A 69,939-nucleotide genomic window follows, 5' to 3' on the forward strand; every position below is an offset into this window, starting at 1 on the left:
GCGGACGATGGTCGCGGACGATGCTACGCGTTTTTTATTTTTTTTTCTATTTAAACCCCGTTTCTCATTCACTTGTTCATACGAACATCTCGCTTCTCTCGTTTTGCTCCTCTCTCACATTTCTACCTATCTCACATACCAAAATGAACCACGACGATGACACCACTAGTTCTAGCTCCTCGGAGTCGGGTAGTTCGCATTCGGAGACCTCGGCAGCCTTTGATGCAGCCGTTGAAGAGGCCATAGAGGAATGCTTACTCGAACTGCAGCGCGAGGAGGCGGCGGCGGAGCAGATCCGCAGGCCTATTCGACGTCGGACGTCTGTCCGATGCGACCACGCAGCAGCTCACCAACGTCTGGTTGAAGACTATTTTTCTGATCAACCACGGTGGGGACCGACTGTTTTCCGTCGGTGGTTTAGAATGCCGCGTTACCTATTTCTCAGCATTGTCTGGACGTTGTCGTCATGTGATGAATACTTCACGTATCGGGAAGACGGCATCGGCAAACCCGGCCTTACACCGTTGCAAAAGTGCACGGCTGCACTCCGTCAGTTGGCCTACGGCACCACGACAGACATTTTCGACGAGTACCTCCACGTCGGGGAGACAACAGGCCGGGAGTGCTTGAAGAGATTTTGTAGGGGAGTTGTGGAGGCCTACGGCGACACATATTTGCGCAAGCCGACTGCCGCTGATTGCCTGGGCCAGATGAAGATGCACGAGACGGCGCACGACTTTCTTGGGATGTTAGGGAGCATCGACTGTATGCACTGGGAGTGGAAGAATTGTCCGACGGCGTGGAGAGGCCAATTCACCAGTGGATACAATGGCAGCCACCCGACTTTGATCCTCGAAGCTGTCGCTGACCATCGGCTCTGGATCTGGCATGCGTACTTCGGCATAGCCGGGTCGAACAACGACATCAACGTCCTTAACTCCTCCACCCTCTTCGCCGAGTAATGCAACGACAAATGCCCGGCCATCGAGTTCACTGCCAACTGGCGCTGATACCACATGGGGTACTATTTGGCCGATGGCATATACCCACGGTGGCCTGTTTTTCTGAAGACGATCAGCTGCCCAATTGGTGAGAAGAGGTTTTTATTTCCGCAAAAGCAGGAGTCGGCGCGGAAGGATGTCGAGCGGGCATTTGGTGTGCTCCGATCATGGTGGGCCGTTGTGAGAGAGCCGGCTCGTCTTTGGTTCAAGGAAATCATCGCCGGTGTCATGTATGTGTGCATTGTCATGCACAACATGATAGTCGAGCATGAAGATGGGAGCATCACCGAGTGGAACAATGATGACGGTGCATCTAGCTCGTCCAGCACTGCGACCGAGCCCCTCGCTAGAGGATTGCCGTCGGGCTTCGACGGGGTTCTAGCTAGACAGGCCTCAATGCGCAACCAACAAGACCATGCGCAATTCACGAACGACATAATTGAAGAAGTCTGGGCCCGTAACCGCCGTCGTTGAGTTTACGTATTTTTTTTAATTCGTATTGTAATGTATTAATTTTTATATATGAAATGAAGTTTTTTCCTAATTTTTTATTATTTAAATATTTAAATAAAATAAAATGCATAGGGCGCGCCTTAGGACGCCCCATTGTGGATGCCCTTAGGATAAAAATGGAGGGGCGTCCCGTTGTGGATGCCCTTAGCATAAAAATGGACTGGAATTCTTATTTGCGGAATACGAGTCTTATTCAGAGAGAGTATGAATTTATATTATTCTGCAAAATAACGTAAGAGAGAGAGTGCTTGCGGAAAATAAATATGTTGTCGTAATCAATTTGTCTTCTTATCATAATATGATGATGAAATAATAATAATATTATTATTATTGGAATAATACTTGAAGATGGCAGCAACGGTTTTGTACCTCTAATTTGATTCGATTGGTTTCAGAATAGTTCTGGAAAAGGCGTGGGTGGGGCCTACATAGGAGGAAGATCTTCAACGCCATCGTCTTGCAATCTCTCCCGTGAATTCTTTTCTTCCGCTACTCGATTTTGGAATTGGACCCTCAATTACTTCCTCTGTAACTTCCTCTTTCCTTTCCTTTTCAATTTCCCCCCTTTCCCTCTATCTTCTTCGATTTATTTGATTCATCGATCATAATTCGTTATTGTTTACCCTAATCGTAGTGATTTAAGGACTCGATGATGGATCGAGTGCAGAGGTTACTGATCGAGGTTTTAATCGAGCCCCAAAAGGGGGGCCAATCAGTTCTCAGCACAATAAAAATTGCGGTTCTTCCCATAGCCAAAGTTTTTACCATGTGCTTTCTTGGCCTTCTTATGGCTTCCAAGTATGTGAATATCTTGCCTTCTAATGGCAGAAAGCTCTTGAACGGGGTAACCAGCTTTTGTTTGATTCTTAATTCTTCACTTCTCATGCCTTAAACTGTGCAATTGACATGATCTACTACTTGCAGCTGGTATTCTCACTTCTTCTACCGTGTTTGATATTTTCGCAATTGGGGCAAGCTATAACTTTTGAAAAAATGATTGAATGGTAAGAGTTTGAGTTTGTCAAGTACTATTAGTCCAGACTAAGATGACATATTTCTTAGTCGGCATGGGATTTTATGAGCTGTTGGTTATGTGTTTAATTGGAGAGAGAGAAAGCGGGTGTAAGTATTAAATGAAGAGGAAAAGAGAGTTAGATATTTAATTGAGGAGAGAAAAAGTGGTTGAGTGTATTAATTGGAGATAGAAAGTTTCTAGAAATAGAAATGTGTGACAAACTAAAAAGGAAGTGTGTCATCTTAACTGACGGAGGGAGTACTAAGAAACAATTAGTATAAGTGCTGCTCATTGACATTCTAGTTTTGCAGGTGGTTCATTCCTGTCAATGTGGTGATTGCTTCTATAACGGGCTCCATTATAGGTCTTGTTGTTGCGTCCATTGTCCGTCCTCCTTACCCGTACTTCAAGTTTACGATAGTGCAAATTGGAATAGGTACTGTACAACAGGACTGGCTGAGTTCCTTTCTATTTACCCGCCTTTCTGTAATTATGCGGAGGCGGCGGCAAATAGTTGTATGTCTAGTTGTTTTCTGGTTCAAGTGTGCTCTCTTATCATCTTATGCGATGTTTTTATCCATGGTGCATGATATTTGGAATTTACTGCACACTCCCTCTTTAGTGTACTAGATAAAGATCAAGTTTTCGATATATATGCTTCATGTAGAAAAGATAATGCAACGATGCATGAAGGTAGCCCGTTTGTTTTGTTGTAGTAAAAGTAATGCTTAAAATTTAGGATGATTGGCTACACAAGTAGTAATGCAGTATATGAGAACCATATCTTGGAAATAAATCCAGAGAAAGTCCTAATATCTGTGTTGGAACTAACTAAAACTAACAGCGAGCAATATGAAGACGAAAAGTTTGCCCAGTTAATAAAATTAGGACGGCAAACAATACTGTGATTCTATTACTTACCAAGAGGAATGAATTTAAAACTGCAAGCTTGAAGCCAACTGCATCGAAACTCGAAAGTCAATTATGATGGATGTCAATGGTTTCTCCTCTCTCCTGAAAATATTGGCTAGATGTTGAATTTTATTCTCCTTCGATTTAGGATTTCTGTTAATTCATGCTTTGTACACTTCGCCTTGGTAATGGATTTCAGCATAAAACCTGGGTCCTCTAAATCATTTCCATTATTTCAGGGAATATTGGGAATGTGCCTCTTGTCTTGATTGCTGCATTATGTCGAGATAAATCAAACCCATTTGGTGACACTGATAAATGTTCTCAAGATGGAAATGCCTACATCTCATTTGGCCAATGGGTAAGTTCTCACAATTAAGGATCTATGGATCACTTCAGGTCACATATTTAGCAAGTTCTCCCACAATTTATAGAGATGTACATTCTTATATGCCTTTTACAGTTTTACGCATGTTAATATCATGCATTATGTTGTGTTTAAAGAGCCTACGGTATCATTCTTGTAGTATTGTTTGAAATAGTAAAAGGTAGATATCTATCTGACAGAAGACAAACTGTTACTCACCTGATGCTCTTTTACGACCTCTCTTCACACTTTTAGCTCTTCTTTGCAAAGGATAATTTGTTTCTATCACAGGTTGGCGCAATTATCCTGTACACCTATGTTTTTCAAATGCTTGCCCCTCCCCCTGGTGGATATGATGGTGAAGATGGAAATATGCCCTTGAAGAATTCTGCGAGAAATAGCCCCAGTGCACTTGCTAGTGATGCTTCTCCTGAGCGACTTCCCCTGCTTGCTGATGCAACACCAGTTTATTCAAATTCCAATAAAGACAAAGTAAGAACTTTAACGAATTCCAGTTCTGCCTATAATCTTAGGCTGGTATCATGCCTCTATTAAATTTGATATACAGAACTATGTGGGAATTTCATGTATGCATATATGTCTATGACCATTATGTAAGTTCCATGTTGGTGGCTTGGAAAAACTTCGTAGTTACTAGGTTTGGAAGTTATTGGTCCTGTTTAATCACTACTTCATAGTCTGTCGAATTTCTAGGATGAAGGATATGGATTCAGGCAGTTTTCTGGAATTCCTATTTGTCTACTGTTAGAGCTTTGCTAAATCGGCTTTGAATTTTTCACAAGAGGATACCAACAATAACAGTTTAGCCCAGATATAGGAAATTTGGTCTACCCAAACCTAAGTTGCTCTATGTTGGACCTAAATGCTGCGACATGCAATCACATTTACTTTACTAGTTTTCTACTGAATCTCTGATCTCAACCCTTCGTGCAGGTCAAAGATTTTCTGAAATATATTTATGAAAAACTGAAGCTCAAGCAAATCGTTCAACCACCAATTATTGCTTCTGTAAGTCTATTTCTTGAAATATTTCAATATTTATGAATAACTGAAGCTCAAGTAATCATCCAAGAAAAGGTTACTGCATATTGGCTTGCGTGATTTTTTGCCAAGGGCCTAATTGATTTGGAATAATCTCACCTTCCTCACAATATTATTATTTTTACAGATTGTTGCAATATTCATTGGGTGTGTTCCTTTCTTAAAGAAATTAATATTCACCGCAGATGCTTCTCTCTACTTTTTCACAGACAGCTGCATGATTCTTGGGTATGTTATATGTTGATGTTCTCCCTCCATGGACCGAGGTTGTTAATCTGTTGGTTGATGGATGATTGTAAGTTGGTGAGTATTCTAATGGGTTATTTTATATTATCAGCGAAGCAATGATCCCGTGTATATTGTTGGCTTTAGGAGGCAACCTTGTCGACGGTAAGATTCTACATCAGCTAACTGTAACTTGCCTAGTCCTATTCCCATCATCATCGAATAATCGTTGATATGAGAAATGACTGTATGTTGCTATGCAGGGCCAGGACGAGGGAGCGCAAAAATTGGTGCCCGGACGACTGCAGCCATTGTCTTCGGGAGATTGTGCTTGGTTCCTCCAACTGGACTAGGTGTTGTCATGTTGGCTGATAAACTGGGATTCCTGCCCCCTGGTGACAAAATGTTCAGATTCGTGCTCCTACTCCAACACACGATGCCTACTTCTGTGCTTGCGGGTAAGCCTTGTTTCATACAGAATGTCAATATTACATTCTTGCTCGTGTTTAAGACATTTGTTTTCGTTTTCATATTCAAAGGGGCTGTTGCCAATCTACGAGGATGTGGGAAGGAGGCTGCATCCGTCCTGTTCTGGGTTCACATTTTTGCTGTTTTCTCAATGGCTGGTTGGATTATTCTTTACCTCAACATATTATTTTGAGGTCTACAACACACGAAGCAACCTCGGTCTTCGACTAGTTCGTTTACTGCCCCAATTGTGAGGATGTATATGTAGAGGCACAAGTGATCCCTGTGCATTGTAAATGCTTCATTTTATTGTACCCGACTTTCTGTGTAATTATATGGATACATGATTAAAATTTCCAAACTCCACATTTGTTATCTTAGATCAGCTCATAACACTGAAAATACAAAGAGTAGAGGAAATGTAAATACAGAAGCAGCAATGCATATTATCTAAAGATGGAAACATATGACATGCAAACAGCATATACAAATCCTAGTAAAATCAAATTGAAGTATAACTAGAAAAACGAGTACCATCTCCTCTGGTTATTATCCCTCCGGCAAGGAGGCCGGCACAGTCTAGCCGCGGACGAATCGCCAAGCCACAGAATGAGGGATATGCCAAGAATACTGACAATTGGAGCAGCAAGGAAGAACCATCTATTTCTCGGAGCATCATCATCCCCGGCACCCGCATCAACCTCAACTTCATCCACTAGAACAGCATCAGAATCATAGATCAATTGATTCTCGTTTCTTTCCTTGTCGTCCGTAGGAAGCTCATATCGGCAAAGTGGGCACGTATTTCTTGCAGCTAACCACGGCAGGATGCAGGAAGGGTGGTACAGGTGCAAACAGGGAAGCTCGTTGATGCGAGTGCCAAGTGTGAAGGAGTCCTTGCAGATTGCACACTCCTGCTGCTGCTTGTCTCCGTTAATCGTAAGACATGGCAGATTGTTTATGAAAGATAGCGAAGCAGGAGGCGCCCCTCTCCTCGAACTTTGATTATTTTCAGCGAGATGGTCGAGAAGGTCCTCGAAACCCCTGGCATCGAGATAATCTCCCGAATTCCCAACATAAGACTCTTCCAATTCACCAATGTGTGCTTGTATCACAAGCTGACTTCCCCAATTAATCAACACATTTGGCTCAGCTTCAGCTTCAGCTTCATCCCATTCACTATCGTCGGAATTCCACTGGAATGTGCCAGCATTCATGGGGTCGATATCATTATCGCTATCGAGCTCATCAGAGTCACTAGCCCTATTATTGTACCTCCCATTGAGGGACTCAGACTCTCCATACACGGAATCAAAACCATCACTTTCGTTATCGGAAAAGACTCTCCGCCACCTCCTCGATCGCACTCCATCCGCGGAATGAGCGTCGTCGTTGGAGGGGTTTTGCCTCGCGAGGCTGATCATGTGCGAGAATTGCTGAGAGAACATGCTCTCCATGGACTCAGAGCTGTCGAATCTTCTCCTCGATACGCCCCTTCTATTATACACTTCAGGCGAGGCAGCATCGAAATCCTCCATCAACAATTTGCAATCGCCGCATACACTGAAGGCGTCGAGCTCGTCGGCCTCATTCTCCGATGTGAGAATTGTATGGCATAAAGCGCAAGAGGATGAATCCCCCAAATTGCTCACGGACTCAACATCCATTTGCGACTGCACATCACATCGCAACACAACAGATATGAATAGATTCATCTCGGTTTCAGATTGGATAGGAACATGATTCGAATTCAACGAAAATAGACCTAATGCAGTCCAACACTTTTTTCGCGATTGAGAATCGGAATCGGAAAGATTAAAGCGTCGAAGAAAATTCGAGGTTAGAGGATCCGATTGAGAATGAAAGAGAGAGAGTGATGTACCTGATTCGTAGATACGGCGGGGCGGCGGCGGTGGTGGTGGGCAAGGGAAGACCAAAAGCACGGTGAAGGGAGAATAGATAAAGAGGAAAAATAGCGACAATTTAAGGAATAAATGGTAGTTGAGGTGTGAGACGTCACTATTACTAATCATGTCAATGTCAATATCAATATCAATATCAATATGATCAAATTATTCAAGTTATAAATTGTACGAAACAAATATTAGAATCAAAATGTAACGAGGATTTGTTGGATTCTCAGTTTAATGATTGTTTAGGGTTTTAGTAAGGCTGTTGTACGTTGTGAACTCAATTCTTGTTCATTATCATATCAAGAGTTGCAATATCATGCACATCTCATTGTTTCTAGTTTTGGGTAGTTTCAGAAAAAATGTTCTATGAATATAATTTTTTTTTTCTTGAATTCTAAAATCATCTAAAACCAAAATCCATCCTTTTTATGGAAATCGTATTGACTTTTCATTTTCATCCTTAACAACCAAACCATAAATAATTAAACTCGTTCGGCATCACTTACTATACTCTTTCCGTTCGTTCCACTTAAGATGTTCATTTTTACTTTTTAGTTTGTCCCACTTAAGATTACGGTCGGGCGTTTTGCCCCATTAGGTTATTGTTTGAGTGAAAGTAGCTATTTGGTTATCTTCAATGTTCATTAGCCTAAATCATAACACTTCCTTCTTCTTTTCTACCATTTTTATTATCATTTCTTGTTTTAGTGTTGGTATTTTTGCAAGAACAATTATGAGGAAACATATGTGTCTCGACTCAACAAGATTCATATTACAAATTCATCTCTCATCTCTTTTCATTAAAACATCCAACTGCATTTCCTCTGTACTATATTACACTGAATATATTTTTCTAAAACTCCGTGTCAATCAAGATTGTGAACATCTTGAATGGGATAGATGTATCATTTATAACATCTCCTACAACATTATCTTCTATAATAATCCAGCCTAAGTCCTATATCATCCAATGGTATTGAAGTCATATTATGATAGATTGTTCAGATTTACTATATGGGTTGTGACATTTTTATTCTACAACAAAAATTGACTAAGTGATCTAAGCAAGTAAACAAATGTATAAATGTTCCACATCCAAGCAAGTAAACAACTGGGACATGAGAGTTCATCAAAACTGTGGTTTTGCTATATTGCTTATACTGTTGACAGAGAATGCAACTCCAGTTACACATACATTTTCTTTTTACAACGTTGGACCGTGTCAAAGGCAACGTAAGAGTTACAATCAAGATTTTCTATGCAAATGGTGTGATCAGGACAGAGATGCTTTGAGTCCTTCAAAGCAGAAAACTTCCTGGATCAAAATAACTGAAAAAATAGGCTAGTTGAGCCATCACTAAACGATCTAAGATCTGCAGGTTTCACCAATGCCCGGCATAAAGGGCAAGTCCGTTCTCTCTCAAACCTGGGAACACAAAATAACAATAGCTCAAATCGAGAATGCACAATAAGCTAAACCAATGGTGAGAACCGCATTGCATATAGATATGTCGTGCTATTGCCAACATATTTGTAGCTCCAGAAGAAATGACGACTGCTCAAACATATTTTGGAATAATGCTAAAGGTAGGAAGAGAAACCAACCACTCAGAAACACAGTCCTCACAAAATATGTGTTTGCAACGTAGAAGGACTGGAGAGTGCATCTTTTCCTGGCATATAGCACACAAATCTCCAGCTGCAGCGACCTACATATAATCAAAATAATGAATTAGCAATAGGATTTCTCATCAAATTGAAGCACAGAAGGAGCGGCATGAATTTAGTTTGGAAATTAATACTACAATACATAGAAAGAACATGCAGTAGAGTAAAGTTCAGTGACAAGAGTACATCATCATAAAAGACTATGGCAGCATAAAGATTTTGCGGAATAATTTATTTTCTTCGTGGGGGTCTTAGATCTTTCAGCTCATCAAGCATTTTCCCAATCTCTTTTTGTAAGTTCCGTACCAGGCCCGTTGCAAGGTAGAATCAAGTGGTAAGTAATGCTGCCAAAGGATATCAGACATTTTTTAAGCGCACATGCAAAGGTAAAGGGCGCCATTCACATGCAAGGTGTAAATAAAGGTTGACATTAACGGAATTTAACTGTTTGTGCTAAAGTGGAAGCAAGTTATGTGAGCCCTGTATAGCAATGTATGTGCATATCCTTTAACTGGATAATTAAAAAACAGTTTTAGCCACTGAATTTCCTTAACAGCAGCTCAAACAATCTTAAATATATTGACACCAAGGACATACAAGGAAATATGAATACCTGTTCAGTTGTAGCATAAGCTCCATAATGGATGTCTTTCCTTGACAGTGCTTTCAAAGCAGTAATGAATGATTGGACCTGAAAACATCAAATTAATTCAGTAGAGCCTAAAGGTACGGGTTTTACACAAATAGGGAAACTAGAGGGATTCCTGCAAATAACTACTGAAGTGAATAAAACTACAAATCCTATAATTATAGCATTAAGATAAAAGACTTGACTGAGATACATACATGTCAATACCTTTTCAACAACAGAAGTAAGCTTGAAGGTTAGATACAATCCAGTTATAAGCGACGAGAAAAGACTCCCGTATTCTTTGTTCAAAAAGAAGCGGTACCAGACAGGGGCAGGGAGTAGTGCACGGTAAAGGAGCAGCAGGTACTCAACTAAAGTTAACAATTGACCCTGTGAATCGACAATTTTTGATTAACAGGTATGCACTTCCTAAAACAATTGCACAATACTATAAATATGTTTAGTTAAAAGAAGGCACAGCCGCACAGACATATTTTACCTGCCTACGGTAGTTCCGACCTCTGCTGTTTTTGTAATATATCAAGAGCAGACACTTGATGACCATTGCTGCCTGACGAACAAGTGTATCTAAGAAAGCGGTGCATGACAAAGACCAAGGTCAAATTACTGATATGTAATTCTACGAATTTGCAGTTATTAATTAAAGGACTCACCATTCACCATGATAATGAATATCGCATTCCAAAAGGGAGGTATGGCTCTTGGAGGCAGCATCAGCAATGGATAGAGCACATCATCTTTCAGATAGTACCAGTACATCCCGGTAACATGAAGTGAGTAAAGAACGACAATGCCGATAAGAGTCATTATTTTCCTCTCACCCTGGAGAGGGATGACAGTTCCTTGTTAGCAGTGACTTCACAGAAAATGGATAAAAAAAGTTTCTCAAAAGAGATGGAAATCTACATCAAGTACCTTTAGTGCTGTCTGCTTCCGTACCATATCATTTGACTTAAACATGATTGCAGCAATCCAGATAGTAGCACAGAATCCTGCAAAAATAGGAGTTGATCAATTATTTTGATTTTTTAATACTACGATAAATGGTGAAGAGGCATAACAAAGAGTTCTTCGAATAATGTTAATCAAGCAACTTTAGTTTTTACATTGGATAGATGGTGAAGAGGTATAATAAAGAGTTCATTGAGTAATGGAGCAAAGAACTTTCTACAAAGGGCTTTCGCAGAGAAATTAAGCCAACATTAAAATTTCAACAAGTTGACGGAAATACTAAAATCCAGTTTAGAAAGGAGAAAGAAACAGCATACAAAGCGATAAAAGAACAAAAGTTATTGCAAGCTTTTATGTAGATCAGATCTAGGTTGTTATATTAGATGATATATATATTGTGCATGCGGGCAGGGGCTGGCTAACGTCAATATGCAGCTACAATTGAAAATTTTGAAATAAAGAGTAAAGTACAAGGCCAATTAAAGTATTAGCAGCTTCATTATGATTGACACGAATCAGATCATACAGATGTAAGAACACTGGCAGACTTGAACATCGGTAAGGTGAATACTTAAAGTAAGACGAAGCAGAGAATAATACCTTCCAGGTGCTGACGTATGAATACAATCAACAGAAGCAAGGAGAACGGAAGGACCTGCTCGATCCACCGGGCAGCCTGCTGTATATCATATCTCTGGTAAGAGGAGGAAGAATCCCTATTATTGGTGGCAGCTCCCTGAGCACCATCTGCATTATCACCATCTGAGTTTGCAGCTCCATCTCCAGACTCTCGCAAATCAACCTGACTCTCCAATGAGGACAGTGCAGAACCTCCAGACGGTGACCTCGAAAGGGGCTCCGTCTGCGCAGATGGCCCCGAATGCAGAGAAGAAGCAGCCCTGTCATGATCTTGCTCTGCAGAGCCAATTATCCTAATGGAAACCTCTCCCGCACTGCTTGTAGCAGGAGCAGGCGCAGAGTCATTTGTGGTATTCACTAGAGAATCGGATTCTGAATTATTGGACCTGGTTCGGATGAAGCCGGTGTACTCCAATAAGGTGGATAAGGGTGATCGGAGAATGGTGGAAGCAGAAATATGCACCCCATTTCTTCGGGAATGATTCGAATTAGAAGAAGAAGAGGAGCTCCTGTAAGCGTCCGAATTTGCAGCGGACGCTTCCATTTGTGAGGGCGTCGCAGACCTAAACCTAACCCTAATTGAAAAAAAAATCACACCGATCAGATAGAAATTGAATTGAGAATGGCGAGGGAAATGAAGGTGCGTGCAATTGCAAAGACGATGGAGAGAAAATTACCTTGGAGATCGAAAATCCGTGGATGATCGGTGCGGTTCAGAGAGGGGAAAGGTGATTCATTGACGGAAAAAGGAGAAGGGAGGCAGCGGTGGTGTAGTCGGTCCCGCAGCGGAGAATCAGAAGCGGGAGACGTTGAGAATCACGGCTGCGGAAGAGGCGATTTTCCCTTTTTCGGAGCTTCTCTTTTTCTCTCTGTCTCTCTCTTCTCTCTTTGTTTGGGTATGGTGGAGAAGAGAGAGAAACAAGGGTGGTACGGACAATCACCCCTGCTGTTTATACAACCATTTTACTTCCCATATTATTTCTCGCGGCTTGTTTTTAATTTGTTTTTTTAATAAATTTTTGTACAATTCTAAGAAAAGGATATTCACTTGATTAAAGTTAAATAATTAATAATATTTATATTTTAAACACATAAAATATTAAATTAAAGAGGAAAATCCAAATTACTTGTAATTTGGGAATGACAATCAATATTATTTTATTATAGTGATTTCTAATAATATTATGTGGGATTGTTAGTTATATTTAAATTGGGGCTCAATTTAATTCAAGCCCAATATGTTTAATCCAAGTCCAACCTCCATGGATCCGTAACTAATTATAACTATATATAAAGGAGAATAGACAGAAGATTTGTGACCTAATCTAACACAAAATTTTGTGCTCCTTAGTAAAGGAGTGGACGAAAATTTCAGTCTTCACATAAGTGAAGTTATGTCTTCTTTCTAATCAATTCCTTTTTTATTCTAACAAGCTTCGTCCATCCAAAGGTCATAATCTGAGTTTGGGAACAGATTAGAAGATTCGTGGTCGAGTACAACATCATCACGTAGAGAAGGCGCAAGCAATCTTCGATTCTTTGGAGAATCTGTTCGGTGATTCTATAACGTAGGAATTCATATTTTTGGGTTTAAATTTCCTTGTGCGTGATTTATGTGCGCTATTATATGCAAGTAATTATTTAGCATGTGAATTAATTAATCCCATAATCAGTCAAATAGGTCTGATAACATCACATGGTAACACCATGTGGGGTAGGGGGAGGGGATCAGCTTCGGTGCATAGAAAGAAATAGAGAGAGAGAGATGGAGGGAGATAGCAATAGCAGTGGCGCTCAAGCCATGCAAGACGGCGACGTCGGAGCCGAGAGACAAACCTAACGCGAAGGAACGACGTGGCTAGAGCAGTCTGAGCACGAGTAGGAAGCATCGTTAGACGTTGGGCTACTTGCGACGAGAGGAAAAGGTGGAGACCGAGACCGAACTCAAGCTCGGGGGTAGAGCTTGAGTCTAGCGAGAGGGAAGAGCGACATCAATAGTTGAGCGGCGTGGACGGAGGCTGACTGATGGTTGCATATCACCGCTTTTATCTACTTCTCAAAGCTAAATAGTTTACTACCTCCATCCACAAAAAAGGGTCGTCCACCAAAATTAGACCAATTCTAAATATGGAAAGTTTAAATTAATTAAATACTACTATTATATGTGGACCCTACAATCCACCAACATTACTTTCACCACATTTTCTTCTCATCTCTTATTTTACCACTTATGCATTAAAACTCTCATTTACAAGTTAGTCCATTTTTAGTGAACGGAGGTAGTATTACCTTTATTAGACAAGATACATCGCAATGAATTTAACTTCAAGTTGGTTAATATTATTTTACGGTGTTTGGAAGCACATAAGCTGAACTTTTATATCCTACATAAAAATGTGGATAAAATCGAAATAATTTTGAGAAGATATTTATTTTATGCAAATTATGTTGTCTTGTCATAAATATTTTATGTGATGATGCATATTTGTTCAGCTATACCGAATGTGCAATACCAAAGGTTATAAATTAAATTTGGGTCCCAGGAATGGGAGAGCCTCTACTCATACTAATGTACATGTGGACTATGTCATCGTAAGGGTTGGTACTTCAGTGACCGTGGAAAGTGGTCCTTTTCTCGTCACAAGATGTTCCGATATAATGAATTACAGAAAGACCTTAGATTGTGCAATCGAATGTTAGCTCGGAAAGTATTTAGTAAGCTTGGGTCTTTTAAGAAAAACTCCCAACCATTACAATTTTGATGCTTGACAATATTTTTAAATGTACTACCTCCGTCCCGCATTAACTGTCACATATACTTTTTTGCACTCGTTTTTTAAAATTAATAATAAATAGTTAAAGTCGAGAAATAGTAAAATAAGAGAGAGAACAAGGTACTATTTCTCGACTTTAACTATTTATTATCATTTTACAAAACGAGTGCAAAAAAGTAAATGTGACGGTTAATGCGGGACGAAGGTAGTATAATTGTATTTTTTTGGCAATATGTTCACTGAATACTCATGTACTCAACCCTGCATGCATTTCTCAATGTGGAGATTGAGCTGTGAAGGAATGGAGTCGTGCTGATTCAAGTGGGCTTACTCTTGTATTTATGCACCATTCTCGTAGGTTCATGTCTTCATACATGGAACCATGTTCAGTTGCTCCCGTTGTACTTTGAAGCAAGTTAAATTTTGTATTTCCTTAAAGGCTATGATGTTTGACAAGTTGTATTGTATGAACTATTGACTCGAGTCTTTATGATCGAGTCATTCTATTCAAGTATTCCCTTTTGGATACCCCTTAAACTGATTGATCTTGTATCATTCATCGTTTTTATCTCCTCCTCTAATTTTCATCACTAATCACGATTTATCGGGCTTTTCCATCCTTAGAAAATCACGATTACGACGGTATTTCAATCGTGATAGTATGAATAACCAAATAAGTCGAAATTTATTTCAATCTCAATCTTCAAGTCATATCCTATTTTAAATTTTAAGTATTTAGTTTGATAAATAAATTCTTATAAAACTAACATCCACGTCATTGGTTTTTATAAATACTACACATATTCCTTAAAAATAGAGACTCTTTCCATTTTGGTTAATCCCTTAAAAATAGAAACTTTTAAAATTTCTATTTTAGAAAGTGAACCCCACAATCTATTAACACTAATTTCACCAATTTTTTACTCTCTCACTTTACCCATTTTCTCCCACTTTCTCTTTCTATTACTTTATTAATTATGCATTATAATTTGTATCGTTTTAAAAGTTTATATTTTTCAAGGATAGAGATAGTATAGATTAAGGGTGTGAATTGAGTTTATATTTCATATACATAAAAACACATCCATTTTATAGCAATGCTTTTCTTGATTTTCTAATTTTATTTATGGTGTTTGAATTGATGGTATGTTATCTATAGTCTTTAATATCACGTGTTTGATTTGTAATTTACAGTTATAGATAGTGTGAAATTCCAAAACTATCCTCTGACTTTCTTTACATTTCCAAGACTGTACTTATTCACCTTAGCAATAAAACACACCCTAAATCCCGCTCCTTTGATATGCCCTTTCATTTGCAAGCGGCGGCTCTACTTCTTTAGCAGTCAAGAAGGTTAGGGACGCACATCACGGAGGTAAATTCCTAAACCCTAATCTTTCTATGGCGTGATTTTGTCACAATCGACCATGCCAGATGCGAATCTAGTATTTTCGAAGCCGACGACAACCCTTATAACTCGAAGCCGAATAAGTTTATTATCTTCTATCGCATCATTAAACTTGCAAGAGGTTACTGTCATTCCATTTTGGTCGTTTTTGGTCATTTTTTGTTTGTCATACAACGTGATGTTCTTATGCTAGTAAATGATAATGTTTTCTAATTTTGTGCTCGGCATATGGTAAAATATATTGTTTCTTAGACACTTGTGCATCGTTTTACCTTTTAGTTGAACATCCTTAAGGAAAGTAAGGTTCTTTTCAATTTGAATGACCTGTACCAGATAGTTGATGTTTTGTTCTTGCTTATTTGAAATTGTTCTCACTACATTTACTTGCTGAAATATCTTTTTTGCGCTCATGTCTTAAATTAGTGTGTCAACATCTTCTAAGTGTTCGAAGTTCTCCTTGGACAACAGTCAGAACGAGCAGAGTATGTTTTGCTTTTTGTTTTGTAATTTGGAAATCTTCTACGTATTCCTGAATTTAATCTTTCAGTTGCTGATTGTTGGGTGCAAACCCATCCCACATCGGATGAGTGAGGGAAGTTGGAAGGTATATATAATTTATGTCCAACCCCAATTAGTTTGAGGCCTTTTGGGGGTGACCCAAAAACAAATCCGTGCGGGCTTGGCTCCACCCAAAGCGGACAATATCAAACTAATGTGCAGTCGACGATCCCAACAACACTGATTATGTTTTTGTTTTTGATTATTTAATGAAATTTGAAGTGGTTAACTTGCACCTGGGATGTTCTAAGAAGTTCAAGGGAGATCGTACTTGGAGGAGTCGGTCTGAGCGTGAGGAGAAGATCCTTGTAACCACTCTGAAGGACCTCACTGTCCATGGCTGGAAGTCAGACAATTGTTTTCGTACGGGCTACCTTGGGAAAATTGAAGATGCTATAAAGTTGCAGTTTCGTTTGACGAACATGAAGACAACTTCTCACATAAATTCAAAAATCACTGTCATGAAGAGAAATTATAACTCCTTGGTTAGTATATTGGGTATGAGTGGAGTGGGATTTAATGACCGCGGAGATTACAAGATAGACTGCGACAACGAGGAGTGGGATCACATAGTCAAGGTCTATTTGCATTTCAGTTATGTTATACAATATTAGGCAACACAGGGTGCTTAGTTTGGCTTATGTTTTTTGGCTTACAGCAAGACACGATCGTTCGTTCCTACTTAAGTTGTGACAACTCTGGTGACTTGCTCCCAAATGTCAATTGGTAAGACCGTTCCCTCCCATTTCGCCTTTTTCTTGGTGTCGAGTATGATAGAGAGCATTAGTGAGTCCACTGCAGCAGTCTAACTCGATTTGTAGAAGAAGACATCTTGGGTTGGAACATTGCTGCCCATTTTTATTGTGATTGGAATGTTCCAAGTGAAGCAAATTTAAAGATGCAGTTATAGAGTGTAGGTATTACTTGAGTCTCCAAACTCACCCGTGATGATATTCGTAACCTTGCATAACATAAGATTCTTCACATGGCTCATATTTCCAATACACATGCTTTCATTTGCAACTTTAGGTGGTGAAGAAAACTCCAATCATGTATCTTATGTGACAAAAAAATCAATATCAATATCCCACTCACTTTTTGAAGTCATCATATTTGATATTATATTGCAGCTTTAGGTGGTGAAGAAAACTCCGATGATGTATCTTATGTGACAAAAAGATCCATATCAAATATTCCACTCACTTTTTGAAGTCATCATATTTGATATTATATTGCAGCTTTAGGTGGTGAAGAAAACTCCAATTATGTATCTTATGTGACAAAAGAATCCATATCAAGTATTCCACTCACTTTTTGAGTCATTCAAATAGTGAATTTTTTGCAACAAGTCACAGGAAGTAAGAAATAAATTGCATTAAATCCAATCCACCTCCGCTTCCTCTAATAATTAAGTACATATCCTTTTTATGAAAATTTGAATTTAAAATTTAGATCAACATTAACCATGAGTTAATGGCAGGGGCAAAAGAGGAATATTTCAGAAGGAGATTAGGAACGTATGATTAAATCATTTCCCGACAAGTAACAAGCTTCTACATTTCCCGACATCTACTTATGATTGGATCATTTTATGTTGGGGTCTAACTATTTCAAAATTGTAATAAAGTAATGACTACATCATAAAATGAGTAGAAGATTTGACTAAATCACACGTTCCGAACTATAATGTGTAGTTAAATATCTTATCATAAACTGATATAGATTGAATTGTACGAAAAAAAATTATAACAATGTTTGGTAATACTCCAATTTAGAATCAACTTGGTATTACAACGATCATCCCACGCTCATGAGCCTATCGCATATCCAACCGAATAAACGATTAAGCAACTCTTCAAGGTCTGGCGTTAGTGTGCCGCAGTGTATGCACACGTATAAAAAGTGATTAACAAGATAAACCAATATGAATTGAACTACACATAAAAAAAGTTCCAAATAATTATATTGTACCTGCGCCCACATTGTATGCGCCAATTGGTCTCTGAAATGGTTCAGCCCGTGCTCGCCTCTACGTGGTCAACGAATTCGACCTCACGAGTCTATTCATTGATAAGTTATCTAGTAGTTCATCTAATGGATCAACAACCATCTCACTCCTTATGTAGTTGTGTAAAAAGAAGCAAGCCATAATCAGACGCATTTGGATCTTCACCGAGTAGTAGGACACACTTCGTAGTATGCCTCATCTCATCTTCTATACATCGAATGCACGCTCGATGATATTTCTGGCCTTAGTGTGTTTCATACTCCCTCCGTCCCAGCCTAAGTGAGATGTATTCCTTTTTGGTACGTCCCAACCTAAGTGAGACGTTTCTTTTTTTGACAACAATCAACTCACTCCTCTCTCCTACTTTATCCTCTTATCTCTCATAATTTATCTTCTCTCTTACTTTATTCTCTCTTTCTCTTTCTTACTTTATTCTCTCTGTTTCTTACTTTACTCTCTCTCTTACTGATGCACTTTTTATTAGCACTAAAAATACCTGCAAGTATACATGGTAGATCTAGTATAGCTAAAGGTTAGTACCGGATATCGATCACGGGGAAAACAATCACAGACTGACTACCTTCTACTAAAACTCAATTACTATTTTGAAAACTAAAAGTTTTGAGAATTTTTGTAAACAAAGAACAATTGAAAGCAATAAACGACTGATTGCAAATAAATCACGGAGATAAAATATAAGAGATAAGGGAATTCCATAGATGTGCGTTCACAGTTATGGCTATACAAATTCCAACTACAACACCCTAGCACAGTTCTTACTTTGATAGAACGAGTCACCTAGCTTATGCTCATGCGATGCAAACGTTGATTACTAACACTAGGGTTGTCAATCCTAGATCCGTAACTCCTTAAAGCACCTAAGACCCTTGTAAAGTCCTCGCTCTCAATTAACAGTACCGTTTTAAGGGAAGCTAATTGTAGTGTCTATTAAGTAGATCTAACTCACCAACCTCCTCTCACGATTATGTAGCAAGTTATATTAATTCATCACAGAATGTGTCACTCAAATGTGAAGCATTATCCAACACTTAAGGAAGAAACAAAGTAAGAACAAAACGAATATTAAATAGAAAACGGAATTGTATAACCAAAGTCGTTACTAACACATCCCTAGAATCCTATGAGTTTAGTTACACATAATTCAATAAGCTAAAAACATAGATTGTAGGGAAGTCATAGAGAAAATAAGAACTAAAGCAAATAAAATCCAAAGGTTGAATCCTTGTAGCCTTGATCTTCTTCTTGATTCTTTCTTCAATCCCTTGCACTATGAAGTACTCTCACTTTTAAGCTCTGGAAATATTTTGCAAAGAGAAGATTTCTTTTTTATGAAGCTTGAGGGGGTATTTATAGGGGAAAATCGTCTCTCTTCAAATAAGGAAAAGGATTGCAAAGTATGATAAATCTTGGGGAGAAAGTAGGGCAATCTCTGTTCGCCGCTTTTTCCCAGCGGGCCGCTACACCTTGGCCAGTGGTCGCTGTGGGTTGATCTGTAGCCTCTGCCTCTTGAACAACGGTCGCTGGCAATCATCCTGTATCTTCTGGATCACTTGGAGCGATCGCTGCACACACCCCAGCGGTCGCTGGGCGTGTTCTTCCTTTCATGCACAACTTTCCCGGAGCAGACCGCTACAGGCTCAACGGTCGGTGGGCGCCAGTAGTCGTTGGCTGTGTTGCACCGGACCGCTGGACGTCTTGAAAGCTCCAGATTTCCAACTTCGCTTTTTAGCTATCTTGTTAGGCTCGCAAATGCACATTTCTCACAAAACACATCAAAATACCAAAATAGACAAAACATACTAAATATGGACATGAATTGTGATATTGACATTAAAAATAGACCAAATAAAGGCCTTGAAACTGTGCAAAATTCGAGCGTATCACTTACTTTTTCATTAATAATTTAATTCACTAAACACCACAACTTAAATCCTTGTGCCAAAATAGAAACGTCTCACTTAGGCCGGGACTGAGAGAGTATTAAACAACTCCACTGTGTTTTGTGGTACATCAGCTTCTGGTCCCCACTCTTTGAGATGATATCGCACTCCTTTGTAGGGGGTGAGAAACCCTGACTGTTTGCATAACTATTGTCAAAAAGATAGTACGAGCCTAGAAAAAAAAGAACACTCATCAGAATAACTGTTTTTGTTTCCTAAATATCAAATGAATCAGATGAACAGACCTATAGGCACCTTCAATCTGTAAGGGCGATTCACAATGTCTCACAGTACTCGAGAGTCTCCAGCCGAGCCTTCCCAATCGGGAAGAACATAGGTGAAACGCATGTGCCGATCACATGCTGCTAGTACGTTAGAAGATATCTGACCCTTTCTATTCCTCGGTTTGACGGAATTTGGGTCCAGAACGCTAACAAAAGTACCATCGAGCGCCCCGAGACATCCATAAGAAGGAAATAGTACAATGTGAAGATGTCACGACCGCCCTCACTAAGGATAGTAAAGACGGGGAAATCGTGACTAGGGAAGGGACGAAGGAGCAGGGAAGAAAAATGGGGAGGCAAATATGAAAAACCCAATTAACTTCAAAAAGAAATATTTTAGTTTATTGAAAAGTTAAGCAACGGATTTTAGCCTCAAAATACTTAATGTCATAAAGCAGTATTAAATAGTGCGGAAGACTTCTAGAAATTTATTTCAAACACGGCAGCGGAAAAACAAGTATCAGAGGAGAGTCATAGGATGACGCCCATGTTTGAAAACACGACGCATCCGGGAATTCCTAAAGCTCACTCAACATCCGCCGCAACATCACCCCTCAACCTGCACATAAAGAAAAAGGATATGCAGGGCTGAGTATTTGTTGTACTCAATGGGCTCATGCCGAAAACATTTTATAACAGTTATGTCATCCATACCGGTGAACTCGAGTTTTTACGTTTATTTAAGAAACATCACGAGTATCACAAAAACACTTTTCGCAGACCGGCCGGTCAAAACAATCTCCCCACTTTCTCATCAATCAATCAATCACATCCTCTTACCATAGTGCGACGAAAGTGTGGCCACACTATTCGCCCACGAGACCGGCCGACTAGCAAGGACGGCTCACGATCCCCTCTGTGTACACAGCCTGATAGGGTTTGCGGCCCTACTCAGACCCGAATTCGTTTATCATAGCCCTATAGCCTAATGGAGCGAACTCACAAACTAGGCATCAAACACAATCTCAACATAGCCCTATAGCCTAACGGAGCAAGCTCAAACGAACTAGGCATCAGGCAACAATCTCAACATCAAAACAATCACGGCATGACATAACACTTTAAACCACCCTTATAACACCACATCATATTTTCGGAAAAATAAAGAGGTTTGAAAAGAAAGCCCACCTCGTCCGCTTAACAATTCACAATCCAACTTATGGCAACTCTCGTTCCTCGAGTTCACGAATACACAATCACCCTTGTCAACGACAACACAAGTCAGCCTTCCACAAAAACATATTACCATGCATGTCCTATCGTTTCTTTCACCGTTCTCTCAAATTACCCAACCCAACGTTCATCACAAAGATGGAAAAACACACCATAGTATATTTCGACGTATCTCACGCGATCACATCATTAAACACATTCCTTGGATATACATGCATCATATAATACTTTTAAACTTGAAAATAAATATCATTTTATCAAAGCAGAAAACTGACAGAACTGCGCGACCGTTTTATAAAAATCACTAAAAATTCACCCAACCTAATATGAAGCTAAATTTTGGTCACAACACAGAATACACATTCAAGTTCATCCTGACAAATTTTCACACTTAAATCACGTCGTTTAGTCAGTCAAATCAATAATTAAATTCTCTGGTCGGAACATAAAATTTCTAACAGCACTGCGCAGTTCATTTGAAAAATTCACCATAAATTCATCCAATGCCTAAAAAGGCTTAAAATTTTACACGACTTAGAATATACTTCAAATGTTCATATAGTTCAAGAATCACATCAATCGGAGGTCAGTTGGTCAGTCAAACAGAAAACGAAACATTCTTGGCGAGAACACAGGTTTCTGGCAGATTTGCGCAGTCAACTTCAAAAATTTATTAAAAATTCATTTTTCGTCAAAAGGGGCTGAAATTCACACACAACACAGAAAACACCTTGAAGTTTACTCAGTTAAAATTTCATATCAAAATTAGTTCGTTTGATGAGTCAATTACAGATCAGAAGCTACTGGTCGTGCACCACAGATTTCAGGTTCATAGTTTCGAAAATAGGGTTTTCATCTTCCATCAAACAAACACCAACCTTTCATGCTGGAAAACACATAATCATGCTTAAAAGGTTCTCATAATCATGTTTGCCCATAAACTCACATCATTCACCAAAGATTCAAATCAAACTTCACAAAATTGCGCTCAAAACGCATACATAAATGCAAACACAAATTCCCCACCGATTAAATCCTTAGATTTGAAATCCCTACACTCACTAGATGCATGAGGGAGTCGAAAGAATGTTTGGATGGAGAGGAATGAAGAATAGAGGTTTGATTGTACCTTTCTTGAACGAAACAATCGGTAGAAACGAATATAGCTCTTGATTCTTCAACAAACTCTTGGCGAATCGAAATGATCTTGAGTAGAGTAGAAAAACAAGTGTGGGAGAAGATGGAGCAAGGGGAGGGGCGTGTGATTTGAGAGGGAGGCGTGTGAGATTGGTTTAGGGTTAGGTTTTTGGTTTTATTTATAGAGTTAGGAAATAATATATCCCACAATTAATTGAAGATTTGGGAGAATAAATCAAATAAAGATTTGAGAGATTTGGGGGGGGGGAGGCGTGAATTATGGGGAGAAATAAGGGGAGGATTTTTGAAAGTCATAGCTATTTAATTAGCTTATGATTTAATTTGGTATTTCACGGAGTAGAATAAAATAATACGGAGTAGAGAAATTTGTAAAATCCTCCAAAAATAATGAGAAGTAGGCATGTGGTTTAAGGTTCCTCCCACCAGAAAAATTTCCAAATCTTTAATAAGTAGAATAAAGTAAGGCAAGATTGGCTAGAATATTCCAATTCATTCATGGAAAGAAATAAGTAAGAAATCAATTATAGAATACTTAATTTCTCCTCTCCCAAAAATAGGAGATTTCGAAAATCATGGAAAAATAAATAAGAATATTTTGGTTTTGGATTTAATTTGGATAAATATCCCAAAATAATTAAATAAATCCAAGAAAGAAGATATTACTTCCAATAAATAGAAATGCCGAAAAGAATTTGAATAAGGTAACTGGCACAAATATGCATGATCCTATTTAATTAAATCCCGCCTATTGGAAAACATATCATATTATTCCACATAACTCTCAACCATTAATTTCACATCATTAACACAACCTCATAGAAATCAATTTCCAAAAATGCATTTCCAAATCAACATCCTCATTAATAAAATGAAAATAAGCCATCAAATAAAAAAAAATCAAAAATTTTCCGGGGTGCTACAGAAGATGTTAGCGTGTGAAATGAATTTGTTAATCAAAGCTTCAGACAAAGTTGTCAAAAGTATAAAGGTAAACACAATGTTACATCTACACAAACAGTACCTTAAAACTTTTCCACCTCCAATCAAGACAATCCTCAGAAACTAGTTCGGGTTTGACAAGGAAAAGAGAGTGCATTTTCAAGATAGCCCCGAGAACATCATTAACACACCACGAGACTGTTTGCCTTGAACGACAGAAGTCGAATCTAACTATTTAATTTTTTTTAATGGTGGGCTAAAACACCAAGGAAAATGGCCACTTGCTCTTCTATGTAAATGCTACGCTTGTCGTGGAGAGAACCAAGCTGGAGGAATAAAGCGCACAACCGGCCAAATGCATTTCGATCCATTCTCAGATTCACTAGACAATCAGTGTCAGTGACACCAACCAATCTGTTTATGTGGCTAACTTGCAAGGGTACCCTACTAACCATACTATATGGGAACACCAATTGAGTTCGTCTTTTGTTCTTGCTCACACCTAGATGGTTAAGAATCAATTGTATAACGCACAATCGGGCCGCCAGATAATTCCTCATTATCTCTTCAAGCATTTGCATCATAATTGCATCTTTCTTAGCGAGGTGGTCCATCTTCCAAAACTAAGTAGTAATATAAAGTGGAACGAAAACATAATCAATATGTGCATAAAAACACTGGATAAAGCATAAATACATCTTGAATTAGCAGAAGAGAAATCAAACAAGAAAGTGATTTCGCTATTGAAGAAAGATATCTAGAAGGAGCATAAGAGCAATTTAGATTTCAATTGTGTGCAACAACATACAAGGCAACTTCCCCATTCCCAAAAGAGAAACATTTTACTCTCCAAACACTACTATATGATATATCCATTCAAATTCACAATGCTTTGCCAGATTTCCACCCATCCAAAATACAGGATTTCACTAGAAATTTAAAGGATCCTAAAAACTAATCTGGAGCATAAAGAAAGAATTAATTCGAAGGAGGGAAGAAGAGCAATTGCACCGACCCAGAAATTCCAGATCGAGGCCAAAAACAAAACAAGAGCAGATAGCTCTCAATTACCAAAACATGCCTCAAAAAACTGAATAAAAATTGAGTACATTTAACACTGTTGTTCTAACCTTCGGTGGTTCTGCTTCGCATCTTTGCCTTGGAGAAAGAGCAGCACCTGGCTCTAGAGATTTCGTCAATTTTGAGAAGAGGGGCATTCCAATTTTGAGAAGAGAAGGAGCGACATGTATGGAGTGTATTGAATCTAAGGGCTATATTAGTAATTACAGTTAATTTAAGATTGGTGAAGTAATGGAAATATTGATAATGGATTGTGGGTTCACATCCTAAAAGTTTCTATTTTTAACGGATAATCTAAAATTGAAATAGTAGTTTCTATTTTAAGGGCATCTGCAGTGGTGCGGATGTCCCGGCGGAATTCCCCGCGGAATTCCCAAAAACACCTTCTGCCATGTCATAAGGACTTCCCACTACACTGCCACGTCATACGGACTTCCCACAGCACAGTGGCGGAATTCCCCTACGGAATTCCCACATTAAAAAAAATTACAACTTCACAAATTAAACAATTTCCGGAAGTAAATAATTTACGTAATTAAAATTTCGACGAAAATAAGGAAAAATTTCCATGAAAATAAGAAAAGTACATTTCACCAAATAAAAAAAATACATTTCAATAATTAAAAACTACATCAACGACGACCCCTACGTTGCCACACTTCTTCAATAATATCGTTCTGGAGTCGAACGTGGGCTTGTTTTTGGCGCATGTTGGCAAATGCACAGACTCGATCAACGTCGTCATGGGGAATCCCTATGCGTACATTGCTAGTGGCCACGCCGTGGCTTGGACCCGCAACATCAACATCATCATTGGCCCAATCGGTCAGTGCTGGACCTTCATCTTCGACGATCATGTTGTGCATGATAATACATGCGTACATGATGTCGGCGATGCGAAACTTGTTAAAACAAGTGGTGCGAAATGAAACGAAGTTCAACGAGCGATATATATAGACATTACAAAAAAAATGAAATAAAGCGGAATTCCGCTGGAGTCGACGCAATGACGGACGTCCCCGTGGAATTCTGCTTAACGTCGCGGACCTGCGACGCCCTCAGCCCAATTCCGTATCCGTGGCGAGCATGCCTAATGGCGGACGTCCGCAACGGAATTCCGGGACGTCTGTGGGAATTCTGCACGGAAGTCAGCCATTGCGGATGCGGTAAGGGGTAAAGATAATATAAAATTTAAATTTTATGTAAATGATGAGTAAAACTATTTTTTAATGTACATGTATTAAAAAATATGTTTGAATTTGGGGTAAATGGTTATACTAACCTACTATACTGAGTTTGAAGGTGGCTGACTTCTGTAACGGAAATATAATTACGAGGAATTAAACTCAATTTCTAAAAAAGGATGCGTAGATGTTGGTTAGGGCTTCCAAGACTCTCGCTTTCACTCTGCAGATTCGCGAACTAGGTATGTTTTCTCCTAAAAATTTTTACTTTCCGAACTCTGAATCCACAAGGAATAGTTGCTTTCATTTTACGCCCAATTATTGCTAATTTACTTTAAAAGGAACGACGAAATTCGCTGAATCAAAATCTAGTCCGGCTCCGACTTGCTGAGTAGCCGTCAAGTTACTCCCTTTCCCCCAATTAATTATGCTCCCCACCATCTCCATGCATGTAGATTCAGTGTAGTTTGATTACCTCTGTATTCAATCTTCATTTCCCCAGACACTGCCTGGTAATTCGAGAGTACAGGTTGTTGTGTTAATTGATTGAAAAACATTCTACTAGTGTAATTTTTCGCTCCCAAAGGGGTTTTCAGTATATTGAGGTTCGTTCCTTTGTTGAACCCGGCTTCCGATATGTATAACGTCTGTAGATGAATGAACTTGTTGAGCCTTTGGATAGTGTAGTACAAGGATTCAACTGGAGAGCAACTAGTTGGTGAGGCGTTTATCGTGCATTGCGAGTCCAAGATGTTTCTCTCGCAAGATTGACACTTGCATCTCAATACGCGCATCCTGATGAGGTGTTGACCATATCAATTACGCCCAATAATCATTCGATGGCTTCAGCGGATCATATTGATATTGCTTCCTCGGATAGTGATTATTCGGATTCAGATTCAGATTTCCGGGAAATAGATAATTATAGAGATGACTCTCCAGTTAGGGATACTGCCACTACTATCAGTGATAGGGTCCCTCCATCTCAAGCATCCTCGTCTCGTCCTAACTCCACAGGTACAACCTAAACTATTGGTCCTTAGGTATCCTTCGATTGCAGCAGCTCACACTGTTTTTTCTTGTGAAGATCCTTCTTCTTCCAAGAGTCAAATTGTTCAGTATGAATCTCCAGTGAGGGACACCACCCCTCATCCTAATTCGAGAGGTACCGCCTAAACTATTCGTCTTAATTCACCTATTACAATCCAACGGGTGGCATATGTCAGGTATTCCACAATTGCAGGTAAATATGGTCCTTCTCTTAATGAACCTTCTTCTTCTAAGAGGCGAACGGCTCTTGATGAAATCCCATCAAGACCACAAAAGCGACTAACTATTGCAGAGACTACCGGTACTTCAAGTTCAAGGATAGACAATAATACTCATCCTCTGATGAGAGTCCTTCTTGGTTTCCAGTCTTCTACCTCTAACGCACACAATCTAATAGAAAATGTAAGTGCCAGTGAAATTCGCGAAACACATGGGAAATCAATGTGGTCAAATCCTTCTAATGGAAGTAGAATATTACCTCCGGCTATGATGCCTGGAAAACATTCTTCAACCACCACATTGGTTGCTTTGAATGATCCTTTCTATCTAACCGGGGTAGGTGAAGAGAGGCCTGTTGGACCTGATGAGAGATTGGTTTTTCAAGCTGCTGTGCAGGTACTGTCTGTGTATTTTATTGTTTTTTTCTGTATTTGTGACCGTACTCAATTATGAATTTGCATTTTAATTTTACTGAAGGGATTTCCTTACTTTTGTAATTTACTTGAACTCTCAGAAGTCAAAGCATCTTACTTGGATAATTGTTTATTCTAGCTTCCATGTTATTTTTTCTGATGTTTGTCTCCAAAGTGGAACATTTTTATGTTCATTCTAATCTGAAGTGGAGTCATGCTGTGCTTGGGCATACGAGTGTAGTCATGGACAAATTACATGAATAACATACTAGTGCATCACTTGGTTTACAACTTTAATTATCTGGATCAATAATGTATTGAACTTTCCATAACCAAAGCTCCTTAGCTTACCTTGAGCAGCAGAGTGTGAATACCTTTTTTTCCAAGCAATAGTACTCTTCAACACTTAGTGTGTATCCTTTCTATATTAGTTTTCAGGGGATCTTCCAATTCAAGTTCAACTCTGATAAATATTCAAGCTAAAGCTCAATGTGTATACTGAACAGATCATTGTTTCATTTGAAACTTTTACTCTCATTTTCTTGATTGCCTTACTATATGTAACTGGAAAGTTATTCTTTTTTTTGTGCATTGGATTTTATATGTTTTTATTGCAGGATCTTCATCAACAACAAAAAGAAGCTGATTTACCTGATGGACTCTTGTCAGTTTCTCTTCTTAGGCACCAGGTCCTGTCTGCTTATTCATGGTACTTTTCTACTTGCGTTTGGGTATTTATGGTTTAAAGCTTTGGCATTTTCTCTTTTCAGAGAATTGCTTTGGCATGGATGCTTCGTCAAGAATCATCTGGTTTGTGCATAGGGGGAATCTTAGCTGATGATCAGGTGGGCATGTTAGTTTATTTTCCCACATCTAATTCAATAAAATTCCTCATTTTGGATCTTTTTTCCTTCAATATACATTATATTTTTTCACACCCCCAGGGCCTGGGCAAGACTATTTCAACGATTGCCCTCATACAAAAGCAAAAGACGCTGGAGGCAAAATCTAAAGCAAAGGAGTCGTCTTCTACCAAAACTGAAGCCTTTAACTTGGATGATGATTATGGAGTTAGTGGTTCTGTTGCTCTTGATGATGCAAACCAGATTAAAGTATCTGATAGTTTAGCAATGCTTCCACAAGCGAGTAATTCAACCCCCAAAAGTAGGCCAAGAGCAGGGACATTGATTGTTTGTCCAGCCAGCGTGGTTCGACAATGGGCTCGGGAGCTGGATGAGAAAGTCCCAAAAAGGGCTAAACTTCGTGTTCTAGTATATCATGGAGGCAATAGGACCAAGAATCCTGTTACGTTGGCAAGATATGATGCTGTTTTAACAACATATGCTATTGTATCAAATGAAGTTCCAAAACAACCTTTGGTTGAAGGGGATGATGATGAATTAAAGGATGGAGGTGCAGTATCTTCTGCATTTGCCATGGAGAAGAAGCAGAAAAAGTCATCCGTTAATAAGAAGTTCAAGAAGGGAAAAAATGATGATTTGAATGCTCCGGATAGAAATTGTGGCACATTAGCAAAGGTTATATGGTCTAGGGTTGTTTTGGATGAATCTCAGACCATAAAAAATCACAGAACTCAAATAGCTCGAGCCTGTTGTAGCCTTAAAGCAAAACGAAGATGGTGCTTATCTGGAACTCCAATACAGAATTCTATAGATGAATTGTTCAGCTATTTCAGATTTTTGAAATACGAACCATATGATAATTACAAAACCTTTGGTTCTTCTATCAAGGGTCTTATTTTAAGAGACTCTGTTAAAGGCTACAAGAAGCTTCAATTTGTCTTAAGGAATATCATGTTGCGCCGAACAAAAGGTGATTTTATGCACTATTCAGCCATTCGTTCAGTTCCCTTTTTTGTGTTATGTAACTGATGAAATTCTATAGTTTCCTAAAACTTCATATTTTGTATTTCCAGATTGACTTGCTTACTTCAGCAATATTTTATTTTGATTCATGTTTCAAGGGTCATCATAATCTTTTTTTTGCTGTGATAGGTGACTTAATTGATGGTAAGCCTATTATCAACCTACCTCCCAAGAAGGTACACTTAACAAGGGTGGATTTTTCCTTGGAAGAACGGGCTTTTTATGAGAAACTTGAGTTTGACTCACGCAAGCAATTCAAGGTCTGTCACCTTATTCAGTCTCCCCAATCCATATATCCCCGTACCATCTTATTTTGCCTAGGTAGTAGGTGCGAATGAATGTTGCAACTGGCGGTGATACTGGCTCAGTCCTGAAGATAGTAGTCAAAATGTGCTACTTTATTCAGTATTTCCTCTTTAGGAGTGGTATTTCGTCATTTAATGTCTTAGTTTCTTGTCTAGTTTTCTCTTACCGCTATATTTTATATAGTTTCCAAGACTTGGTCTACCAGTCCTGTATAATGAAAACCTGCATGCAGTTGCTGTTGCTGAGGATACTATCTTTTTAAGCTACTCTGGTTTAAAGGCTACTTAGTTTGATGTCTGGTTATTGTTTGCATTAATGATTTGACGTTGTAACCATTGCTATCTGGAGGGTTTTATTTCCTTGTGCTAGGTTAGAACTATTGAGCGTCTACCTTATGAACTGAAGTCTGAACAGCCACCAATATAAGCAAGGAGAAGGCTGAATCAAAATAGGAAAAACTTCATGCAACATTCCACTAGCATACTTTTTAAGTACTGAATATTACTAATTCAAGAAAATTTCAGTTTTACTGATTCTGGATCTGGTTCTTGCCCTGGATTTGTAGAGAAATGCCCCATAATTGTGAAAGGGAATTATGTCCTCATAACTTGAAATGTGGAAAAACATGCCAAGCACATTCATTATTGAGATTGCAATATGTGTTACAAAAGCTGTGGTTTTGCTATTTGCAGGCTTATGCTGCTGCTGGTACTGTCAGTCAAAATTATGCAAATATCCTATTGATGCTTTTGCGCCTGCGCCAAGCTTGTGATCACCCATTACTTGCCAAAGGGCTCAGCTCCGATCCTGTTGGAAAGGATTCCTCTGAGATGGCTAAGATTCTTCCCAGAGAACTACTAGTTAATTTATTGAAACCATTGGAAGCTTCACTGGCCATATGTCTTGTGTGCAGAGTACCCTCTTTTCTATACTTCTTTTCGATTGCTGCTTAATTTGATCTCTTGGTAACTATCAGTTTTTCAAAGGGGTCGAGGTTTGGTTAAGCATGAGAGCCTTCAAGTATTGCTCCTTGCTAACATAACCTGCCAAAATTAATTGTAGCAATGGATTGCCTGAAGTAGTATCTCAATTATGTGTTTCGTTTCTCAAAAATATTGACTTGATTATCCAGAAGAACAAGAAAGTAGTACCTGAGAGTTATCTTCATTTGAGATCCTCTTCTTCTCTTATTCATCCCAAATTCTTCAGGTTTTTGGTTTAATTAACAGAAAAAAGCAAGAATTAATGTTGACTTGTGGATAAATTTTATCCATATAAGGGAAGGGACTGGAAAATTATGTTGTTTGGTTAATATCTTTTTTTCATGGTGCTGTCAGTTATAAGGATTTGATGTATACATTTTATGTGCTACAGGATCCTCCTGAAAATGCAGTGGTCACGATGTGTGGGCACGTTTTCTGTTATCAATGTGTTTCAGATCATTTAACTGGTGAAGACAATACATGTCCTGCCCATCAATGTAAAGAACAACTCGGTGCCGATGTTATATTTTCAAGATCCACTTTGAGGAGAAGCCTATGTGTTGATGTGGACGGTGACACCCCCGTTCAGTGCGAACTGCGTGATGAATCTGCAGTTCTACAGAGAAACTACGTATCATCAAAGATCAAGTCCGCTCTTGAAATTCTCAAGTCATGCATATCAAAAGGCCAGAGTTCAGAGTCACAGGATTTTTTCGTATTTGACGAGGATGTTTCTGCGTCTGATCACGAGTTTGAGGCAGCAAGTGTAGCACCTGAAAAGGCTATCGTTTTTTCACAATGGACTAGCATGCTAGACTTAGTCGAGATGTCACTGAAGAATAACCATATTAGCTATCGGAGGCTTGATGGTACTATGTCAATAGCTGCTCGAGACAAGGCCGTAAAAGATTTCAACACTGACCCTGAGGTGGGAATCCCCATTCCATTTCTGGTTAAGACTATCTGGCTTATTTTTTTGTAGAATCCTCCAGTTTTGTTTCATGTAGTAGTTGCTTTGTTATACTTCATCCGTCCCCTAAAAATAGAAACTTATTCCTTTTTGGCCAGTCCCCTAAAAATAGAAACTTTCCATTTAAAAAACTTCTCTCTCTCTCTCTCTCTCTCTCTCTCTCTCTAATTGAGGTGAGACTCATTTTCCATTTTCCACTAACACACTGTTCTTTCTATCTCTTTCGTACTTTACCAATTTTTCATTTAAATTCGTGTCATTTCAAAAGTTTCTATTTTTAGGAGACGGATGGAGTATTCTTTAAATTATAAGTTGTTTTCCAACTCTGCAGGTGGATGTCATGTTAATGTCTTTAAAAGCTGGGAATCTAGGGCTCAACATGGTTGCTGCGTGCCGTGTAATCCTCTTGGATCTTTGGTGGAATCCGACAACAGAGGATCAGGCTGTTGATAGAGCCCACAGAATAGGGCAGACTCGTACAGTTACTGTATCACGGTTAACTGTCAAGGACACAGTTGAGGACCGCATCCTGAGTCTTCAGGTACTTCCTCATGCCCTGTCGGTGTTTGTGAATTTCGGGCTGGGGTTATAAGTATTGTGGATGTGTTTTCAGGATGACAAGAGAAAAATGGTGGCATCGGCGTTCGGGGAAGATCAAAGTGGCTGCCACGGTGCTCGCCTCTCGATGGAAGACCTGAGATTTTTGTTCGAGGGCTGACTGGCTGAGGACGTTGAACAAGTTGTTTTTCTTTTTTGCAATGGGCAATTTTTGAGGCTATATTGCACCCCCAATGTGTTGTGGTGTACATATTCAAGTAGGAAGATGCAAACGGTTGTAGGGCAGATGGATGATTCTTGACTAGAGCTAGGATATTTATGTGTATTTGCAGCATTTCCTTTTGTTCCCTGATTTAAAGGACCAAATTAAGGGGTAGTTTTTTTTTACCACAGGTGTACGGTGTACCGAACCCGCCTTTGACGGAAGCCGACTAATTGTTCGATCGGGTTTATGGATTAAGGGTTATTTATTCTGATTAGTGAGGATTGATGGTCGGAATGACATACTCCCTCCGTTCCATGTTAATAGAGTCATTTTTCTATTTTGGGAAGTTCCAAGTTAATTGAGTCATTTCTATTTTTAGCAAAAAGTAATTCTTCTTTTTACTTTATTCTCTCTTCATCTCTCTTACTTTACTCTCTCTTACTTTTTTCACCATCCATTTAACACACTATTCTTAAACTCCGTGCCGAAAAGAAATGCCTCTATTAACAAGGAACGGAGGGAGTACCTAACTGTGGTCTGTGGCCAACTCCACATTCCACTAAAGAGCATCCACAACCATATTTCTTAAACCATTCATTCACTCATATTGCTTTTTACTACCATATTCATTATTTACATTCATTATTTCAGAAGCAACACTTTACAACTAACCATTAATTCTTAAATATTTATGGATTCCATATTTTTATTTCAATTTATTTACTATGAAATCCAATCAAATTAATTTTCTATAAACATAAAATTTATACCTTAGTTTAATATATATTTTAATATATTTAATTCATATATTAATATTTTAAAAAGCAAAAATATGAAAGAAAGCGAAAAATAGGAAAAATAAAACTAAAACCAAACAAAATAAAATTAAAAACATGGTTTGTGGTTGGTTAGGTTCAAACCCGATACCACCTCCAAACTAACTTGACTAAGATAAGACTATCTCCAATTATACACCAAAAATGAGTTTTGGTGTAGAAAACTTCTCTAATCATAGTACTAGTATACTATCAAATTCAAACTCATTTTTGGGTTTTCTAAGGACCTACATCAAGTATGGTGTTACAGCAAAAATTTTGTGAGACACAAACTCAAAAATGGTGTAAATGATTAGAGTAAAACTATTTTTCTGTGTGGCATATACTAAAAAAATGAGTTTAAGTTTGATATAAATAGTTAGAGATAGCCTAAACATGTGTATTAGTTGTGAAACCTACATAATCATAAATAGCCAAAGGAAAAATACGACACGCGCCAGCGCGCGCCAGCCGTCCCTCCGGGATGAGACACCCGCCGAGACGAGACCGAAACGCATCCATGCAACGCCATCTCGCTGCCGTCTCGTCTCTCCGAGACGAGATAGAGACCGCAACTAGACGCATTGCGGATGCTCTTAAAATGTCTTTGTATAGAATTTTGTTATATTTTTTTTTGATTAAAAACAAAACGTTTACTCACTCTTACTTTATTATATCACTTAGTTTATTCTCTCTTATCTCTTCTACTTTTTTTTTTCCTCTCCTCTATTTTATTTTATTACCATTTAACTTATACAACATAATTTTTTAATCTCTTTGTCCAAAAAAATATAATCCAATTTTATTGGGACGAGATACTATTTAAAATCTTGAATAAGTAGCACCTGGTGTATTTGTCAGTGTATTTTATTTATTTTTGGTAATGTACTGATATATTTGTAATTTGTTGATTTGTTTTATTACTGTTAGAATTGTCTCGAGGCTAATTTATCTTTTGTTTATTTAATGGGAAATCCGATTGCTGCATATCCTGGTTTTCAAGAGAGGCGCTTTCAAATTATTATCAACATTGGAGTGATGCAGCTCTGATTTAAGTTCAATTGCATTGATCACATAATATTTCATTCTTTTTATTTTGATTTGTTACAATTTCATTCTTTGATTATAAGTTTATAACAAAAAGGGGCAAAGTCTAAGAGCATCAGCAGTGGCGCGGAATTCCCGGCGGAACTCCCCGCGGAATTCCCAAAAACACCTGCTGCCACGTCATACGGACTTTCCACTGCACTGCCACGTCATAAGGACTTCCCACTGCACAGTGGCGGACATCCCCAAGGACTTCCACAATAAAAAAAAACCACAAATTCACAAATTAAACAATTTCCGGAATTAAAATTTCGACACAAATTGGGAAAAAAAATTCCATGTGATTAAGCAGTATACGGATATATAAAAGAATGTAGTTCAACAAGCCGTATATATAGAAATTAAAAAAAAATTTAATGCAATAAACGGGAATTCCGCTCGGACGTCCGTGGGAGTCAATGCAATGGCGGACGTCCGCACGCCCGTCGCGACGGAATTCCGCATAACGCCGCGGAACTGCGGTGTCCTCGGCGGAATTCCGTATCCATGCAAACCATGCACAATGACGGACGTCCGCCGCGGAATTCTGATACGCCAGTTGGAATTCCGCCGGGACGGACGCCATTGCTGATGCTCTAACCCTAAAAGAGAACGAAAAAAAGGCGAAGTCGTGGTAGTAGTTCACAGTATTAATACTGTTTATTTATAAAGTATTAATAAATTGTTAATTCTAATAATATTAATTATAAATTAATAGTTTTTTTCAGAAATTTCCTTAATTAAAATTGAATAATTTAAGGAATGAATTAAAATAGATATACTTACCATATTTTTAAGAAATAAATATAGAAGCAGCAGATGCCCATTTATAGGGCACAAATCCTATAAATACCTTCTCCTCCCATTGATTTCGTCTTCATCAAGTCATCATCTCTAAAAGAGAAGTACCAAATCGAATTTCAAAACGTAACCCTAATCGGAGAGCAGAAGCAATATCTGTGAGCAACAATGGCAGCCTCGGCAATGGTGCTCGATCCTAAGCTTGTGGCGATCTCCGAACCTCCGCCGTCTTATCCGGCCGTCAAATCGGATGTTCCCGCCGCCGCCGACGAAGATTTGTACGGACGGCTTAAATCCCTGCAGCGGCAGATCGAATTCACCGATATTCAGGAGGAGTACGTCAAGGACGAATTGAAGAACCTAAAGCGGGAGCTTCTTAGGGCGCAGGAGGAAGTGAAGCGGATTCAATCCGTGCCCTTGGTTATCGGCCAATTCATGGAGATGGTTGATCAGAACAACGGCATCGTCGGCTCCACCACCGGCTCGAATTACGACGTCCGGATCCTGAGCACTATCAACCGCGAACTGCTCAAACCCTCTGCCTCCGTCGCGCTGCACCGCCATTCCAACGCCTTGGTCGATGTCCTGCCCCCGGAAGCTGACTCCAGCATCTCGCTTCTCAGCCAATCTGAGAAGCCTGATGTCACATACACTGTCAGTATCTTCTGTTGTTATGTTGGTTTTTGTGTTGAGTTTTAATTGAGGGGTTGATTTGGTTTCCTTCTACTTGGTGAATTAGGGCTATCCTGGTGGAATTGGTATTATTATGAGTATTGTATCAATTAGGTCAGGAAAACCCCTTTACAACAAATGGGAAAACACTATCATTGAGCCCTTCTGATAATTCAATTTAGACTTGATCAGATTCTTAGTTTTGAAACACTTTTCACTGTACAGTTTACAACTGACAAACTCGTGACATCCTTCTGTTTATGAAGTCTAATATTTAGGCTAGAGAATTGTAAGATCTAATAGCTAATGGCTGTAACACTTTTTTATGATTAATGCTTGCCTCTGTTTATTCTAGCTTCTAAGCTTCAGCAATGGTCTCAAATGACATCTTCCTGTTTATTTGTAATCAGGATATTGGTGGATGTGATATTCAAAAGCAAGAGATTCGTGAAGCGGTTGAGTTACCTCTCACTCACCATGAACTGTACAAGCAGATTGGTATTGATCCTCCTCGTGGTGTGTTACTTTATGGCCCTCCTGGTACAGGGAAGACCATGCTTGCAAAGGCTGTAGCAAACCACACAACTGCAGCTTTCATTAGAGTGGTGGGTTCGGAGTTTGTTCAGAAATATCTTGGAGAGGTACTTTTAAGAATTTTAGCCCTTTATTATAGCTTGGGTTCAGTGTGATATTGAAGTCTTTATCTTTTGCTTTCCATTTCACCAATTGATGTATGGATCTAATTATTAACTAATATGGTAACGTTGCTGTTGGAAATTAGGGGCCTAGAATGGTCCGTGATGTATTTCGTCTGGCGAAGGAGAATGCACCTGCAATCATCTTTATAGATGAGGTAGATGCCATTGCAACGGCTCGTTTTGATGCCCAAACTGGAGCTGATAGAGAGGTTCAGAGGATTCTTATGGAACTTCTAAATCAGGTATCTAACTTAGAGCAAGTCTTTCATGATAGCACTGTTGATTTGATGTTCTGTATATACACGAACATAATGAGTTGTACTATTATACTTCTATCACCACTGTTGTTAAACACACATCGCGTGCCTTGTGCATAGTGCCTATATCAATATAGCTCAAGGGCGCGTGCACCTTTAATAATTGTTATTGTTGTTAGTTGTATTAGTGGTGGTAGTGTTTTAATACCTCAGTTTCCTTAATCTATGTGCATTGATCTATGCTCTGGTAGATGGATGGCTTCGATCAAACTGTGAATGTAAAGGTCATCATGGCCACTAATCGTGCAGACACTTTGGACCCTGCACTTCTCCGTCCTGGTAGACTTGATCGTAAAATTGAATTTCCTCTGCCTGATAGGCGCCAGAAGAGACTTGTTTTTCAGGTTAGTATTTGAGAATATTATATCAGCATTCACTAAATGCTTTAAATGGAATGAACATCATGTTCCTGAATGTTTTGTAATGATTTTACTGGGATGTATATTATATCACTCCATTTATTTGGCAGGTTTGTACTGGTAAGATGAACTTAAGTGATGAAGTTGACTTGGAAGACTATGTCTCTCGACCTGATAAAATAAGTGCTGCTGAGGTTTGTTTCTTGGATTCCATATCCTCGTGCAGTTTCTACAACTTCCTGACTATCGATGTATTTGTGATATGGTGAAAAATAACGTTTAGGCTTAGTTATGTTTTATGTATAATGAGAAAGAGAGCATGCTAAGTTCAATTTTCTTGGTTGTAAATGTGCAGATTGCAGCTATATGTCAGGAGGCAGGTCTGCACGCGGTGAGGAAAAACCGGTACGTGATACTTCCCAAGGATTTTGAGAAAGGATACAGAAGCAATGTTAAGAAGCCAGATACTGATTTTGAGTTTTACAAGTAATTGCACTTTGTTTTCTTCAGCTGGGATTTGTATCTATGGCCTTAGTACTTAATTGTATTACTATGGATACTGTATCCAGAATACTTGTCTCTGTTATCTATTTAATTGATGAGTTGAAGGAATTGGTTTAGTTTAATTGACGTGAATAATAAAAGATACAATTGCTTTTTTACTTCTCTTGCCAAACAATTTCTATTTATCATTTTCTTATTTTCTTCATTATACTTAATTAACTCACCCCATTTTTTTTTTCAAAAGTCAAAAAGGAAAAAAACAAAAGAATAAATTAGTCTGCATTATTTTTTGGAAGGATAAAAAAGTATAATTCCAATTTCAACATATGATTGAGAAAATGTTGAATCAATAATCTCCAAATGTGGCGGTGTTAATTAAAAATAAGCATGTGGATAAAGATAAATGATTGGCAGTCAGGTTAAAAGCATGATTAAGCAACCACTTAGGTCATGTTTGGTTGCCAGGATTTTGCCTAAGAAAGTAATCTGATTCCTTAATTTTTAAATTCTTGCGTTTGTTTTGAGTTTTAGCAAAATTGGGAAAGTAATCAGAATCCTAAAATCAAGGAGTCTCCTTAATTTTTAAATTCTTGCGTTTGTTTTGAGTTTTAGCAAAATTGGAAAAGTAATCAGAATCCTAAAATCAAGGAGAATAGTGCAACTTTCCAGGATTCTGAATCCTAGCTTTTTTTAGGTATTCTTTTTCTCAGTTTCAAGATTCCTACATATTTAAGTATTTAATCGAGAGAAATATCATCTTTTACAACTATTATTATTATTATGATTAAATAAATATTTTAAAAAAAATAATTTAAAATTATGAATCATACTCTACTTAATTAACTATAATTACATAATAATAATAATAATATAGTTATTATAATATTTATAATTGTTATCATAAATATTATCTTATTAAATACTTATAGTATAATTTTTATATTATGTATCATATAATAAATAACGGAGTAATATTTATTAATACTAAAATATTATTAATATTTTATAAATAATAATTAATCAACAAAGCCTTAATGAATTTTTGAAATTATAAATTTTATTCAATTATAATATCAATAAATAATTATAATTATATTTTATTTGTTATTATAGTAATATAAACTAATAAATTAAGAAAAATCTTAATTAAGTTATTTAAATTATCATTTATAATAATAAGTAAAACTATATATTATTATTATTCATTTTTAATTAATAATCTATTAAGAGGATCTTAATATAATACTATTAAATTATTATTATTATTATTATTATTATTAAATATGAAATTTGAAATATTGATATTTGTCCAAACACGGAAAAGTAAAGTTGTTAGGAATCATATTCCAGGGATTCATTTTCCTTGCTATCTTCACTTTAACCACCCTTTCTCAATTCGAAATTTCTATATTAAATATTCGTATGTAACAAGTCAGTAACGGTAACTTAATCAATCTACATAACAGAAAACTGTATAAAATATGACTAGCTCTTTCTAGAAAGCTTGCCATGGCTGTATCTATTCCAAAAATCTCTGCTTCAGTCTGCCAATTCTGATGAGCCAGTGTTGGCATTCACTAAATCAGCTCCACTAACATACCTAGCTACAAATGATATCAAACGGAACGGAGCGCCAACCAACGGTGAATCCGTGAGCGAGACATCCACATTGTCATCATCTTGAGCCACATCCATGTTACTTTCCTTCACTACCTCATTCTCATCCAATGGAATTTGCACGATTTCGTCTTCCTCCATTATTTCTGAAGAATTTGCAACACCAGGCTTCACGTTCACAAGCTCGTCATCCCTCTCATCTTTGACCATGACATCTTCCAAAGACTGGATGCCGTCTGACACAGTGATCGTCTCACTAGCACCAGATACTTCAGCAGATTGAGCACTTGCAGCACCAGGAACTGAGCCAACATTGGGATATTGTTCGGTTCTTACACGTCTCTGTTCAAGCTCAGCGTGCAATTCACTAACCTGAACAACAGCCACAGACGTAAATTATCCTATCACAGCAGAAACCAAAACCATAATTTTAGATAGATAGGTAACTTACCTTTTCAACAAGCTCTGCATTTTCAGCAACCAATTTCTCAACCAGTGCGCTAGCAGCTTCTGCCTCGTAGTTTGCATGACCATTTTCTAGAGTCTGAATCAGAAAATAAAGTTCACCGATAAAAACAGCATTTACAGAACCGAAGTGAGAAAATGACTTCCTTCTTGAAAATTGAGATACTAAGGTAGGAAACAGATAATGAGTAGCAAGATTAGAGAAGACATCTTGCTAGTTGCTACCTGTTTGTCCATCTTAAGGTTGTTAATCTGTAACTGTAGACTTGAAACGACTTCTTTCAACTGTTGTGTTTCTCTAAAGAGAGTGTCCCTGGATATCTCCAGCTCCTCCACCTGCCATACTCTGATTTTAATTTCTATTATCAGAATAAATCGGACTTTATGAGTCATTAGTGCCATGTTTGTTAAGCAGCAACATTATACTCTTTAGCAGGAATTCCACAAAATAAGTTTATCAAATACTCCCTCCGTCCCATTAAATATGCAACATTTGCTTTTCGGCACAGGATTTTATGTAGTGTTGTTTTGTGAGTTAATGAAGAGAGAGTAAAGTAAGAGAGAAGAAAAAGTAGAGAGAGTATTGTTTCCATTTTTAGAAACGTTTCATTTTTAATGGGACAGACCAAAAAGGAAAACGTTCCATTTCTAATGGGACAGAGGGAGTATGAGGTATACTAAACATGAAAATGTTAGTCTTTTCACACAGATCACTACATGCATTAGAGTGTTCCAGAAAGAAGTCGTCTTTTCTCTTCCAAACTACACTGTGACCTTAGGTAAGTCATATCTGAAAGAAACTCAATAAATGCCTACTGATTCTGAAACCTATTAATAAAAGCAGTAGAACAGCAGAAAAAAATATGAGAAAACACACTCCAGTTGGTACCTGAGCTCTTAATTTGGTGTTATCAGCAGTCAGGCTGGAAATAGATTCCTGTGCTGAGTTCTGTCACAGTGCAATAACCACATTGAAAATTAATGTCTTTTAAACTTATCGCCATGGATGGAAGGAAGAACAATACAAAGGTAAAGTCAATGAAGCAACCACTTGCCATCTAGAATTTATGAGTCAAACTTATATTTTAGGGGTTGAATAATGGACGCCAGACATTTTTGATACAAACGCGATAGTTTGGGGGTTTAAGTAAATAATTTGTAAAGTTCCTGACATTTTTTTTATAAATTATATATACACAAGAAAAAGTTGATAAATGCAATATTAGGTATTCATGAGTATAAAGAGCTACAAAATATTGTCATCTCATGTCTAGTGCTTTTTAGAGAGATCAGGTTTGTGTACAGCAAATGTGAAGACTGATTGATGTATCACTAAAACAACCACAGTCAGAACCTTTCAGCTTCACGGCTACCAAACTAATTTAAAACTATCTGGTTAGGCTAGTTCCATCCTTACTTATATTTACAGGTGTCGAGGAGCATTTCTTTGCAAAGTAATATTCAGAACACAACAGCTAAAACACATTGCAAGTACAACAGTCAAGATAAAAACAGTGTGAACCTCTTTCAGCATCCAGGAATCTCTCTCTCTTTCCATCTCTTTTACTGTTTCTTCTAGGCTCACCTGTTGTGGTGAAGCTGTAAGTTGGTATACTGAAACAACTCTACTTCTGATTTCAGACAAAGAGCAAATATCTCAAGTGTGGTGTGGAAAACTATAATTAATTTCTATGTCAGCCAAGACTAAGTTACCATTTTTATATTTAATAATGAAGCCTCGTTCTCCAGCTGATTCAACTTTGGCCCAAAACCAGCCTGCATGGAAGCAGTTTTAAATCGGCATATAGAATTTAAGAAGTGAAATTTATTTATGAAGAAGTGATTGTGGCAATTAGAAAGCAAAATATTGAACAATAAAATTGCTACTAAAGGTAACTGACTTTGATGTACTATAATTCACTATGCACAGTCCCAATCTTTAAGAAATCAGCATAGTACGAGATTTTAATGAGGATCACCTCACCTCTGTCTGGGCCCAGGAATCCTTTTCACTCTTTAGTTCTAGAATTTCCTTCTCCAGACTAGCCTAAAAATTACGGAAAATCATCAAGATGTATCAAACTCCTTGCAGAAACCCCAAAATAAACCAGATGAAAATGTGAGTCTAACTCTGTAACTCCATGGAAAAGTGAAAAAAATTTAATAACAAAAATAGACCATGTACTTGAGGCTTTTGGTTACCACAAACATTCACTCTTAGAAAAATCTAACAAGGTAGAATTATTACCTCTTTCTGCAGTTGAGAATTCATTTCCTTTTGTAGTTGTTGAATTTTCTGTTCACAGATACCCTGTAACAAGCATGAATTTATATCAAGGCTATTATAGAATTATAAAAATCACACATGAAAACAGAGAGAGTGGAAGAAATTCAACGAATTTACCAAAATCCCTAGGTTTTATGATATGAAATTACCTCTTTCTGGATCAATGCATTGCTTTCCTTTTCCAACTCTGCTAGTCTCTCCTTTAACCTAGCCTGTAAGAGAGCATGATCACATACTACTACCCTATTAAGTTTCTTGTCTAAATAAAAAGGTTTGAAACTGAATGTGTCCAAGTAAAAATAATTAAGAAAGCTAATTTATGTGAAAATTCCACTACCTCATTCTGCACTAATATGTCCTTTTCATCATCTAACTGCTTGATTTTTTCACTTTGACTAGCCTGACAAAGAAAAATAGTCATTACCTCAAGAAAAAGAATAAGGGATTGGATACCACTGAAAGAGCTATCAAAAACTCTAAACAAATGCATTCACAAGTAACCCAAACGCAAATACTACTTTTTCTGAATATCCATCTTGTTCCTTTATCAACTGGACATTTTTACATGAGATACAACATAAAAAATACTTAAACATCCAAAAGTCTAAGTTCAGACCACCTCTTTCTGTACTTGAGCGTCCTTTTCAGACTGAAGTTTGTTAACTTTTTCTTCAAGAGTGGCCTGTATGATAGCAGTTCTTCCTCAAAAATGTTGAAAAAGTGAAATAACATACTAATGTGACGCACAGCAATAGACAGCAAAATCATGTCCTTACCTCTCTATCCAGCCGATTCTGTTTCTCCACTTCAGTCAGGTTTATCTGTAAACAAAGTTGGTTTGAGGGAAGATAGACGAAAGACTTAATAAAATCACATTTCCAGCAACTCGAAATAATGTATACCCATGACATCACACGTGAAGATCAAAACAAACTTACTATTTCAGTGGCGTTGGGAAGAATTCCATCCCCATCCACAGTTATGTGCCCTATATCATCATTTGGCGCATCTGCAATCTCTGATAATTTAACATCAGACTTCTCTCCTATCTCCAGCACATGACTCTGGCTATCAGAAGTTGATTCCTTATCATCAAGTTTGTCGGTTTCAGTTGGTTCGTTCGTTTGCTTATTCTTCTTCTTTTTGTTCTTCTTCCTCCTCTTCTTGTCATCCTCCATTAGTGGATTAAGTCCGCTACTGCAAAAAAAAAGGTATAACTATCCAAACCGAACTTGTACAAGAACAAAATAAGGTATAACTATCCAAAAAGTTATTAGGAAACAATAGTGTTCAAGAACAAAATAATAAAGTCAACATCAAAACCGTTCAAGATTTTATCCTCTCAAATGTAGGCATAGAATGTCAAAAATTTAAGTGAACAAAAACAGAAATGTGAATCGAAATTGCACTTCAATGGCCACGCAGGGCACTAAAATGAGCTAAGAACGTGTTTCAATAACCTAATTGAACGAGAATCAGATCAAAATTCCAAATAAAAGATAAGCCTATTCAAGATTTATACAACTGTAGGAAGAAAATAATAGCGATCATCATCAAAACTATTCAAGATTAATGTTAACAAAACATGTAAAAATTAAGATCCGAAATTTAAGTGAAGCTTTATCTGCAATGTAAATCAAAATGACCACGCGGAAGCATTTAATTTTCGCAGAGAATCGGTTATAACGTGTTTCTACAGACTAATTGAACAATAATCAGATCCGATGAAGAAACACTAGGCGAAATCGATGGAATACATGTACTGATCTTTGTAAACATGATGTTAATCGGAAAAAGAAGAAGAGAAAAACACACCAAATGAAGAAACTATGCGGAGGCTTGAAAGTGAGGTCTCTGAAATCTGAATAATTCCGACTTAGATTTTGTACCAAGTGATATTGAGATTTTGCTTCAAAATCTGGAATCTAAAATATTTAGAGCTGCTTGAAATTAAAGAAGAGAACTGATTAGCATATTGTAACCGATTTTTTCTTATTTTGCCTTTGTTTTCTTCAAATTCGCCTTCAGTTTTAATAAATGAAAGGGTAGAGAGAAATAACTAAAATACTCATTTTTGCTTCGTAAAAATTCGTGGAAAGGATATTTGATAAATATTTTATATTTTTTTATTTTAAAAAGATATTTTACCTCTTTTTCACATAAAAGGTAACTTCTAGTTAATTTGTTTACCTTTTTAAATTTACCTTATTCCCTTGAAGTTTATAACTTTATCGTTGAAAAATACTCCCTCCGTTCTGAAAGAATTGTACTTTGGGTTCAACACAGATTTTAATGTGAAATGGGTAAAGTAAAAGAGAGGTAAAGAGAAAAAGTAATAAATGTATTGTTAGTGAAAAATGAGTTTCAACTTCCACCTCATTAGAGAGAAAAGAGTTTCCAAATAGAAAGTGCAAACGACACGAGTTTCAATATACAATTGGTAAAATATGAGGGAAAATTAGTAAAGTAAGAGAAAGAGAAAAGGTAGCAGAAGTATTATTAGTAGATTGCGGAGTTCGCGTCCTAAAGTAGAAAGTTTCTATTTTTAAGAGACGACCCAAAATGAAAATAATTTCTATACGAAAGTAGTATTTTTTAAGAAGGTACTGTATAATATCTTCTCAAATACATTCCCCCTAGGAGAATAATTTTTCATAAAAAACAAATATAGTAATATAGTAATTTACCTCTTCATTAATGGAGACGTAAAGATACCTCTTTAAAATAAGAAAATGTATAATACCTTCTCCAATACATTTTCCCTTTGAACAATGACTTTTTATAAAAATAAAATAAATATGATAGTTAGAATACTTTTACCTTTTAATTTATCTCTTCCTTGGAGCAACTCTTACAAGACAAAAATCGATAATAGGATAGCAATCCAGATATTGATAATTCGAGAGAGTTTTTTTGGGTACAATAACATTATTTATGCAATCTTCCCTCATTTTCATTTAATTATGGAATTGAGGGTATATTATGAAAAAAATTTAAGATCCGTTTGGTAATTGTAATTTAACTGCAAATATTGCAACTACAATTTCAATTTCAATTTCAATTACATTTCTATTTGCAGTTAAATTACAATTATCAAACAGAGTAGTATTTTGGAATAGTATTTTGGAAAGTGAGAACTTATAAGATCCGGTTGTTGTTGCTCCCATTAATTAATGCTCTCTTTGTTTCAAGTTAATTGATTTGCACATTAATTCTCACGACGTTTCAAATTAAATGACTCATTTTATCTTTTGGTAAAATTCAACTACTTCCTCATTCCCATAGAGATTTCGGAAAACCAGACTCAATTCGCAGGCCATTCGAAATTTTAGAATTAAATTCGTTGATCTTTCTGAATATGGGATCGAGACATGTGAACTTTCTGGAATAAGGGATTTTTGAAATTTTAGCTATTTTCTCTTCTTTTTCTTATTATTTCTTTCACAATATTTATAAATTGACCGTCCACCACCGTCGTCTCCAGAGACTCCTTAGCATCAAATCACCTCTCTCCCTCGGCACCCTAATTTCAAAAGCAATTGGTCACCTCCGTCTTCCCTCACTGCATCTCCAATCCGTCCCTAACTTCAGAGAGCTTCATATTTCGTGGGTTATGCATTTGGAGGCGACGGTGTTTTGCCGTGATTAGGGTGAAACCAGAATATGAGTAGTATTAAAATTGTGGTGAAAATATTAGAGGGCAATTTCGTTGTATTTGTAAATATTGTGAAAGAAATAATAAGTAAAAAGAAGAGAGAATAGATAAAAATTCAAAATCCCTTATTTCGAAAAATTCACATCCCAAGATCTCATATTCCGAAAAGTCAGTGAATTTAATCTCAAATTTCAAAAGACCTGCGAATTGAGTCTCTTTTTTCTGAAATTTCTCCATAAAATTAGTCTACTTTTATTTTTTTGACAATTTTTCTCTTTTGTGGTGGACCTCATTCTTTATTAACAATTCTAAAATTATTTTTTCTTCTATTTATCTTTTATTTTACTAATTTCATATTAAATTCGAGCTATTTCCAAAGTCATATTCTTATAAAATAGAAAATACATTCTTTTGTTAATGAATATTGTGATTCATTAAGTGATAGCTCAGCTTTATTTTGACTCGTTCTTAGTTAATTGTTTAGTATTCCTAGTCATTAGCTATATTCTTTTATTCCTGATTTTTAGCTCATTTCAGTTTACCGTTGTAATCTTCATAATTAGAGGGCTTATAAATAGCACCTCATATTAGTGGAATAAACAAGTCATTTTGGAGTCATCTTCTGATATACACTTTTAAGGCAACTAATATTTCTATCTTGTGTTCTCTGCTTTCTAGTTCCAACATTTGTGGTATCAGATCCAGGTTCTGATACGATGGCCAGCAACGGGAGTTCGATGAACCACTCATACCAGTGTTCAAAGGAGAAGGCTATGAATACTGGAGTATCCGGATGCAAACTCTACTGAAGTCTCAAGATCTATGGGACTTTGTAGAACAGGGATATGAAGATTCTGACGAGGCGAACAGATTCCGGGGGAATAAGAAGAAAGACTCGAAGTCGTTGGCGATCATCCAGCAAGTGGTCCACGACAACTTCTTCTCCAGAATCGCAGCGACGATCAAAGCAAGCCTGATCAACCTTGCAGAAAGAATTCAAAGAAGATTCAAAAGTCATCATTGTGAGATTGCAATCACTTTGACGTGACTTTGAAACGCTGATCATGAAGAATGGAGAATATGTGGCTGATTTTTTGTCGAGGCAATGGCAACAGTCAGTCAATGCGATCTTGCGGAGAGAAGATCACGGACCAGACCATCGTTGAGAAGGTGCTCAGAAGCTTGACTCCAAAGTTTGATCATGTTGTAGCTGCAATGGAAGAATCAAAGGACCTATCGGTTTTTTATTTGAAGAATTGATGTGAGCTCTTCAAGCTCATGAATCAAGGATTAATCGATCGTTTGAAAAGTCTGATGAAAAAGCTTTTCAAGTGAAAGGTGAATTCTCCAATCAGAAGGAGTTCTCTACGGCAAGAGGACGAGGCAGAGGAGGTTTCCGAGGGCACGGGCGTGGCCAAGGTCGAGGCCGTGGTGGTCGATCGGATGCAAAGCAAGGTGACAAGAGCCATATTCAGTGCCATAATTGCGGCAAATTCGGGCACGTGAAAACAGATTGTTGGTCGAAGGAAAAACAAGCAAATTGCGTCCAAGAAGAGGTGAATGAAAACAAGTTATTCATGGCGGTTGGAGACGCTAGTGTTGCCCACGGTTCAAAAACCGGCGGTTCCGGTTTGATGGAATTCGGAACCGGAACCGGACCGTGAGGCTATTTCACGGTTCCGGTTCGAAAACCGGCGGTTCCGGTTCCGGTTCGGAACCACCGGTTTTCCGGCGGTTTACACGGTTCCGGTTCTCGAACCGGCGGTTTCGCGGTTCGATTTATTTTTTTTTTTAAAATTTGAAATTTGGACTTATACAATAAATTGGAACAAGACAATGGATAATTTAAATTGAAATAAGACGAATAAGGTGAAAATGATATCAATTTTATTGAATTTGAATTGTAACGGACAACGATACATTACAATTTACAATACATATACAAGTATACAACATACAACAATGTAATATAATTTACAAGTGTCGTCGGAACGTAAATAAAAAAATGAGAGTAGCACTTGAATAATTCAAATTGAAGCACAATAGCACAAATGAGAAATTGGAAACAAAGAGAGAATTGAGAGATTGAAGAAAGAAACTCTTATTAACACAAGAGTGGGTGAATGTAAATGAGGATAGAGGGGGGTATTTATAGATAAAAATGGGGGGAAATGGATGAATTTAAATTCAAAATCCGAAAAAAAAATTTGAATTTTCAGAAAACCGGCGGTTTTGGCTGAAAACCGCCGGAACCGCCGGTTTCAATGACAAAACCGCTAGTTCGGTCAACAAACCGGCTGCCAAAAGCGGCGATATATCACCTCGGGTTCCGCACCACCACCAAAAGCCACTGGTTTGCCGGTTAACCGCCGATTTTTGCAGTTAACCGCTGGTTTTGGGTCCAAAAACCGCAGGAACCGGCCGGTTTCAACGCATGAAAAAGCTTCCCCGACTGACGCATAGGTTTCCGTGCTCGAACCGTGAAACCGTCAGTTAACTGGCGGTTCTGAACCGTCCCGAACTGGTGGTTCGGTGACGGTTCCGGTTCGAAAATTCTTGAACCTGATCCGGACCGCGGTTCGAATTGCAACGGTTCCGGTTCGAGGAAATTGCCACGGTTCCGGTTCGGAATCGGAACCGGGGTTCCGGTTCGCCGGTTATCCGCCGGAAGCGGAACCGGTGGGCATCTCTAGCAGACGCTGTGGACGTGCCGAATGATGTGTGGTTTGTGGATAGTGATTGCTCGAATCACATGTGTTCCAACATGGAGATGTTCAAAGAACTTGTTGAATCTCGCAAGATTCAAGTCAGGCTAGGTGATGACAAATCTATTCAAGTTGAGGAGAAAGGTACTGTTGCAGTAAAGGATGGCCATGGTAACACCAAACTCATTTATGATGTCTATTTTATTCCACACTTGGCACATAATTTATTGAGTGTTGGGCAATTGATATCTACTGGATATATGGTGTTGTTTGTTGATCGTTTCTGTGTCATCAAAGAAAAGAAATCTGGGCAAATCATTGCAAAGGTTTGCATGATGGAGAATAGAATGTTTCCGCTGCAAATGTCAAATGTAGAGAAAGATGCTCTTGTTTCTGGCACACAAGAGGCGTCGAGGCTGTGGCATCTACGATATGGGCATCTTAATACCAATGGATTAAAGATTCTACGTGAGAAAGGTGTGGTTCATGGGCTGCCTAAAATTGATGATTTTGATTTATATGAAGGATGTATCTATGGTAAACAGATGAGGAAATCCTTTCCTAGTGTGTATCTGTCACGTCCGACCTTACTAAGGATAGCAAGGACGGGGAAATCGCGACTAAGGGGAGGGACTAAGAAGCGGGGAAGAAATGGGGGGGGGGGCACATTAAAAGTCTACACTTAAAGCAAAAGTTAATTAATTTCCAAAAGAACAATTGTTTAGACTACAAAACATTTTAGTTTAAAGAAAGTAAGCAGCGGAATTTAAAGTATCCAAGTGTTTTACACAATCAAAACCATACGAAGTAAAGTTAATTCTTATGACATTAGTTTCAAAAAGTAGCAGCGGAAATAAGTCATCGAAAAGAGTCATAGGATGACGCCTATGTATGAAGACACAACGCATCCAAATTTCCCAAGCCGACTCAACATCCATCGCAACATCCCCAATGGATTAGACATAGGTATTAATTTGGCACTTATTTGAATAGAAGAAATTCCACAAAATAGGAAACCAATATATTTTCCTCCACAATAAGGGGGGCCGAAAATTGGCTTTAATCTCCACAAGGAAATAATTCAAATCTTAATTTAATTAGGGTGAGGAAACAAAATGTGGCATGATTTAATTGGATTTAAAATAAAAGAAGGGAATCAACAAGGCACCAATTAAATCAAAGGAAAGAATTCATCCTCCTATTTAGAATAGGGGATTTTTGAAAACTCACAAGATTAGGCTATGATTTGAATTTCAGGTAGCACAAATTAGGGATAATTCGATTTGGATTTAATTTGGATAAATATCCCAAAATAATTAATTAAATCCAAGAAGAAAATATTTATTCCAATAATTGAAGGGGCCGAAAATTCCCAATGAATTTGGCTAGAACAAAATGCATGATCTCATTTAATTATTTCCCCACATTGGAAAATATAAAGTGTGTAACATTTCATTCCACATCGCTCAAGACAATTTATTTCACATAATCAACTCAATCACATAGGAGCAACTAAATTCCATAAAGAAAAAAAAATTTCCACTCGACATCCATATTAAAACAAAAAGTCGCAGGATTTTTTGGGATGCTACATCCTTCCTCTCTTAACAGAAATTTCGTCCCGAAATTTGATCGTCTCACATGAACAACTCGGGGTACTTTTATTTCATTCTATCTTCTAATTCCCACGTGGCTTCCTCGGAGTCATGGTGTTTCCATAACACCTTCACGGATGCTATCGACTTGTTTCACAACTCTTGCACCTTCCGATCTAGGATTGCTTCGGGCCTCTCCTCGTAGCTCATGTCGGGGGTCAGGGTCACTTCCTCTTGATGAATCACATGCTTGGAGTCGAACACGTTGTGCACATTCCCAAAACTGGTAGGTAACGCCAAACGGTACGCTACAGGACCTACTTCATCGATAATCTCTTACAGCCCTACAAAACGCGGTTTCAGCTTGCCTTTCACTCCAAACCTCACAACTCCTCTCGTCGGGGATACTTTCAAGAATACTTTGTCACCATCATCAAATTTGATTTCCGTTCGACGCACGTCAGCATACGACTTCTGCCTACCTTGAGCTTCTTTGATCCTTGCACATATTTGATGCACAATTTCGGTCATTTCCTTGATAGCGTCGGGTCCTAACATCTTCCTCTCGCCAACTTCATCCCAATAGAGCGAGGATCTACACTTCCGGCCATACAAGGCTTCATACGTCGCCATATCGATCGTCGCCTAGTAGCTATTGTTGTAGGCGAATTCAGCCAACGGTAGAACAGTCTCCCAACCTTCTCCTCAATCTAGGACAACGGCTCGTAGTATATCCTCAAGTGTTTGAATCGTCCTCTCCGTCTGTCCGTCGGACTGCGGGTGATAAGCGGTGCTAAAGTTCAATTTCATGCCTAGCTTTCGTTGCAAACTCATCCAAAATTTCGACGTCAACTTCGTATCGCGATCAGATACAATGGTCTTTGGCAGTCCATGCAAACGTACAATCTCGCTCACGTAGATCTTAGCTAACTTGTCCGATCCATAGGTAATCTTAATCGATAAGAAGTGCGCGCTTTTAGTAAGTCGATCGATAATCACCCAAATCGCAATGTTACCCTTTTGTGACTTTGGCAAACCCATCACAAAATCCATGGCTATATGCTCCCACTTCCATTTGGGAATTTCGAGCGGTTGCAATTTTCCATATGGTCGTTGGTGTAAAGCCTTCACTTGTTGACAAGCTAGACATCGCTCCACAAATGATGCTACGTCTCCTTTCATTCCGTTCCACCAAAAACATTGCTTCAAGTCTCGATACATCTTCGTGCTTCCAGGGTGAGCAGTGTAAGGTGTGTCGTGTGCTTCACTCAAAATCTCATCTTTCAATGCCTCGTCGTTCGACACACACAAATGCCCATCGAACGTCAAAGCATTGTCCGCCTCTTCATGAAAACGGTCATGTTTCTTGGTTCTCACTTTCATGCGTGTCTCCTCCAATTTCTCATCCCGTCGCTGGGCTTCTATGATCTTGGTTCTTAGGTCTGGCTCAATCACTAGCGTCGCTATTCCTCACCCAACTGTTTCGGGCGCTTTCACTATTTCCAAGTGCATCCTCTCGAACTCATGTATCAACGTTTCTTCCTGAGTTAGTAACGAAGCCAATTGAGGCTAGTTCTTCCTACTCAAAGCATCTGCCACTATATTCACCTTGCCCGGATGATAGTGAATACCACAGTCATAGTCTTTCACAATCTCTAACCAACGTCGTTGTCGCATGTTTAGCTCCTTCTGCTCAAAGAAGTACTTGAGACTCTTGTGATCCGTATAAATCTCACATTTCACTCCATGGAGATGGTGTCTCCAAATCTTTAGTGCGTGCACTATGGCTGCTAGCTCCAAATCATGAGTCGGGAAATTCAGTTCATTCGGTCTCAACTGTCGGGAAGCATATGCTATCACTTTCCTCTCCTGCATCAATACGCATCCTAGTCCTACTTTCCTGCTAGGACAGGTGCTGTAGTCAATTTCCCTTTTAACAGTTGAAAACTCGCGTCGCATTCCGGCGTCCAAACCACTTTGATTCCTTTCTTCAATAGTTGTGTCATCGGTCTCGCAATCTTAGAGAATCCCTCGAATCCCAAGAAACTACGGATTTCACTCGGTGTTTTCGACGACTTCCAATTTTGCACAGCCTCGACATTCGCTGGGCCCACTTGAATTCCATTTGCCGTCACGATATGACCAAGGAAGTTCACTCGAGTCAACCAAAACTCACACTTACTGAACTTGGCATAAAGCTTTTCTTTTCGTAACGTCTCCAACACAACTTGTAGGTGCCACCCATGCCCCTCCTCGTTCTTCGAGTACACCAACACATCGTCGATGAAGACTAACACAAACTTATCGAGATACTCGTGGAAAACTCGGTTCATCATGTCCATGAAAACTGCCGGGGCGTTAGTAAGTCCAAATGGCATCACAACGAGCTCATAATGGCCATATCGAGTGCGAAAGGCAGTCTTAGGCACATTCTCTCGTCGGACCTTTAGTTGATGATACCCCGATCTCAAGTCCATTTTCGAAAATACGCCCGCTCCTCGAAGTTGGTCAAACAAGTCATCGATTCTTGGCAGTGGGTATTTATTCTTCAAGGTCAACTTGTTGAGCTCACGATAGTTGATGCACATCCTCATCGTTACGTCTTTTTTCATCACGAACAACACAGGTGCTCCCCACGGTGATACACTAGGCCGAATAAATCCTAAGACTAGCAGTTCTTGCAACTGAATCTTTAATTCAGCCAACTCTTTAGGGGCCATTCGGTACGGTGCTTTCGATACTGGCGCAGATCCGGGCTCTGTCGATGGTAAACTCTACTTGTCTGTCGGGCGGTGGTCCGGGTAAGGTTTCAGGGAACACAACGGGAAAGTCTCGTACTACTGCCACGTCTTCCACTTTCAAATCCTTATTTTCTCCTCCGTTCAAGTACACGAGATACGCCGAACGCCCTTTTCTTATCATCGTGGTTGCTTGTAAAGCAGAGATTATGGTGGTTCGTCGGTTCAAAGAAATCCCATGCAAGATGGTCGGCTCGTCGCCATGAGCTTGAAAGGAAATCTGTCTCTCTTTACAGTGAATCGTTGCGTGGTTCTCGGTAAGCCAATCCATTCCCAAATTATATCTACGTTCTCCAAAGGCATAACGTGTAATAGTCGAGCTACCACTCCTAATTTTCCTAACACAAACTCTACGTTCGAGCATATTCGTGTAATATCAATCAGACCTCCAACGGGTGAAGACACATTCAAACCCGATTCAAGCTTAGCAGTAGGGAGTTCTAAGGCGTTCACACATGACATTGATATAAAAGAGTGTGACGCACTCGTATCAAACAACACAATAATAGGGAGTTGTTGGATCTTTCCCATACCTGCCAAGTTATCTTTGCCCTTGATGGCTTGATGCTCTTGCCCTTGCTTTCCTCTCAAGGCATATGCCCTTGCCTGCTGCGGGACCACTTGTCCGATCGGTTGAGGTTGTTGCGGCTGCCTCGGTCCTTGTCCATTTCTCATCACTCCTTTGTTGTTCGGACACTCTCGAGACATGTGTCCATTCCCACCACAAGCGAAGCATCGGATGCCTCCGACTCTGCACTCCCCAACGTGGAACTTGGAGCACCGATTGCAGTAAGGTGTCCTCGGCTGATTTCCTCTTTGTTGTGGCACAACCTGTCGGTCAAAATTCTGGGGCTGGCGGAAAGTGGGATGGTGTCGCTTGTTGTCATACGGGGCTCGGTTTCCTTCCCACTTCCTCTTGTCCCAATAATTCTGTTGTTGTGTGGGTGGTGTAGGATTTGTCACTCTCTCATTCTTTGGAAGTGCCTCTTCCACATCTAAGGCACAACTCAAAAGCTCGGCGTAAGGAACTCCTTGGCGGCTGGCCACGGCTACTCTTATCTCAGTTCTAAGGCCAGAGCGGAACTTCGCGGCCATTTTCTCATCCGTGTCTACCAACTCAGGTGCATATCGAGTCATCTCGCAAAGTGCGCGGTCATATTCCGACACTGTCATATTTCCTTGCTTCAAAGTGTGGAACTCTGCTGTCTTGGCTCGTCGGTAGCTCATAGGGACGTACTTATTGTACATCTCTTCCTTGAATTCATCCCATGTCAAAGCCTCTCAGCGGGCGGGGTCCATTGTTCTTCGTCTAGTCTCCCACAATGATCTGCCGGCCCAATCAATTGATAAGTTACGCAAGCCAGACGCTCCCTGTCCGTGCATACCATTAACTCAAAAATACACTCGATCTCGCGGATCCAAGTCTCTGCCTTCTGTGGCTCTCCTAACCCATCAAACTTTGGGGGTTTTTCTTTGCGGAGCGTCTTAATGTATTCTTTATCTTGAGGGTGCGGTAGGGGTGGTGGTGGAGGCGGAGGTTGATTCCCAACACTTCCCTCAGACCGTTCTTCTCCATTTCCCCCGACTCGTGGACCGCGTCTACGTCTCAGTGGCATCTTGATTCTAAGACACAAGTTAGTATCGTTGTTAGTATTCGCCGTTATCAAAAACGAAACTTGCTTGCATTCATTCACGTGCACGAAACGTTAAACCACAAGTACGCAAAGTCAGATAAAACGTGGAACTTTTATAGAAGCTTGGAAAGGGAAACAAACATTCGTTCAAACTTAAAAACAAGAAACGTACTACTCCTATTTGATTCTAACAACTTAAAAGGAAAATGATATCGAACTAGCTATCGTTATTTTCTTCTTCCTCTGGGTCCTCTTCTTCTTCCGGGTCCTTCTCTCTTCCCGGGTTAATCCCTCTAGGGTACTCTCAAACATACAAAGGTCCTCGTCATCATCCGTGTCATCCATAACATAGTCACCTTCGAAGCCTGGAACAATTCCTACTCTTGCTTCGGCTTCACCCCCTGCTACGGGTTCAATCTCGATCATGTGCTTGTCCTCCCATACTATTTCATCTTCATCCTCATCCGCCGACGGTGGTCGCTCAAAACGAGAGTCGACTAGAGCACACTTTAAGGCCTTCAGGAAGCTTTTCATGTCGCCATCCATCCCATTAATTCGTGGTTCGTACCACGTGAATCGACTGGCCGTTGCTTCCATCCAGTCCTTCCAACTCTCGGGCATCAACTCAACTAGTCTCCTTATGCCACCATAGAACGATGCATGGTACCCGTGGACCTTTCGCCACAGGGTTTCGAAATGGGTGACGACCTCTCCTAGAGCTTTTCCTTCTTCTCTCTCGTAGCTGCGGTAGTCGTCTATCGCTTATCGTATTCTGTCACTATATTGGGCGCTCTTAAGTGCGGTTTATTTCGTTCGTACCATCTACGCGAAGACGAATTTTTTTTTCTTAGCAAACGAAGATTCCTTATATTACATTTTAACTCGCTATTCGTGCTAGGTCTAAGGCTTGTCACGCATCACTAATGTGATATCATCTAAAGGCTCTCTATGTTCACATGCTTTCGTCATATCACTTACACACATAACACATACTTAGGTCATCATGCCAATCTTGCTCATGTCTCCCATACTCACACCATAACAATATCACATTCACACATACCACACGTGTTTAGACCATCATGACAATCATTTTCATACTCCACAGAATCATACTATCACCACATCGTATTCACGCATACAATACATGCTTAGATCATCATGTCAATCGTACTCATATTCCACATAGTCATATCATCACAATTCATCTTTACATATAACATTCATTCACATGCGTACACTTGCCCAAAACATCATCATCATATCGTTATCAATTTCATGCATCGAACTCACATGCTGCAATAACTTAAAACATACCTCACTTTCTTTGGTTGAGCACGATGCTTTGGATGTTGAGCCTTCGTGACACTTCTAGTTTACGGTCTACTATTCTAGACTAAAGGTGAAAGAAGACTCTCGGACCAGAGCGAAAGAACGAAGCTCTGATACCACTCTGTCACACCATGGCTCCGAGGAAGCCACGTGGGAGTTAGAAGATAGAATGAAAGAAAAGTACCCCGAGTTGTTTATGTGAGACGATCAAATTTCGGGACGAAATTTCTGTTAAGAGGGGAAGGATGTAGCATGCCAAAAATTTCTGTGACTTTTGTTTTAATATGGATGTCGAGTGGAAATTTTTTCTTTTATGGAATTTATTTGTTCCTATGTGATTGAGTTGATTATGTGAAATAAATTGTCGTGAGTGATGTGGAATGAAGTGTCATATTTTTTCCAAAGTGGGGAAATAATTAAATGAGATCATGCATATTGTTCTAGCTATTTTAGTGGTAATTTTCGGCCCCTTCAATTATTAGAAATTATATTCTCTTTCTTGGATTTAATTAATTGTTTTGGGATATTTATCCAAATTAAATCCAAACCAAATTATCACTAATTTGTGCTACATGGAATTCGCACCCTAACCCTATTCTTGAGAGATTTCGAGAAATCCCATATTTAATTAGGAGGATGAATTATTTTTGATTTAATTGGTGCCTTGTTGATTCCTTTCATTTAATTTAAATCCAATTAAATCTTGCCACATTTTGTTTCCTCACCCTAATTAAATTAAGATTGGAACTATTTCCTTGTGGGAATATAACCCAAATTTTCGGCCCTCCCTTTGTTGTAGAGGAATTTATATTTGTTTCCTATTTTGTGGAATCCCTTCTATTCAAATAAATACCAAATTAATTCCTATGCCAAATTAATTGGGGATGTGAATATTTTCCTTTTAATTCTCTCCCTATCACATGCCCCATACGCCTTCTTTTTTTTCCTTGTGGAATAAATTTATTTGTTACCTATTTATTTGTTACCTATTTTGTGAAAGTCTTTTCGTGACACTTCTAGTTTATGGTATACTATTCTAGACTAAAGGTGAAAGAAGACTCTCGGACCAGAGCGAAAGAACGAAGCTCTGATACCACTCTGTCACACCATGGCTCCGAGGAAGCCACGTGGGAGTTAGAAGATAGAATGAAAGAAAAGTACCCCGAGTTGTTTATGTGAGACGATCAAATATCGGGACGAAATTTCTGTTAAGAGGGGAAGGATGTAGCATGCCAAAAATTTCTGTGACTTTTGTTTTAATATGGATGTCGAGTGGAAATTTTTTCTTTTATGGAATTTATTTGTTCCTATGTGATTGAGTTGATTATGTGAAATAAATTGTCGTGAGTGATGTGGAATGAAGTGTCATATTTTTTCCAAAGTGGGGAAATAATTAAATGAGATCATGCATATTGTTCTAGCTATTTTAGTGGTAATTTTCAGCCCCTTCAATTATTAGAAATTATATTCTCTTTCTTGGATTTAATTAATTGTTTTGGGATATTTATCCAAATTAAATCCAAACCAAATTATCACTAATTTGTGCTACATGGAATTCACACCCTAACCCTATTCTTGAGAGATTTCGAGAAATCCCATATTTAATTAGAAGGATGAATTATTTTTGATTTAATTGGTGCCTTGTTGATTCCTTTCATTTAATTTAAATCCAATTAAATCTTGCCACATTTTGTTTCCTCACCCTAATTAAATTAAGACTGGAACTATTTCCTTGTGGGAATATAACCCAAATTTTCGGCCCTCCCTTTGTTGTAGAGGAATTTATATTTGTTTCCTATTTTGTGGAATCCCTTCTATTCAAATAAATACCAAATTAATTCCTATGCCAAATTAATTGGGGATGTGAATATTTTCCTTTTAATTCTCTCCCTATCACATGCCCCATACGCCTTCTTTTTTTTCCTTGTGGAATAAATTTATTTGTTACCTATTTATTTGTTACCTATTTTGTGAAAGTCTTTTCGTGACACTTCTAGTTTATGGTATACTATTCTAGACTAAAGGTGAAAGAAGACTCTCGGACCAGAGCGAAAGAACGAAGCTCTGATACCACTCTGTCACACCATGGCTCCGAGGAAGCCACGTGGGAGTTAGAAGATAGAATGAAAGAAAAGTACCCCGAGTTGTTTATGTGAGACGATCAAATTTCGGGACGAAATTTCTGTTAAGAGGGGAAGGATGTAGCATGCCAAAAATTTCTGTGACTTTTGTTTTAATATGGATGTCGAGTGGAAATTTTTTCTTTTATGGAATTTATTTGTTCCTATGTGATTGAGTTGATTATGTGAAATAAATTGTCGTGAGTGATGTGGAATGAAGTGTCATATTTTTTCCAAAGTGGGGAAATAATTAAATGAGATCATGCATATTGTTCTAGCTATTTTAGTGGTAATTTTCAGCCCCTTCAATTATTAGAAATTATATTCTCTTTCTTGGATTTAATTAATTGTTTTGGGATATTTATCCAAATTAAATCCAAACCAAATTATCACTAATTTGTGCTACATGGAATTCGCACCCTAACCCTATTCTTGAGAGATTTCGAGAAATCCCATATTTAATTAGGAGGATGAATTATTTTTGATTTAATTGGTGCCTTGTTGATTCCTTTCATTTAATTTAAATCCAATTAAATCTTGCCACATTTTGTTTCCTCACCCTAATTAAATTAAGACTGGAACTATTTCCTTGTGGGAATATAACCCAAATTTTCGGCCCTCCCTTTGTTGTAGAGGAATTTATATTTGTTTCCTATTTTGTGGAATCCCTTCTATTCAAATAAATACCAAATTAATTCCTATGCCAAATTAATTGGGGATGTGAATATTTTCCTTTTAATTCTCTCCCTATCACATGCCCCATACGCCTTCTTTTTTTTCCTTGTGGAATAAATTTATTTGTTACCTATTTATTTGTTACCTATTTTGTGAAAGTCTTTTCGTGACACTTCTAGTTTATGGTATACTATTCTAGACTAAAGGTGAAAGAAGACTCTCGGACCAGAGCGAAAGAACGAAGCTCTGATACCACTCTGTCACACCATGGCTCCGAGGAAGCCACGTGGGAGTTAGAAGATAGAATGAAAGAAAAGTACCCCGAGTTGTTTATGTGAGACGATCAAATTTCGGGACGAAATTTCTGTTAAGAGGGGAAGGATGTAGCATGCCAAAAATTTCTGTGACTTTTGTTTTAATATGGATGTCGAGTGGAAATTTTTTCTTTTATGGAATTTATTTGTTCCTATGTGATTGAGTTGATTATGTGAAATAAATTGTCGTGAGTGATGTGGAATGAAGTGTCATATTTTTTCCAAAGTGGGGAAATAATTAAATGAGATCATGCATATTGTTCTAGCTATTTTAGTGGTAATTTTCGGCCCCTTCAATTATTAGAAATTATATTCTCTTTCTTGGATTTAATTAATTGTTTTGGGATATTTATCCAAATTAAATCCAAACCAAATTATCACTAATTTGTGCTACATGGAATTCGCACCCTAACCCTATTCTTGAGAGATTTCGAGAAATCCCATATTTAATTAGGAGGATGAATTATTTTTGATTTAATTGGTGCCTTGTTGATTCCTTTCATTTAATTTAAATCCAATTAAATCTTGCCACATTTTGTTTCCTCACCCTAATTAAATTAAGACTGGAACTATTTCCTTGTGGGAATATAACCCAAATTTTCGGCCCTCCCTTTGTTGTAGAGGAATTTATATTTGTTTCCTATTTTGTGGAATCCCTTCTATTCAAATAAATACCAAATTAATTCCTATGCCAAATTAATTGGGGATGTGAATATTTTCCTTTTAATTCTCTCCCTATCACATGCCCCATACGCCTTCTTTTTTTTCCTTGTGGAATAAATTTATTTGTTACCTATTTATTTGTTACCTATTTTGTGAAAGTCTTTTCGTGACACTTCTAGTTTATGGTATACTATTCTAGACTAAAGGTGAAAGAAGACTCTCGGACCAGAGCGAAAGAACGAAGCTCTGATACCACTCTGTCACACCATGGCTCCGAGGAAGCCACGTGGGAGTTAGAAGATAGAATGAAAGAAAAGTACCCCGAGTTGTTTATGTGAGACGATCAAATTTCGGGACGAAATTTCTGTTAAGAGGGGAAGGATGTAGCATGCCAAAAATTTCTGTGACTTTTGTTTTAATATGGATGTCGAGTGGAAATTTTTTCTTTTATGGAATTTATTTGTTCCTATGTGATTGAGTTGATTATGTGAAATAAATTATCGTGAGTGATGTGGAATGAAGTGTCATATTTTTTCCAAAGTGGGGAAATAATTAAATGAGATCATGCATATTGTTCTAGCTATTTTAGTGGTAATTTTCAGCCCCTTCAATTATTAGAAATTATATTCTCTTTCTTGGATTTAATTAATTGTTTTGGGATATTTATCCAAATTAAATCCAAACCAAATTATCACTAATTTGTGCTACATGGAATTCGCACCCTAACCCTATTCTTGAGAGATTTCGAGAAATCCCATATTTAATTAGGAGGATGAATTATTTTTGATTTAATTGGTGCCTTGTTGATTCCTTTCATTTAATTTAAATCCAATTAAATCTTGCCACATTTTGTTTCCTCACCCTAATTAAATTAAGACTGGAACTATTTCCTTGTGGGAATATAACCCAAATTTTCGGCCCTCCCTTTGTTGTAGAGGAATTTATATTTGTTTCCTATTTTGTGGAATCCCTTCTATTCAAATAAATACCAAATTAATTCCTATGCCAAATTAATTGGGGATGTGAATATTTTCCTTTTAATTCTCTCCCTATCACATGCCCCATACGCCTTCTTTTTTTTCCTTGTGGAATAAATTTATTTGTTACCTATTTATTTGTTACCTATTTTGTGAAAGTCTTTTCGTGACACTTCTAGTTTATGGTATACTATTCTAGACTAAAGGTGAAAGAAGACTCTCGGACCAGAGCGAAAGAACGAAGCTCTGATACCACTCTGTCACACCATGGCTCCGAGGAAGCCACGTGGGAGTTAGAAGATAGAATGAAAGAAAAGTACCCCGAGTTGTTTATGTGAGACGATCAAATTTCGGGACGAAATTTCTGTTAAGAGGGGAAGGATGTAGCATGCCAAAAATTTCTGTGACTTTTGTTTTAATATGGATGTCGAGTGGAAATTTTTTCTTTTATGGAATTTATTTGTTCCTATGTGATTGAGTTGATTATGTGAAATAAATTGTCGTGAGTGATGTGGAATGAAGTGTCATATTTTTTCCAAAGTGGGGAAATAATTAAATGAGATCATGCATATTGTTCTAGCTATTTTAGTGGTAATTTTCAGCCCCTTCAATTATTAGAAATTATATTCTCTTTCTTGGATTTAATTAATTGTTTTGGGATATTTATCCAAATTAAATCCAAACCAAATTATCACTAATTTGTGCTACATGGAATTCGCACCCTAACCCTATTCTTGAGAGATTTCGAGAAATCCCATATTTAATTAGGAGGATGAATTATTTTTGATTTAATTGGTGCCTTGTTGATTCCTTTCATTTAATTTAAATCCAATTAAATCTTGCCACATTTTGTTTCCTCACCCTAATTAAATTAAGACTGGAACTATTTCCTTGTGGGAATATAACCCAAATTTTCGGCCCTCCCTTTGTTGTAGAGGAATTTATATTTGTTTCCTATTTTGTGGAATCCCTTCTATTCAAATAAATACCAAATTAATTCCTATGCCAAATTAATTGGGGATGTGAATATTTTCCTTTTAATTCTCTCCCTATCACATGCCCCATACGCCTTCTTTTTTTTCCTTGTGGAATAAATTTATTTGTTACCTATTTATTTGTTACCTATTTTGTGAAAGTCTTTTCGTGACACTTCTAGTTTATGGTATACTATTCTAGACTAAAGGTGAAAGAAGACTCTCGGACCAGAGCGAAAGAACGAAGCTCTGATACCACTCTGTCACACCATGGCTCCGAGGAAGCCACGTGGGAGTTAGAAGATAGAATGAAAGAAAAGTACCCCGAGTTGTTTATGTGAGACGATCAAATTTCGGGACGAAATTTCTGTTAAGAGGGGAAGGATGTAGCATGCCAAAAATTTCTGTGACTTTTGTTTTAATATGGATGTCGAGTGGAAATTTTTTCTTTTATGAAATTTATTTATTCCTATGTGATTGAGTTGATTATGTGAAATAAATTGTCGTGAGTGATGTGGAATGAAGTGTCATATTTTTTCCAAAGTGGAGAAATAATTAAATGAGATCATGCATATTGTTCTAGCTATTTTAGTGGTAATTTTCGGCCCCTTCAATTATTAGAAATTATATTCTCTTTCTTGAATTTAATTAATTGTTTTGGGATATTTATCCAAATTAAATCCAAACCAAATTATCACTAATTTGTGCTACATGGAATTCGCACCCTAACCCTATTCTTGAGAGATTTCGAGAAATCCCATATTTAATTAGGAGGATGAATTATTTTTGATTTAATTGGTGCCTTGTTGATTCCTTTCATTTAATTTAAATCCAATTAAATCTTGCCACATTTTGTTTCCTCACCCTAATTAAATTAAGACTGGAACTATTTCCTTGTGGGAATATAACCCAAATTTTTGGCCCTCCCTTTGTTGTAGAGGAATTTATATTTGTTTCCTATTTTGTGGAATCCCTTCTATTCAAATAAATACCAAATTAATTCCTATGCCAAATTAATTGGGGATGTGAATATTTTCCTTTTAATTCTCTCCCTATCACATGCCCCATACGCCTTCTTTTTTTTCCTTGTGGAATAAATTTATTTGTTACCTATTTATTTGTTACCTATTTTGTGAAAGTCTTTTCGTGACACTTCTAGTTTATGGTCTACTATTCTAGACTAAAGGTGAAAGAAGACTCTCGGACCAGAGCGAAAGAACGAAGCTCTGATACCACTCTGTCACACCATGGCTCCGAGGAAGCCACGTGGGAGTTAGAAGATAGAATGAAAAAAAAAGTACCCCGAGTTGTTTATGTGAGACGATCAAATTTCGGGACGAAATTTCTGTTAAGAGGGGAAGGATGTAGCATCCCAAAAATTTCTGTGACTTTTGTTTTAATATGGATGTCGAGTGGAAATTTTTTCTTTTATGGAATTTATTTGTTCCTATGTGATTGAGTTGATTATGTGAAATAAATTGTCGTGAGTGATGTGGAATGAAGTGTCATATTTTTTCCAAAGTGGGGAAATAATTAAATGAGATCATGCATATTGCTCTAGCTATTTTAGTGGTAATTTTTGGCCCCTTCAATTATTGGAAATTATATTCTCTTTCTTGGATTTAATTAATTGTTTTGGGATATTTATCCAAATTAAATCCAAACCAAATTATCCCTAATTTGTGCTACATGGAATTCGCACCCTAAGCCTATTCTTGAGAGATTTCGAGAAATCCCCTATTTAATTAGGAGGATGAATTATTTTTGATTTAATTGGTGCCTTATTGATTCCTTTCATTTAATTTAAATCCAATTAAATCTTGCCACATTTTGTTTCCTCACCCTAATTAAATTAAGATTGGAACTATTTCCTTGTGGGAATATAACCCAAATTTTCGGCCCTCCCTTTGTTGTAGAGGAATTTATATTTGTTTCCTATTTTGTGGAATCCCTTCTATTCAAATAAATACCAAATTAATTCCTATGCCAAATTCATTGGGGATGTGAATATTTTTCTTTTAATTCTCTCCCTATCACATGCCCCATATGCCTTCTTCTTTTTCCTTGTGGAATAAATTTATTTGTTACCTATTTTGTGAAAGTCTTTTCCTACAAAAAAATTACCAAATTTAAATCATATTCTCATTTAATTGAGGATTTAAATATTGTTCCCTTCCATGCTTCCATAGTACAGCCCCCCCTCTCTTGTGATGTACTTGGAGATTTTAAATTATCTTGTTACCTTGTTTATGAAATACTCATTATCTTGTTGCCTAATTTGTGAATATATTTCTCTCCAAGTAAATACCAAATCAATTTCTTGCTAATTAAATAGCAATTTTTGAAAATCCTCTCCCTCCATTACACGCCTACTTTATTTTTTTAATTGTGGGAATTTACCTCTATTTTATTCTCCCACAATTTAATTATTCTAATTTAGTGTGGGAATTTAACCTAAACCTTAAATAACTAAAACCCTAACCCTAGCCACCAAATCACACGCCTCCCTCCCTCATTTTCTCTCCCTCACACGCCTCCCTCCCTCTCTTCATCCTCTCCGAAAATCCTTCACCAATCCTTTGTTCTTGCATCAATTTGGAGTTGGAAATTCAAGATTCATCGAGGAATCGCATCAATTATCATTCCTACCGATTGTTTTTGAACAAGAAAGGTATATTTGAATTCTCTTTCTCATCCTTTCTATTGAATCCATGTTTCTTGATTCCCTCATGCATATAGTGAGTGTAGAAATCATAGATCTAAAAATTAATCGGTTGGGATTGATGTTTTGCATGATAAAGTATGTGGATATGCGTTTATGTATGTGTATGTGTGAGGTTGTGGATGATTCGTTGGTGAATGATATGTAAATATATGAGAACATGGTTGTGAGATCTTTTTGAAGCATGATTATGTGTTGGAAGCATGAATATATGTGTCTGGATGAATGATAGATGAACCCTAATTCGAATTTGTGAAGCATGAAAACTGTGGTGTTCGGACAGTAGATTCCGACGTGTGTTTGACTGACCAAACGATCTTATTTTGGCCCAAATTTTTAACTGAGTAAAATTTGAGATGTCTTCTGTGTTGTGTATAAATTTCAGCCTCTTTTGACGAAAGATGAATTTTTAATGAATTTTGAAGTTAACTGCGCAGTTCTGTCAGAATTTATATTCTCGTCCAGTGAGTTTCGTTTTTTATTTGACCGACCTAAAGATGTTATTTTGATGTGAAATTTTAACTGGATGATCTTTGATGTGTCTACTGTGTTGTGAAAATATTTCAGCCCCAACGGAGGTCAGATGTATTTTTAATGATTTTTACAAAACGACTGCGCCGTTCTGCCAGATTTCTGTCATGTTAAAATAATACTTGTTGTCAAGTTTGAATGAAGTACATGATGCATGTGTGATTAAGGAACGTATCTTATGATGTGGTTATGTGTTATACGTTGAGGTATACTATGGTGTGTTTCCTTATGTTGGTGAACGTTGGGATGGGTAATTTAAAAAAAAGATGAAAGGAACGATAGTACATGCATGATAAATTGTATTAATGGAAGGCTGATTGTGTTGTGGTGTTGACAAGAGTTGTTGTGCGTACGTGAGCACAAGGAACGAGGGTTGCTTTTGAGTTGTGTATTGTGTTGTCTAAGAAAGCGAGGTGGACTTTCTTTAACTAAACTCTTTTATTTTTCCAAAGTATGATTGCGGAGCTATAAGTGTCACGACCGCCCTTCTAGGGTATAATAAATGGGGCGATCGCGACTTAAACGAACTTAAATATAACAAGGAAAATAGGCTAGGGTTTCATCAAGGAGGTTTGACCGACATACTAAATGAACAATTAAGTATAAAACAAGAAGGGGACTCCGGTTTAAATAATGAGTTGGGCCGGTAATTAATACTCAAAGGAAACGATTAAGAGTTTGACATTATCCAACAGAATCACACGAAAACTATACCCGGACAAATTTAAGTTTGGCCCAACAACAATAAGTAAAAGAAATATCGCAGCGGAAAACGACCAAGAGAAGGAGTGACGTCATGTGTGAAGACACAACGACACCCATAATTCAAAGATAAACATTTAATTCTTCAAGTTACTTGCTCAACACCACCAACCTCTCGCAGCCGCTCAACCTGCACGTAAGGAAAACACATGCAGGGCTGAGTACTATAAAGATACTCTGTGGACTTATGCCGAAAATATTTTCATAAAAATTATTATTTATCTATCATGTCATACGTAAGTAACCATCGGGGTTTAGCTTTAGAAAGGCCCGAGGCACTCAAATCATTTCCCATTGTAAAAAGTTGACTGATCAGTCATTTTCCCATAGACGTTAGCCATATCCGCACATACATGACAAGGAATGCGGCCGCAAACCAGGTCACTAGACCGGCCAACCCGTACGCTGACACACGGTCTACCATTGGTGTACACTAATCCAAGTAGAGTTTGCGGCTCTACGAGGACCCGAATTCGATTTAAATAATAGTGGCAAAAGCCACATCAGATAGGCACGTTAAAACCAAACAAGCCATGATAAACACAATTTCATTCTCATCGGTAAAATACTTAGGAGATCGTCCTTATTTAAAAGAAAGCCCACCTCAACTGCTTAGATTTCAAGTATTTCCTTTCCCTTGCTGTCACGCCGAGAGCGCGAGTTATCACCTTTACATTATGTGTATCACAATCAGTCTCAAATACCGACTCAAAATCATGCATGTTCCCAACGTTTCCCTTTTTCCCCATCTTTGAATAACACATCACGTCATCACATATATAAATCATGTATATCACTTATAACAACATAGTTGTTTTTGTAAGGATAGAAATCTGGCAGCACTGTGCAACCATTTTATAAAAATTATTAAAAACTCACCCAACTTCCGTTGGGGCTAAAATTTTACCACAATGCAGTAGACTCATCATATAACTTCCAGTTAAAAATTCATATCAAAATAACCTTTTTAGGTCGGTGAAATCGAAAACGTAACCTACTGGTCGAGAAAACATTTTCCGACAAAATTGCGCAGTCAACTTCAAAAATTCACCAAAAATTCATCTTTTGTCCAAATGAGTTGAAATTCACACACAACATAGAAGACATCATGAAATTTATCAAAAATAAGAATCGAATAAAAAGGAGTTTATTTGTTCGGTCAAAAACGTGTCAGAATCGTCTGTCCGAATCCACAGTTTTCAATGCTTAAAAATTCGAATTAGGGTTTTATCCCCATTCATTCAAACACAACCTTTTCATGGTTTTAACACACAAACATACTTAAAAGAGTCCTCACACTCATGTTTTCATATAATCATACATCATTCACCAATGATTCATTAAATCTTCATACAATTTCATTCAAAACGCATACACACATACAAATACAAATTCCCACCGATTAAATCCTTAGATTTGAAATCCCTACACTCACTATATGCATGAGGGAGTCAAAAGAATGTTTAGATGGAGAGGAATGAAGAATAGAGGTTTGATTGTACCTTTCTTGAACGAAACAATCGGTAGAAAAGAATATAACTCTTGATTCTTCAACAAACTCTTGGCGAATCGAAAGGATCTTGAGTAGAGTAGAAGAACAAGTGTGGGAGGAGTGGGGAAGAGAGAATGGGCGTGTGAGAGAGAGTGTAGGCGTGTGGGATTGGGTGGCTAGGGTTTGGGTTTTAGTTTAGTCTCTATTTATAGAGTTGAAAATAAAATATCCCACAATTAATTTGAAGATTTGGGAGAATAAATTAAATAAAGATTTGAGGGGATTTGAGGGAGATGATTGGCGTGAATTTGAGGGAGGAAATAAGGAGGAATTTTCGAAATCCTGGCTATTTAATTAGCCCTTGATTTAATTTGGTATTTTCACGGAGCAGAAAAATTAATAAAAATCCTCCCACATTATAAGGAAGTAGGCGTGTGATTTGGCCCTCCCACAAGGAAAAATTTCCAAATCCTTAATAAAATAAAGTAAGGTAAGATTTTCTAGGATATTCCAATTCATTCATGGAAAGAACTAAATAAGGGATCCAAATAAATAATAAATAATTCTTCCCTCCCACAAAATTTAGAAGATTTCGAAATCTCCCTTAGTACAACAATAGGAGTCGATTTTCTCATGAAGAAATAAGGTAATTAGGCTTTGGATTTAATTGGATAATTATCCCAAGCAAATAATTAAATCCAAGAAAATAAAATTCCTCTCCAACAATTAACAGTGGTCGAAATTTCTCAACAAAAGGGCAAGGTAATTATTGATGATCCTATTTAAATCTCACTCCCCAAAAAAATATAATTTACTGCAATATATATTTCATTCCGCATCAATTATTTAAAGCCACGTCATAAATCGACGAATTTGACTCGGTCAAATCAGAATTAGGTCACCAAAGCAAAAACATAACAATTCGTCATTTAATCGCGGCAATCAAAGATATAAATGAACTCGTCTTAGGGTTCGAAAATTAGGGTTCGAAAAGTGGGGCGTTACAATAAGGGTGGTTTAAAGTGTTATGTCATGCCATGGACTGTTTTGATTGAGATTGTGTGCCTGATGCCTAGTTCGTCTGAGTTTACTCCTTTAGGCTATATGGCTATGTGTGAAATGAATTCGGGTCTGAGTAGGGCCACAAACCCTATCAGGCTGTGTACACTGGTGGGATCGGGAGCCGTCCTTGCTAGTCGGCCGGTCTCGTGGGTGAATAGTGTGGCCACACTTTCGTCGCACTGTGGAAAGATGATGTGATTGTTGGATTGTTGAGAAAGTGGGGAGATTGATTGTCTGGCCAGACTATGAAAATGTTTTTGTGTTCTCGATGATATTTCTTAACTAAATGTAAAACTCGAGTTCACTGGTATGGATGACATAACTGTTATAGAATGTTTTTGGCATGAGCCCATTGAGTACAATAAGTACTCAGCCCTGTATATGTTTTCCCTATGTGCAGGTTGAGCGGGAAGTTGCAGCGGATGTTGAGTGAGCTTTAGGAATTCCCGGATGCGTCGTGTCTTCATACATGGGCGTCGTCCTATGACTCTCTTTTGATACTTGTTTTTCGCTGCCGTGTTTGAAATTATTTCCTAGAAGTCTTCCGCACTATTTAATACTGTTTTATGACATTGAGTATCTTGAGACTAAAATCCGTTGCTTAACTTTTTAATAAGCTAAAATATTTCTTTTGAAGTTAATTGGATTTTCATATTAAATGTCGTCCTTTATTGTTGTTTGTCATTGCGCCCTCCTTTCTTCCCCGCTCCTTAGTCCCTCCCCTCGTCATGTTTTCCCCGTCTTCACTATTAATTTGGCACTTATTTGAATAGAAAGAATTCAACAAAATAGGAAACCAATATATTTTCCTCCACAATAAGGGGGGCCGAAAATTGGCTTTAATCTCCACAAGGAAATAATTTAAATCTTAATTTAATTAGGGTGAGGAAATAAAATGTGGCATGATTTAATTGGATTTAAAATAAAAGAAGGAAATCAACAAGGCACCAATTAAATCAAAGGAAAGAATTCATCCTCCTATTTAGAATAGGAGATTTTCGAAAACTCACAAGATTAGGCTATGATTCGAATTTCAGGTAGCACAAATTAGGGATAATTCGATTTGGATTTAATTTGGATAAATATCCCAAAATAATTAATTAAATCCAAGAAGAAAATATTTATTCCAATAATTGAAGGGGCTGAAAATTCCCAATGAATTTGGCTAGAACAAAATGCATGATCTCATTTAATTATTTCCCCACATTGGAAAATATAAAGTATATAACATTTCATTCCACATCACTCAAGACAATTTATTTCACATAATCAACTCAATCACATAGGAGCAACTAAATTCCATAAAGAAAAATTTTTTTCCACTCGACATCCATATTAAAACAAAAAGTCGCAGGAATTTTTAGGATGCTACGGTATCGTGGAGAGCTTTTGAGCTCATTCACACTGATTTGTGTGGGCCTATAAATACGAAGTCGAATGGTGGAAGTCAGTATTTCTTTTTAATCACCGAAGATTATAGTCGCATGAGTTGGGTTTATTTTATGAGAAATAAATCCGAAGCCTTTGAGAACTTCAAGAATTTCAAGGTGATGGTGGAGAAGCAAAGTGAGAAGAATATCAAGGTTCTTCGTACAGATAGGGGTGGTGAGTTTTGCTCTAATGATTTTAATCATTTTTGCGAGACTAATGGAATTGTCAGGGAGTTGACAACACCATATACGCCGCAGCAGAATGTGTGGCGGAGAGGAAAAATCGCAGCATTGTAGAGAAGGCGGGAAGCTTGTTGAAGCGAAGCATCTCCCAAACTCTTTGTGGACAGAAGCTGTTGCTACTGCCGTATTTT

At 37.9% G+C, this 69,939-nt stretch overlaps 7 protein-coding genes across 13 annotated transcripts; 3 read left to right on the top strand and 4 right to left on the bottom strand.

The window, feature by feature from the left end:
* Nucleotides 1-1,859: 1,859 nt before the first annotated feature.
* Nucleotides 1,860-5,924, top strand: LOC121792063 (protein PIN-LIKES 6-like). Its single transcript, XM_042189853.1, has 11 exons — nt 1,860-2,042; nt 2,149-2,358; nt 2,439-2,518; nt 2,841-2,965; nt 3,681-3,802; nt 4,100-4,300; nt 4,763-4,837; nt 4,998-5,098; nt 5,208-5,260; nt 5,359-5,553; nt 5,635-5,924. Exons 2-11 carry the CDS (start codon nt 2,164-2,166, stop codon nt 5,754-5,756), a joined length of 1,269 nt encoding a protein of 422 aa, XP_042045787.1. The 5' UTR covers nt 1,860-2,042; nt 2,149-2,163; the 3' UTR covers nt 5,757-5,924.
* A 61-nt stretch (nt 5,925-5,985) lies between these two features.
* LOC121792064 (E3 ubiquitin-protein ligase CIP8-like) lies at nt 5,986-7,604 on the bottom strand. The gene is made up of 2 exons (XM_042189854.1): nt 7,446-7,604; nt 5,986-7,236 (listed from the first exon to the last, which is right to left on the bottom strand). Exon 2 carries the CDS (start codon nt 7,228-7,230, stop codon nt 6,082-6,084), a length of 1,149 nt encoding a protein of 382 aa, XP_042045788.1. The 5' UTR covers nt 7,231-7,236; nt 7,446-7,604; the 3' UTR covers nt 5,986-6,081.
* Nucleotides 7,605-8,601: 997 nt separating this feature from the next.
* LOC121763394 (RING finger and transmembrane domain-containing protein 2-like) lies at nt 8,602-12,331 on the bottom strand. 4 transcript variants are annotated; one of them, XR_006042433.1, is made up of 10 exons: nt 12,064-12,331; nt 11,348-11,961; nt 10,712-10,788; nt 10,450-10,618; nt 10,275-10,363; nt 10,001-10,165; nt 9,758-9,835; nt 9,331-9,488; nt 9,082-9,185; nt 8,868-8,902 (listed from the first exon to the last, which is right to left on the bottom strand). XR_006042433.1 is itself a non-coding variant. In XM_042159408.1 (9 exons), exons 2-9 carry the CDS (start codon nt 11,928-11,930, stop codon nt 8,797-8,799), a joined length of 1,371 nt encoding a protein of 456 aa, XP_042015342.1. In that variant the 5' UTR covers nt 11,931-11,961; nt 12,064-12,330; the 3' UTR covers nt 8,602-8,796. The 4 variants fall into 4 exon arrangements, 1 of the variants encoding a protein (XP_042015342.1); XR_006042435.1 differs by having other exon boundaries at nt 9,991-10,165; XM_042159408.1 differs by lacking the exon at nt 9,331-9,488 and having other exon boundaries at nt 8,602-8,902; nt 12,064-12,330.
* An 11,205-nt stretch (nt 12,332-23,536) lies between these two features.
* On the bottom strand, nt 23,537-24,901 carry LOC121770135. Its single transcript, XM_042166930.1, has 2 exons — nt 24,780-24,901; nt 23,537-24,272 (listed from the first exon to the last, which is right to left on the bottom strand). Exons 1-2 carry the CDS (start codon nt 24,864-24,866, stop codon nt 23,895-23,897), a joined length of 465 nt encoding a protein of 154 aa, XP_042022864.1. The 5' UTR covers nt 24,867-24,901; the 3' UTR covers nt 23,537-23,894.
* A 1,118-nt stretch (nt 24,902-26,019) lies between these two features.
* On the top strand, nt 26,020-32,777 carry LOC121792065 (helicase-like transcription factor CHR28). 3 transcript variants are annotated; one of them, XM_042189855.1, is made up of 12 exons: nt 26,020-26,155; nt 26,567-26,930; nt 27,001-27,078; nt 27,157-27,578; nt 28,213-28,284; nt 28,366-28,440; nt 28,540-29,428; nt 29,611-29,741; nt 30,480-30,701; nt 31,162-31,698; nt 32,072-32,281; nt 32,354-32,777. In XM_042189855.1, exons 2-12 carry the CDS (start codon nt 26,753-26,755, stop codon nt 32,456-32,458), a joined length of 2,919 nt encoding a protein of 972 aa, XP_042045789.1. In that variant the 5' UTR covers nt 26,020-26,155; nt 26,567-26,752; the 3' UTR covers nt 32,459-32,777. The 3 variants fall into 3 exon arrangements, with proteins under 3 accessions (XP_042045789.1, XP_042045791.1, XP_042045790.1); XM_042189857.1 differs by having other exon boundaries at nt 26,036-26,155; nt 26,596-26,930; XM_042189856.1 differs by having other exon boundaries at nt 26,049-26,155; nt 26,601-26,930.
* A 2,480-nt stretch (nt 32,778-35,257) lies between these two features.
* Nucleotides 35,258-37,913, top strand: LOC121763414 (26S proteasome regulatory subunit 6B homolog). Its single transcript, XM_042159428.1, has 6 exons — nt 35,258-35,859; nt 36,288-36,518; nt 36,659-36,817; nt 37,084-37,236; nt 37,362-37,445; nt 37,607-37,913. Exons 1-6 carry the CDS (start codon nt 35,374-35,376, stop codon nt 37,739-37,741), a joined length of 1,248 nt encoding a protein of 415 aa, XP_042015362.1. The 5' UTR covers nt 35,258-35,373; the 3' UTR covers nt 37,742-37,913.
* A 1,213-nt stretch (nt 37,914-39,126) lies between these two features.
* Nucleotides 39,127-44,151, bottom strand: LOC121792066 (uncharacterized protein MCAP_0864-like). 2 transcript variants are annotated; one of them, XM_042189859.1, is made up of 14 exons: nt 43,940-44,151; nt 43,063-43,321; nt 42,901-42,945; nt 42,744-42,806; nt 42,462-42,524; nt 42,274-42,336; nt 42,086-42,148; nt 41,822-41,884; nt 41,551-41,613; nt 41,360-41,422; nt 40,727-40,786; nt 40,063-40,173; nt 39,824-39,916; nt 39,127-39,744 (listed from the first exon to the last, which is right to left on the bottom strand). In XM_042189859.1, exons 2-14 carry the CDS (start codon nt 43,300-43,302, stop codon nt 39,295-39,297), a joined length of 1,440 nt encoding a protein of 479 aa, XP_042045793.1. In that variant the 5' UTR covers nt 43,303-43,321; nt 43,940-44,151; the 3' UTR covers nt 39,127-39,294. The 2 variants fall into 2 exon arrangements, with proteins under 2 accessions (XP_042045793.1, XP_042045792.1); XM_042189858.1 differs by having other exon boundaries at nt 42,741-42,806.
* Between the last annotated feature and the right edge of the window lie 25,788 nt (nt 44,152-69,939).

This window comes from Salvia splendens, chromosome 2, assembly GCF_004379255.2.
Source record: "Salvia splendens isolate huo1 chromosome 2, SspV2, whole genome shotgun sequence".
Taxonomy (NCBI): domain Eukaryota; kingdom Viridiplantae; phylum Streptophyta; class Magnoliopsida; order Lamiales; family Lamiaceae; genus Salvia; species Salvia splendens.

Excerpts from the sequence above, each read along its gene's own strand:
- LOC121792066 (XM_042189858.1), bottom strand. The coding sequence starts at position 43,302 with ATGGAGGATGACAAGAAGAGGAGGAAGAAGAACAAAAAGAAGAAGAAT. Across the intron at positions 42,807-42,900 it reads AGAATCGGCTGGATAGAGAG|GCCACTCTTGAAGAAAAAGT; the intron begins GTAAGGACATGA and ends GCTATCATACAG. Across the intron at positions 41,423-41,550 it reads CATTATTAAATATAAAAATG|GTGAGCCTAGAAGAAACAGT; the intron begins GTAACTTAGTCT and ends TCACCACAACAG.
- LOC121770135 (XM_042166930.1), bottom strand. The coding sequence starts at position 24,866 with ATGCCCCTCTTCTCAAAATTGACGAAATCTCTAGAGCCAGGTGCTGCT. Across the intron at positions 24,273-24,779 it reads GCGAAGCAGAACCACCGAAG|TTTTGGAAGATGGACCACCT; the intron begins GTTAGAACAACA and ends ATTACTACTTAG.
- LOC121763414 (XM_042159428.1), top strand. The coding sequence starts at position 35,374 with ATGGCAGCCTCGGCAATGGTGCTCGATCCTAAGCTTGTGGCGATCTCC. Across the intron at positions 36,519-36,658 it reads TTCAGAAATATCTTGGAGAG|GGGCCTAGAATGGTCCGTGA; the intron begins GTACTTTTAAGA and ends GTTGGAAATTAG. Across the intron at positions 37,446-37,606 it reads ATAAAATAAGTGCTGCTGAG|ATTGCAGCTATATGTCAGGA; the intron begins GTTTGTTTCTTG and ends GTAAATGTGCAG.
- LOC121792064 (XM_042189854.1), bottom strand. The coding sequence starts at position 7,230 with ATGGATGTTGAGTCCGTGAGCAATTTGGGGGATTCATCCTCTTGCGCT.
- LOC121792063 (XM_042189853.1), top strand. The coding sequence starts at position 2,164 with ATGATGGATCGAGTGCAGAGGTTACTGATCGAGGTTTTAATCGAGCCC. Across the intron at positions 5,099-5,207 it reads GACAGCTGCATGATTCTTGG|CGAAGCAATGATCCCGTGTA; the intron begins GTATGTTATATG and ends TTATATTATCAG. Across the intron at positions 5,261-5,358 it reads AGGAGGCAACCTTGTCGACG|GGCCAGGACGAGGGAGCGCA; the intron begins GTAAGATTCTAC and ends GTTGCTATGCAG.
- LOC121763394 (XM_042159408.1), bottom strand. The coding sequence starts at position 11,930 with ATGGAAGCGTCCGCTGCAAATTCGGACGCTTACAGGAGCTCCTCTTCT. Across the intron at positions 10,619-10,711 it reads GGAAGCAGACAGCACTAAAG|GGTGAGAGGAAAATAATGAC; the intron begins GTACTTGATGTA and ends ATCCCTCTCCAG. Across the intron at positions 8,903-9,081 it reads GAGGACTGTGTTTCTGAGTG|GTTTGAGAGAGAACGGACTT; the intron begins GTTGGTTTCTCT and ends TTGTGTTCCCAG.
- LOC121792065 (XM_042189855.1), top strand. The coding sequence starts at position 26,753 with ATGGCTTCAGCGGATCATATTGATATTGCTTCCTCGGATAGTGATTAT. Across the intron at positions 27,579-28,212 it reads TTTTTCAAGCTGCTGTGCAG|GATCTTCATCAACAACAAAA; the intron begins GTACTGTCTGTG and ends TTTTTATTGCAG. Across the intron at positions 28,285-28,365 it reads TTTCTCTTCTTAGGCACCAG|AGAATTGCTTTGGCATGGAT; the intron begins GTCCTGTCTGCT and ends TTCTCTTTTCAG.